This window comes from Fulmarus glacialis, unplaced genomic scaffold (assembly GCF_000690835.1).
Source record: "Fulmarus glacialis isolate BGI_N327 unplaced genomic scaffold, ASM69083v1 scaffold8101, whole genome shotgun sequence".
Lineage (NCBI taxonomy): Eukaryota > Metazoa > Chordata > Aves > Procellariiformes > Procellariidae > Fulmarus > Fulmarus glacialis.
The window spans coordinates 222-70170 of NW_009193347.1; the positions used below are offsets into that span (position 1 = coordinate 222).

The 69949-nt window shown below is 40.2% G+C and overlaps 1 protein-coding gene across 1 annotated transcript; it reads left to right on the plus strand.

Moving 5' to 3' along the window:
* Nucleotides 1-13546: 13546 nt before the first annotated feature.
* Nucleotides 13547-59293, plus strand: FBLN1 (fibulin 1; the record flags this gene model as incomplete). Its single annotated transcript, XM_009587407.1, has 16 exons — nucleotides 13547-13583; nucleotides 14239-14338; nucleotides 22145-22280; nucleotides 28326-28497; nucleotides 31020-31079; nucleotides 33298-33399; nucleotides 34730-34867; nucleotides 37072-37209; nucleotides 39550-39693; nucleotides 40511-40639; nucleotides 41151-41276; nucleotides 41788-41907; nucleotides 42757-42888; nucleotides 43441-43564; nucleotides 57010-57152; nucleotides 59162-59293. Coding segments are annotated over exons 1-16 (1933 nt in total), but the record flags the coding sequence as incomplete, so codon positions are not given.
* Between the last annotated feature and the right edge of the window lie 10656 nt (nucleotides 59294-69949).

The following is a 69949-nucleotide window of genomic DNA, read 5'->3' on the forward strand; positions in this document are numbered from 1 at the left end:
TAAATGATACTGTGTGATGTGGTTGCTTTTGAAAGCGGGGATCTGGGTCTGGGCCATGACTCCCCTTCCACACTATGCACGTTTTTCCTGTTCTCTTAACACTGTATAAAAAGAGGATATTTTCTTGATCTAATTCAGTGTAGTAATCCAGCGAAAATGTAACTGGTAAGATATGACAAAGAAACTACTTTTCATACGGTGATAATGAATTTATCATAGCTAACAGATAAATGACCTTTTTCTATTAGAGTAACCCCAAGGGGGCCATTCAGAGTTGAGGCTTGATTATGCTATACTCCAGGCAAACATTTACAAACATATGGTCTCTGGCCTAGGCCTAACAATGGCAGACAAAAGCCAGTGAAGTAAATTATTTCTTACTATCACAGTATTTTGGCTCTTAGATTTTCATATAGCAGAGCACTTTTCACAGATATCCTTCAAAATATTTGCTTTTGTTAGATGTTAGCCACTCCTTTTAAAGAAGGAGGGACAGAATAAAGAAGGTTAGAAAAACAACGTTTAGTGCCAGAATCCCAAAACAGCTCCTACTTTCTCTCAGACAGCAAGGTACATCAGCAAAACTGTGGCTTTGATGTGTCCCAGTGAACGGATGTAGTAATTTTAAGCATTCAACATTATTGTAAAACACTGAAGAATTTCATTTCGTAATCTCAGTGTACATTTATCCCTAATTACTGGACTACTTTTAAAAAAATGTTAAGTAATTAGATATATAAGTTCAGGTTTTCAAAATTTTTTTATCACAAAGTATAGCCAAATTTGGCAATAAAAGGTATATCAGGTTTTTATTGTCAAATAAAAATCCGTACTCTAATTTCACCAAGATTTTCTACATCCTTTATCCAGTACACTGGATAAAATTAGATTTAAATGTCTAAAAGTAGATGAGGATCCTTGCTTAGCACTCTACCTTTTGAAAAGTAGACTTTGCTCAGGTGAAATAACTACTAGTAATTGTAATTAATAATGTAATAATTACTAGTAATTGTAATTGCTGTAAGAAAGATTTTTTTCTGCATTATTTCACGTGGCCGTCTGTGTTTTGCAGGCAAATGACGTAATTACCTTGTGAGATCATGTTGTTTAAGTGCAGGCTCTTTGGGGCAGAGCCTGTGATCCTCTGTGTGACTTGTAAAGGGGCTTGAGGCAAAGCCAAGCTCCTAAGTGCTTTAGTGATACAATTGCCAAGTTACTAAGACAACATATTTCTGTAATAGAGCTTCCTCATAAGCTTGTTACCATCAGTTTTCTTAATTGCTTTTCCTTACTAATTAATCATCAAATCGTCAGTATCTATTAATTAAAGTCCTCATTCTGAAAAAACAGAAGGGACTGCCTTCAGTGGAACCGCCCAGTGCATGTGAATATAGATACGCACATCATTCTTTGCAAGAGTAAGGGTCTTAAAAACCTTCTAAATTTTACAATACAGCTTTGTTTTGTTGTAAACGTTGCATTTTCTAAAAACGTCTTTTGCTTATGATATCAACTACTATCTACTGAAGAAGATTAATGACTCATATCATTATGTCCAGTCAGTGTATGAATAGCTCATCCTCTAGCTGCGTCTTTGGCATGTCTTGGCACTACAGGCACAGACAGTTTAACTCACTAAACATCTGGAAACACGTCTATTCAGGGTGAGCTTATAGTTTGTAATAAAAAAAATGTTCCACTGACTTTGTGGAATGAGTTTTATTTTAAGATTATGATTTTTACATGTGCTTTTGTAGCAGTAAATTTATAAGAAGTATATGGGTGGAGGTGAAACTTAAAAAAGGCTAAATCTATGCTTTCTTGCCTGCTATCATAGATAAAATCTCCAAAAAAATCACATACTACCAAAAAATGAGTGCTATCTCTAAATTAGTTTTCAGTTGAGTTTCTTTTTAATAGTCCATTTTCAGACATGACGTTTTATTGCAATCAGGGGAAGAGCAAGATGTTAAACTCTTGTTTTTCATGTGCGTAATTGAAAGCAGACATGTTAGTGAAATCCAAGATGGAAATCCATAAACTAGCTTATCAAGTTACTGCGGTATATTTATACTATTCTGTCAGATTTCAGGCATTATCTGCTAGCAGATCAATGTATTTTCAAAAGTTATTTATTTATTGTTGCACTTCAGCCCATTCTGCAAGTTTCATATCAACTTTACATGTGTTTTTAATAAAGAGTTGTGTAAAGACCAACTTGTTCTATAATATTTTTATTAAGATTTTCTAAAATGAAAGATGGGTCTTAGCCCTCTGGGACTTGACAGAAATAGAGTTACCTGGGACCATAAAAGAATTTGAGTTTGGTTTTGTGAGTTATGGATAGATCTAAAGAAGTAGGCGGCAAAATCAATTCAGTAAACAGAGAATATGGGTTTAATAGATGTAGCAAAATATCTGTAGAGAATAAAAGGGGATGAGACAGAGAAGGTCAAGAAAGAGAAAGCTGAAATCGAAATAAAAGAAAAATCAGGGCATGGCCAAGAATTATAATGGTAGCATAAAGTGGTTTAGTATGAAAGAGATAAATGAACAAAAGCTTTTGTGAAAAAGGTAGCAAAAAATGATGGTTGACAGTGGCAGGGAATAGGGAAAATGAGTAAAGTTAAGAGAGAACAAAATAAGCAGATCATTTTAGTCAGAATAGGCAAAAGTTTTTGTAAAGCACTCGGGAAATGTCAGGCACATGTATTTACGTGTAGATTCAATGGAAGGAAGTAGGCCAGATGTTGAGATTTTAATAGTTAAGTCATCACATATAATTCAACTGGGAGAGTGGATAACATTGCTCCAAGATCAAATGTAGAAGTGGAGGCAGGAGATTGAGAAGATTACCGGTTGAGAAAGAATAGAAAAATTGTCATAAAATCATAGAATTCTTTAGTTTGGAAAAAGACCTTTAAGATCATCAAGTCCGACCGTTAACCTCACACTGCCAAGTCCAACGCTAAACCATGTCCTTAAGTGCCACATCTACACCTCTTGTAAATACCTCCAGGGCTGGTGACTCAACCACTTCCCTGGGCAGCCTGTTCCAATGCTTGACAACCCTTTTGGTGAAGAAATTTTTCCTAACGTCCAGTCTAAACCTCCCCAGTGCAACTTGAGGCCGTTTCCTCTTGTCCCATTGCTTGTTACTTGGGAAAGGAGGCCGACCCCCACCTCACTACAGCCTCCTTTCAGGTAGTTGTAGAGCGCGATGAGGTCTCCCCTCAGCCTCCTCTTCTCCAGGCTAAACAGCCCCAGTTCCCTCAGCCGCTCCTCATAAGACTTGTGCTCCAGACCCTTCACCAGCTTTGTTGCCCTTCTCTGGACATGCTCCAGCACCTCAGTGTCCTTCTTGTAGTGAGAGGCCCAAAACTGAACAAGTATTCGTCCACAAAGAAGTCAATGAAGGAGTCGTCAGGAGCAAGAGGGAAAACAGTGGAAGAGGACACAAGAAGCAAAAAGACAGAATATAAAGGAGAGGAAGGGTCAGTACAGATCAGTGAAGAACGCTAGAAGAATGTAAAGAATTACTGGCCATGATATTTTGTGAGTAAAAATTAGATAAAAAAGCTCAGAGTAATGTCAGGTAAGTGGAGAAGGAATAGTCATAGTATCTACAAAGATGATGTACTGGGTAATTTGCAGTGACGGAGGGTGTGTACAGTAAGGGAAAAATTGTGAAGGTAACCTAACTTTATGAGACCGGGTGATGATTCTTGTTCTGCTGAAATAATCTCTGGCAAGACACTGGGACAGTCCAGTAAAAGTTGTATTGAAAGTCTCTGATCAACAGGATGCAACAGTTCTCAGGAAGGATCTTCAGTGCTAATGCTTTCCTGAATACACTGGCACATCTTCGGCTAATGTAGCACCCACAAACGACCCACGCTGCACAAGGATGTAAGATGTTCCCTGCTAAAGGGTTCACTTTTGAGTATAGTACTGTGAAAATCTGGATTGAGATCTTAAGCTGAATAATAAAGAAAGAAATACCTAAAAAAACCACTTTGTATCAATGCCAAAGTAAGTGTATGGATATAGAAATACTTTGTCTGGTGTATTCCAACTTTTTAGGATGTTCCCTAGGATTTACGAAGCACTCAAATGATATACTGTACAAATGCTACCAGCACTACGTCCATTCAAAATTTTACAATCTTCCAGCTTTGAAGCTCTTATCACTGACTAAATTCCAAACCCAGAGTACTGAGTACTTCTAATATCAATACTATGGCAGAAAATCTGGAAGAGCTAGATATCAGTTTGCAGCTCTATATACATAATTTCAATAATGAGGAAAATCTCATTGAAGAGAGAGTTTTACTAACGTATTCTCCAAAAGAGAACCTTTCCTAAATCATTGCTATATAAATATACAAAAAAAAAAAGGTTTTTTATTTTCTCCCTGCTCTATAAAGTGTGTCGTTTCTTTCATGTTCATTAGCTACTTGAACCTTGTCCCATTGTGCTATAAATTTTATCCCATCTACATAGTGTTTCCAGACTATTCTTTAAATATGGCAGTAGTAGAATATCAGAATCTTTCATCATTGTCCATCTTCCCCCCACCCTCTCCCCCTCCCATAAACATGCCTACAGTCACTTAAGCAGTATATAAAAGCATAGTTATTCTTGCTAATTTTCTGGTCGGATGAAAATAGAGAAATCCCAGTGTGAAAATATTTTTCCTGTAACCATTTTACATGAGAAAAATACAGGAATGCTTGAGCATATATATGTTTGATACTCTGAGATGTGCTGCTCTGTCATATTCTCATATCCTTCCTATTTCAATTGCTTTAATTTAAAAAAATATATATACTTCGAATCCGTCCAAAGCTCTTTAATTTCTATCTAAAGACTCTCATTTACTACATTACATTTTGGATCATAGCCTTTATGTAAATGAACAGGACTAATAATAGATGAATTGTAATGCCTTATATAAAACTTCCTAATCACACATTTTTTTAAGATTTGAAATGAGAAATCAAGAGAAGATAAAAATCTGTTCTTAAATGAGAATGAAGAAGTGCCACTTTAGGCTATCAACACCCTGTGAAGTAATTTCAGTATTCGCATGATATTTTCATACAGAGAGGAGACAGGCGTGTGCTTGTCGGAAAGAGCAGTTCCTGTTCTTCTTCCAATTATGAGTCTTTTTTGTAGGTCCACCCATGTCATCTTGGTGAGACTGCGTTCTTTAGGTCGCCTGTGTCCATCAGAGCTGTGAATGCACCCTTGTTTTTCATGTTCTTGTAAAGTCTAGGACAGCCATTACTTACACTAAGCTGGTTATATGGTGCTGACTCAGTGGACTCCAGTATTAAAATTCTCTCAATTTCTTCATGTTTTCTAGAAATCTTCAGAACAGCCTCAGTCTTCCAGTTTTAGTATCTTTTGAACTCCAGCCTCCTCACAGAAGTCTAAAAAATAACCTATCCAGAAAGATGAAAAAATTAATTTGTTCACAGAAAAGACATCTGCATGAAGTAGCAGTCTTCAGATACATAGAAGGTTGTTGAAGTGTGTAAGAGCCTGTGCGTAAGAGGTAGTAACAACAGAATGGATTTAAATGGGCTTTTGGAGTGAACAGTGAGGTAATATGTTGTTAAAAATTTTCTGTCATTAGGGACATTGAAGCACAAGAGCACATTGCCTAGAGATGTTGTGGAATCAGCCTCACTTGATACCGTTTTGGACAGCTAAATACAAATCTGCCTAGAACTGACCAAATTCTATCAGTTCTGCCTGAGAGTAGCGGGCAGGACAAGATAACCTCTTGAGGGCTATCCCTATCTCCTGTGGTATTTTGATATGTATACAGGATGCGCTATAGTCTTCCTGCAATAGGTGGAGTCTTTTTTTCTAATTTTTTAGTAGCCAGTTGCCTTCTTTTTTGAAAGATTTTTTTATTAGACCTGAGACAAAATAAAAAACCCACAGTAAAGCATGCACTTTCCCAACGACATGTTGCAATATAGCATTGCCTCCCTTAGGCCTGTCCTTATCACCAGACACAGCAACGACCTCATCACCAGCTATTGCCATCAACGATTTTAAGAGCTTCTTTTATAAACTGCAAACAGACACCTCATAAAATGAGGTTTGGCCATATCTGAAAAATCCCCCTAATTGTGTGATGGCCACTGCTGGTGCTACCAGAGCCACATTCCCCATAAATGAGTGTTCTCCAGACCTAGGAAAATTTCCAGTAAAATGTTGGCTGTTTTAAAACCAACCACAAAACACACTAACATAGCAGGCATTTCCTTTAGGGTGCTGCTACTTTAGTGAGTGTGCTAACTGGGTTTCTTCAGTGATTTCAGCTATCCTGAAATAATCACACTCAGCTGAGAATTCTTCTGATGGTAAAGGTTCAAACACTTTAAGCCTGTTTAGGGAGAACAGCAGCACATGAACTGTGAGTGATTGTCTGTCAGTCCATAAAGATCCAGTATGACCTCCACCCTTGGGAGAGAGAAGCACCATTGTCATCGGCCCTCTTTGAGGGCAAAGAGTAGTCTAGAGCAGTACTGGAGAGGGACAGCTGGTGATGAACACGGCCTTGCAGACTGCAAGAGATGGAGTCTGCCTCCCGGCTCGTGCTATTGTGGGGATCACAAGAGAGGGCATCCCGGCTCCAGGTTTCGTGCATTTGTTATGAAGTTCAAGCTGCTATATTCTTTAAGGGAACCTGTAAGAACACTCCTAGTGGAAGGACTAAGAATAGCTTACTGTCCAAAGGTGACTAATGCTGCAGCTTAGCTGTGTCTATTCATCTTACCCCATCAGTATATAGGCATATTTGATGTACGGTCTTGGGGTAAACAAGAATGTCTGTGCAGAAAAAGAGAAGTTCCTATTCACTTTACTTTCTCTGCATATAAAATGGAGGAAGGGCATCTTCATTCCAACTCCAGTCTGAAGAGATCCAGCAAATACATCATCTCAGATGGAGAACGGTAATGCTTTCCTGCATTGCTCCATTACTCCCAATTCAAAGCATTTGTTTCAGGGAATCATGAGGCCAGATTTTCTGTTGTATGTTTTCCTTTTTCATAGTTTCGGGTCTCCTCTACCCTTTCCGCTACTCTGCGTGCCTAATCCCTAGGTTTACACACAAGATCAAGACGCAACAAGGCTGTACTTACCGTGTTAGTCTATTACCAGTTGGACCTTTCAAGTCAGCTGGCTTCCCTCTTGTCTAAACATGTAGCTGGGTCTATCTGATGCCTTAAGTGGCCAGCCAGAGTGTATTTGCATTGCCAGAAACAGCATTTCCACAGTTTGTTGTAAGGACAGCCAAAAAATCAACACTACAAATCCCAGCTGCCAGTAGTTGACTGCCATCCCTGCTACAAAGGCAGCTGACTTGTCCACCTAATATTAGTCAGGTGTCATTGTTTCAAGAACAATTGGTTTGGCGTAGCAGATCACGCCAAGCACACTTTGTCTTCCCTGAACCTATAGCACAGTGGAGCCTTGGCCAAAGGGATATGCAGTTGCTCTGGTTTTGTGTCAGAAGAGTAAAGGTGTAAAGGGAGGTTGAAAGGCAAAAAATGTGATCCTGAATAATACAGATGGCCGATCCATCATTTTGAGGCTCAAATTTTGTATGTAGACTTTTTTTCTTTCAGCTGACAGTTACATGGATGAGCATCACTAGTAAGAGGGTTTTCTTGACAGGACGAGAAAGGTTTCGACAGAAAGGTACACTGTGAAAGTTGAAAGTATTTTTATTACTGGAAATCTAAACCAATGCATGTCTGTTGTAAGCATGAGTTCCAAAAATTCTGATGACATACTGTTACTGAAACGTGTTGGACTAGTGCTGAGCTTTCACAGAGTCCATCTGCTGCCTGTATCTGCATATGCTGAGAAGTGATAATCATGTTCTGTTTTCTCACATTCCATAGTGCTGAGTCTCTTACAGAGTAAATTGAGTGAAGGGCAAGACCTGCACCACATTTTACAAACTTAATCGATTAACATGCTTAAAAGATTGAAAACATCTTAATAAGGAGGTGTGACTTTGACCCCTTGACCTGGACTTGCTTCCAAATCCATACCCAACTATAGCTGATTGTGTGGGCTGGGAAGTTGATGAATTTGATGGTCACATCACTTACTGCACTGAAGAACTGGAAAGCTGGACTAGCACGAGCTTGATAAGCCCACCTAGGCTCAGGTGTAGCTGTGGTTTGATATTATCATCAGCTTTATATCTGTTCCATAGATCAGCACTGAGTAATGAACAGCTATCTAATCCTGGATTGTACATAGGCTTTTCCATCAGCAGCAGCTGTACAGAATGGCTGCTGATTGTTACTTAAAAAATCCGACCCTTTTTGATCTAGCTGGAATGCTACTGCCGTGAAAATTATCCAGTCCTTTTTACTTCTGCTTATTTTTTGCACAATTCCCAGAAACAATTCAGGGTTTCTCATTCCAGGAATCATGCTTTTGGGTAACATTCTTAAGCTTATCTTTCTTTTGCAGAAAATATTCACTCTAGCAGCTGAATAAGCAATTATTACATCATAGAAGTCTAAGGTTATACAGATTTTAACCACATTTCTTGCTTTGAACTCCCACACAGTATGGCAATCCTGTTAAGATTAGCAAACTACCTTTTTTTAAAGCAACCATATGCTCGTACACATTTTGTCTATGTAAGCATAGTTCATAGCTAGCACATGAATGCATCATGTGCACAAAATGTTTTAATTTGCCTGACCTTTAATCACTTCTTATCTGATAGGTGTTCTTCATGACAGCTTTTGTAAAGTTAGAGATCGGAGTTCTAGCTGTGTTTCTACTGTCCTCTTCCTAAGACTCTCTCAGAATACTACATACACTACCTTAACATCAGGACAGGCATCCTTGCTGTTATACTAACATGACTCAAGTTCTTCTGGTTGCCCTGCTGCACGTACTTTTTTACAGGGACAAGGTGGCGATGAATCTGTGTTTGATTTTATCCAAAATAGACTTGGATTTTCTCAATTAGTCAATTAGCATGCAAAATTACTTTATCTGAGTGAAAAGGAAGTAAACATGCTACGTTCTTAATAGATCTTGGGTTTATCTTTATATTTTTCTGTCTCATGATACCAAAAAGCTGAACAATTGCTTCACAAACTTACAAAATGGACCAGACAGTGTATTCCTGCATGTTACAACTTTCCTGTAGGGTTTCTCCCTCCAAATAAAAGGGCACATTTCAGCTGAACGCAGACAATATCATCAGCCTTTCCCAGAAGTGTTTTGTCTCTCAGATGCCTGAGATTTCTCTGGCTGATTTGCATGAAACATTATGCACTTGGCGAAACAGTGGAAGGGGCACCAGGTTCAGAAGAGCAGTACTGTAATTCCTATTCGATCGTCTTTGGCACTCCAGCACTGAGGGGTGCCACAAGCCCATCAACTGCACTAAAAGACACATGGTCACATTCAGAGAAAAAAGAACCATCGCTTTCTGCACAGTAAGTGAGATTCTTCAAGATGTCGTAATCAGAGTAGTTTCCACCATCTGCTTTCCACTATCCCTTCCTTTCAGACACCCTGCATTATGAACTTCTGGTTAGGAGAAGCTGAGGAGAGGCTGTGGCCACCCCATGCTGTTGGTCCCCTGAAGAGGGTGTAAGGAGGCACAGATGGCCTCAGTGTGAAGTGCTTGCCCAGAGATTTCCAACTGGGAGCCACGTGAAGATGCACATGTACAGTTGAATCCACCACACCGGAAAAATACAGTTATGAGACGATAAGTCTGTCCTGTTTCTAAATACTCATTAACAACTCTTGATGCCAAAATAGTCAGAATCAATTCCAGTGCAATCAGGAGTTGACACCCAAAGCGTGAGACACGTACTTTGTGAGATTTTGAAAGAGTAGAGATTTGTCCACGAATGACCATTTTTAAAAGCAAACTGCAAAGCCAAGCTAGAGAAAATGTTTTTCACTGTTTTCTTGTAATGTTTTAGAAGAATGGCCTAGAGGGTGGAGTCCTTTTTTTACTGCTTGTTTTTCACTTCCCTCTATTCTCAAGAGATTTTTGGCAGGATCTTTGGAGGATATGAATTGTGATGTCACCAAAAAAATGAGCCTGGACCACAGTTCTCCCTCAACAAACTATCCGAAATCCTTCTTTGTCTGGATGCACTCCTACAGACGAGCTTGCTTAGCTTGGCCTGCTTCGAATTCTTGAGTTATTTGGTTGGAGTAGAGGTGTGTTGCCAGAGCTGGGAGGGAAGAACCGGTGTCCAGAGCCAGGGATTGTCCTTCTGGGGAGGAACTTGGCTAAAGACCCATTTGTATAAAGCCTTGCAAAAACCTGCAGCCAGCTCTGCACGTCAGTTAAATGTGTATCATTTTTCAACACGGTTAAGATTAATTGCAGACAACAGCACTAAAAATACAGTTATTTGTAACACATTGTATGAAATGTGATGCATATAATGTTTGTTAGCAGTACACTGGCAGACAGAGAGCACCAGACAGGGTCCCTATTCCCAAAGAAGAGATCAGACAGAAATTCATGTCTTTCACCACAGGCAGATATTTATTTACAAGACTGATTTTCTCTGTAGCGTTATAAACTACAATTAGCTTTCAGACACTGGCATGAATTCTGGACACACTGAGGAATTCAAGAGAAATATTGCCTTGACTTATAAAGACAGAATTTTGACCATTACTTTGGGTACGTAAGAAAGACTAGAAGGATGACCTGGGTCATAGAGTATAGAGCTCTGCTATAAGCTAACATTTAATGTAATTCCGTTTATAATTATAATGATTTTCTTATTAAAAATGTCTGGTTTACTTGATCCCATAATTCTGATTATTGTTTACTGCTGTAATATTTGTTGACAGGAACCATATTCTTTCACAAGCTTTATTTATCTGGGCTTAAAATGGTCTGTTTCTTCCATGAGTTTCTTCTCATATAATAAGGCTTTGATTCCCTTGACCGTCCTCCTAGCCTTTCTTCACACGTTTTCCATTTTGATGTAATCTTTCCTAAAGACGGATAGGCAGAATTGTGCTCAGTACTCCAAGGCTTTGCACTGTAGAATTGATAACTACCTTAAGATCGCCTACCTTAATATGACTGATGCATCCTAAAATGTCATTTAACTCTTTCTTTTTTGCTTTGAATTGTTGGATTATAATCACTAGTCAGGAATATAGGTTGTTCCCTGCAAACAACTGAGTTACTGGAGGGGGTTGTCTTCTCTACATGCTTTCAGCTGCTTTTTACTTTTCCACATATGAAGATCTGCCAGTGGTACTCATGTAAGCTCTGTCTGCTGTGTGACGAAGTAAGTGTGATCATGAACAGGTTAAATAATACTTCAGCTTATTTTGATAACTGCAACAGGTGAGGAGGTGGATGCTTGGACAGAGGGAAGGAGGCTGTAACCGCCAGACATCAGGAGCACCTGGGAACGACGGCTTTGTAACTGGTACAGGGAGAGCCAGAGGAGACAGACGCTTGTCCTTACTAGACTCTGCAGGAAGTAATTTGTGAAGATGGATAGTCTTGAATATAATGCTGCTGCTTACTGAATTTTGCTCCCTTTAGATGTGCTTGGAGCAAAACTAAGAATGAGACAATCATGTGAGGCATTTTATGATCCAGTGGAGAGAGATGGTCTGGGAATGACCAGGCGTGCACTCCCTGTTCTGCCACCAGCTTGCTGTGTAATTTGGGCAAGTCATTTCATCCTTCTGTACTTCAGCTTCTCCATCAAAAAGAAGTAAATGAGATTAGCCTTCCCCTGTGCAGCACAGCGACCTACAATGAAAGGGTCTTACTTATTTCTCATTAAGTAATCAATCACAGAATCGTTTAGGTTCGAAGGGACCTCTTGAGATCATCCAGTGCTTGAACACTCTCACAGTAAAGAAGTGTTTTCTTCTATTCATACGGAACTTCATATGGTATAATTTGTGCCAATTGCCTCTTGTCCTGTCGGTGGACACTATTGAGAGGAGTCTGGCTCCCTCTTTTTCATCCCCTCCCATCAGGTATTTATAAACAGTGATCATATCCGCCCTGAGCCTTCTCTTCTCCAGTCTAAACAGTCCCACTCTCTCAGTCTCTCCTTATATGAAACATACTCCGGTGCATAAATCATCTTGGTGGCCCTGCACTGGACTCACTCCAGTAAGTCCATATCTTTCTTGAACTGGGGATCCCAGGACTTGACACAGCACTCCAGGTGTGGCTTCATTAGTCCTGAGCAGAGGGGAAGGATCGCCTCCCTCAATCTGCTGCTAGTGCTCTGTCTAATGCAACCCAAGATGGTGTTGGCCTTCTTTGCTGCGAAGGTGCATTGCTGGCTCATGATCAACTTTGTGTCCATCAGGACGCTCAGGTCCTTCTCTGCAGAGCTGTTTTCCAGCTGGTAAGCCCCCAGTGTGTACTGGTGCATAGGGCTGCTTCCTCCCCAGATGCAGGTCTTTGCATTTCCCTTTGCTGAACTTCATGAGGTTCCTCACTGCCCATTTCTCCAGCCTGTTGAGATCCCTCTGGATGGCAGCGCAACCATCTGGTGCATCAGCCACTCCTTCCAGTTTTGTATCATCTGTGAACTTGTTGAGGATGCACTCTTGCCCAGTGTCCAGGTCATTAATGAAGATGCTGAACAGTGGTGGAACCAGTATTGACACCTGAGGTACACCACTAGTGACTTGCCTCCAACTGGACTTCGTGCCACTGATCACACCCCTCTGGGCCTGGCCATTCAGCCAGTTCTCAGTCCCCCTCACTGTCCACTTACCTAACCTGCGCACTGTTAGCTTGTCTATGAGGGTATTATGGGAGACAGTGTCAAAAGCCTTATTAATGTCAGGGTAAACAACACCCACTGCTCTCCCCTCACCCACCAAGCTAGCCACCTCACTGTGGAAGGCTATGAGGTTGGTTAAGCATGATATGCCCTTCATAAACCCAATCTGACTTCTCCTGGTCGCCTTCTTGTCTTTCATGTGTTTGGCCATTGTTTCCAGGAGGATTTTCACCATCATGTTCCCAGACAGCGAGAAAAGGTTGACCAGTCTGTAGTTTCTCAGACCTTCTCTCTTGTCCTTCCTGAAGACATTCCGTTCTTCAGGAACTTCTCTCATTTGCATGTCCTCTCAAAGATAATTGTGAGTAGCCTGGCAGTGACATCAGCCAGCTCCCTCAGCCCTCGTGGGTGCAGCCTGACGGGGCCATCAGTCAAAAAACTTATGAAACAAAAAGACAACATAAGAAAGCTGTCCTTTTTGATAATCAGATGTTTTTTTACACAGACTGCGTATTTGTTATACAAGGAGCTGTTCAGTGTCTGGACTACAACATAATTAATAGGAAAATGTGACTCATGTTTTATTCCAAGTTCTGATACACCTGCTGTGCAGTGAACTTTTGCACTTGGAGTATGAAGCAAACCTGTAGTGCTTGTCAGTTCATTAACAGTATTTCATTTTATTAAATTAGAGACTTTTGCAAAAATCATACTCTGCACAAATAATTATCCTCGGTATGCTTTTCCCTTTAGTTTCAGGGGTGGAATCAGTTGGTATCTATATTAATTTTTCTTTCATATGTTAAGTGATCAAAATACGATATACCTTTCTGTCTCTCTGTACAATACTTTTGCATTTACAGACATACTTTTGAGTAAAACAGATTAATTGGATAATAACCTCAGGAAAAAATAGTTCTGCAAATTAACTTGTAATGATATTCATCTGTCTTTCATATCAGACAGTTATTTGATTTATCCTGTATTCTTCAGGATTTTAAAAGGTTGCTTATTGCTACTGCCACTTTTGATATTAAAGGAGTGCAACCCAACAGATCCTTTTAGGACTCAGTCTGAACTGTTTTCTGCTGGAGTATCAGTCCCTAGGCTGTGTCTTTATGTGGAAGGTTAAGGGAGACTGCAGTTTGCTTCACCGAGGAAGGAATACCTCCAGCACTTGGGCTGATTGCAAGGTGCTAACGGATGCTGCATTTGGCCATAGCTGCCTTTTGGATGGGTGCACTATTCTGTGTGTAGATTAGGGAGGGGAAAACAAACTGACTCTCTTTTGGTGCGGGGGGTTTTTTGTTTTTTGGGGTTTTTTTTGTTTTGTTTTGTTTTTTTTGTTTTTACTGGCAGATGCAATACCATTTACTAAGTTTGTATTAAATACATTGTTGTGTTTTTCTTTTTTCCCTCATTTTTGCAGATCTTTCAATGGAAGAATGCTGTGACAAGGGTGTTGAATGGGCAAATAAAAACAGAATATGTACTTCTCTACCGTTAATACCCGAGGCCAGAGAATGCAGGTATATAGTTATGTATTATATATTAAACTGTAGTTTATATTTTCATGTAAAACCATGGGAATGGCAGATATGAAAGCTGCTTTAGAAGATGAAGCACCCAGCTCTTCAATCCAAGTTTTTCAAATCCACACCTAGCCTTGGGGAGTACCTACTGAGTACCTACTTTTCTTCCATTACGTCCCTTAAATTTTTGCTGTTGGTCTAGTATAGAGTCACCCGGCCCTAATCTGTTCGACATGTACTGTCTCTTAGAAGTTTTTCCACTGTACTCTACTCACAGGGCTTGGACTCTGCCTACATCTCAGCATGGCTCCCCTCATGTCAGCAGACTTCTTCAGTTTGTACTGATTGTGAATCTAGCCCAACGATGGTCCAAATTCTTGGGCAAATGTTTATCAAGAAACACAACAGATCCTGTACATGAATAATCTATAGATTGCATATGTACCTATGTATGTATGTTAGACAGCCTTGTAAAACTCTTTCTCCTGTGTGGTGCCACACAGATAATTGTCCTGCAGTTCTCGGTTGAATTGCTGGATAGGGGAACTTAAAGCTTAAGTCAAGGAGATTCCTAGTTACGTAGTGTGTCCAACTTCTGTCAAATGTATTTGACTGTAGAAAATAGTAACCTTTAGTTAATAAATAGATTTCTTAATTCTACTGACATTTAATAGGATACTATTTTCTATTATGTAATCTAGCAAATGAAATAATGAAGTTAAATGTTAAAATTATTTGCAGAGTAATATTTTGGTTACACTGAATCTCTTCTATGGTTGGGGCATTTGGATTTTTTATGTGAATGATAGTTTGCGTTATTTTTGCTGTTAAATGCACTTGTTACATTTAATTTGTGGAGCTAACAATTTGTGACTGGTAGTTTGAGGGGCAGTTTCACAGAGGACTTTGTATTTAAAACACATTACGTTGCTCCCCTCTATCTTTTCAAATGGATTGCAAAGTGATTTAACCTTGCTAATTGAAGAAGTGTTGGATTGATCTTTATTACGGAAAGAATGTGTCTTGCAGGCAAGTCTGTCCATGTTTTCTGACTTTTGCATTTATATTGGCATAGAAAGCAGTCTCTTACGCAGAAGAATTGACAGATAGGACTTAAATCCCAATTTAGGAAATACTTGAAGAGTCAGAAGAGTTACAGACAAAACAGAGGCAGGAAAAACAGGAAACCAAGTTTATTGAACAATCTGGGAGTGAGAATCTTGATGATTTAATGATCATTTGATTAATGTGAGTTGCGATTCTGCTTTAAATGTAATTTATTCTTTTAAAAATTGCCATTTTAGAGAGTCTTTAGGACTTCATAGGAACTGAAGAAAGCTTACTAATACTTCATCTAGCTTTTGTGCATAACTGATATGTAATTAAGAAAATTATAGTGATGTAATGGTAAATCAGAAATGGGTAAATGCACATATTCTGTGAGAGGTGTGAGCACTTATTGACAAAAAAAAGAAGTGGATAAATTCAGTTCAGTTGCATTTATTCATGACTGTACGATAAATAAACATAGCCCCCCCTGAAGCTCGGCTTCACTATAAAAATGAGTAAGTAGAATTGGCACCTTTGACTACTTTCTTTAATGGCGATATTATGTTACTCCAGTTATGACTGCAAACTGGCATATCTGTGAGAGGTACAGAAAAATCACTTTATGATGCCATTTCAGACACAAAAGTGGGGGCCAAATTCTACTCCTGATTGCTGGTGTAACTGGAACCAGAATGAACAGTGCGGGAGCATGATTCACTTTGCGAGCACTTGAGGGTAATGACACTGATTTTGTACATTTTTTCCTACTGCACAGAGATGCAAGCAAAACCAAAACCAGGTTCATTGCACTTGCTGAGATCTAGGCAGGTGAGAGTATGGCACAGGATGCCTTCTTGGTTACAGATTTTCAAAAGAACTTGCTTCCTCTTTAGACACCTGCATGCAGCGGGAGCTGCTAGGGGCCAGATACCTGTCGTTTACGTGGTCGCTTAAACCCCAGCTGGGATCTTTTGGCTGTCTAGTGCAGAACAGTTTGGACAGTGTAGATGATATGGCTTTGAGTGCTCTAAAAAACCATGGCCTCTTGGGAGTACAAACCCCTATTACTGCATGCCAGAGGGAGTTCTGTTTGCCCTGCGTATTTCAGCTTGGGTTTGCAAGGTTAGCAGCTGAATGCAAGGGAAATATACATAGTGAAGTGAGCAGATTTGATGAAGTTACTGAAGTAAAAATGGTTCTGCACGGTTACATTGCAAAGGCCATGCAACACAGAACAGATTGGATGTGAGTATGTTCCCCAACACGCATTACAAGACTTCACACGCTGATTTTGAATCCTCTCCTTAGAACAGCAGTAACATAACAGCATCTCAGATTCAGTGCTTCCCTCAAAACAAGCCCACTGCTAGAGTTTCTTTTGCTTTTCTAATCACCCTTTCTTTTGTTCGTGTGAGGAACAAGCTCCCGTATTGAATTAGAAGTGCACCTGCTTGACCGTTTCCCAGCCATTTAAAGCACATTCATAGTAATCAAGAAGGGTTTCCACGCACGCACCGACATTCTCGTATCTGCTGTGCATCCTAGAAACAAGCTGACAGTTCTGGGTTTCAGCATCTTTTTAGGATCCTTCCCCCAAAGTCTCTTGTGGTTCTTGAGGGACTTGGCATCACTTGCTGAATGTGGCACGGTTCAAACTGCAGATGTGCTCACTTTCTTGTCCTACGCCACAGGTGAGCCAGCCCTCTGCCTGAAGTTCACATGAATTCGTAAGATCCATCTGGCTACTGTTACTCAGTTGCATATAAGTTGAAAGAAGGCTCCTGGCTCAATGTCCCATCATGTCTGCAATCTCTTATTGTGGTTGCTTGTCCCACTAATGAGTATACCTCGTTGTATTATGCCTCTGGAAAATGACAGTATTTTTCTCTGGGTCTTCATGACTCAGTAAATAAGAGTGTAGATTTTTAATGAATGATATCTTTGGCTGTCATAACAGCAGCTTTTTGCCCATTCATCCATTTTCTTGTGATGTGGTTAAACTCACAGCAGCTGGAAACAGCTGCCATTTATTTTTGGAACTCAACCTGCCCAATAAATCTTCTTCCTTTCAGAATGAAGAGTTTCCCCTGCCCAGAGCTCTTAGCAAGTGGACTCAATTCCTGGGCCAGAAACAGCGTATCTCCATATGAGAATTGCCTGCCTTTAGCACTGTGTAAAGTCTTTTTGGAGTTACATTGGGAATAACATTATTTATTATTAGTGTTGCAAAAATGCATAAAAGAAGCTACAGAACACTCTGCTAGGTGCTGTGCAAAAATAGAACAAAAAGGGGATCTGTGTTCCCAAGCAGAGACAAGTGGCAGCACTTGGATACAGATTCAGATGGGAACGCAAGGAAATAATAAGACAAGAGTGTTTGGAGTGATAGCCACCAGACTTAACTGCTGATAGATGTTTATTGATTTATGCCATTGTAAGTCTGGAAGAGCCTGAGATTTTGGACATCAAAGTTGTGACAGTTTTATGTCTGAAAAAGCTGTTTAAAGTTATTTTTGGAGAAATTGTCTTTATTAATTATTACCTCTTCTCTGTAGCCTGCTAAGCATGCCTCACAGTCACTAAGATTTTTGGCTTCACAGTCAGAGGGATAGAAGAACAGTCTGCCATGTTGTCAGGGTTTATTGCCACTCATTTAGGATAACTTGCTTACTTCACTTTGTGAATAATGTCAAACTCAGTCCTTTCTCTGCCACAATGTTATCAGTATTGTTTCTCTACATAATATATAATATCAATATAATTTTACCTTTTACCTTAAAGAAAACTTTTATTAAGTAAACTACAAAGTTGTTTATGGATTGCAGCTGATTAATTTTGAGGTTTGTTGAATCAATTAATTTTACTTGAGTCCCTTACTGATTTATAACACATGTTCAAATATATGTATTTTCATTGTTGAGGCACTCTTTATTATTTTCATTTGTCATATTGTGTCACTCATGATACCAGATCTCGCTCTTGCTCTTAATTTTCCTAAGTTCATTTCTGTTGCATGTTAAACTGCAAACTGAAAGGACTGAGGGTGGAAGACCCAACTTGTTTTTGCAAAATAATTCTGGAGTGGAATGATTCCCTTTTTAATTTTAATATTTTTTGTCAAAGGCCTTCCACTGTGCAAATGAATAGCACTGACATAGTTTGGAGACAGGCTATGAGTAGGAGAGGCAGAGGGTAATGAAATTAGGCTGACAACTCAAAGACATTGTTTTCAGAGCGAAGTTAAATTTTAATGCTTTTATGGAAAGAAATGAAAGGACAAATAAGTGATTAGAAAATCTATGCTGGTTTAGGAGTGCATCCTCTGGGAAGGAGAATTATAAATGCGAAAGGGTTGTGGAGGTAAATGGACATGTAGCTTTTCAGCTGGAAATTTATTCCGTGAAAATCTGTAGCATTGGTTAAATTTTAACAGAAAGTAAAAGTGAGAATATAAACCATGATTTCCTAACTTGATTTATAATCAAATTACCTGGTAATGAAATAACTTTAATTTTAGATCAGCATCTGCAACAAAGAGTAAGGATTTTTTAAATGTCTGAGTGATTTCTGTTCACTGGTGAGCGATGACTAAAACTCTTCTTTCAGAGGAACCAGAAAATGCATGATTTTACCTGATACATCCTGAGCAAATGTCAGTTATGAGGCCTCATGCTCCTAGAGATTCTGTATTTAGTGTTTTAAGACTTCAGGCATACTTCAGCCATATGTATTCAGAAATAAAAACTTTATTTATTTCAATAAAGTTCTGTTGCACTGTTTTAACTGAAAATCAGAATATGGCAGATAAGGAAGAAGAAGCCTTTGGCTTTTTTACTTATTAGGAGTAATTAAAAAAAAAACCCACAAGAAAGTACTCCTCTACTTTCTCTTTTTTTAGAGACCAATATTGTAAGCTGTCCGTAGACATGAAGTTAATAGGATTGCTGCACAGGAAGAGTTGAAAGGGTTTACGCGAAGAGACAAGTCTAGATGTCCTGTTAGCCATTAGAGGTGGCTCCTTTACTCTGCTGCGAAGTAGAAAGTGGGTGTGTATTATATTAGGGGCTAAGCCAAGGAGACACACATGACTTAGCAAAGACAGGGAGAGATACTCTTCCTCTCAAAAGTCTTGGAGTCCGAAGAGCTTGTGGCGGTATGCTCTAGCGACCATCAGCACGAGGGCTGGTGTGCAAAGGGAGAAGGGGAGTCAACTGGGCAGGCTCAGTTGCAGCTGGAAGACCAGTACTGTGCAGATTTTTCTAGCATTTTTCTCTGCCATCTTTCAAGGATTTCTGTAACAGCCACACGAGTGTTTACAGTCTCAAGCAGTATTTGCTACCAGAGCGACTTCACTGTAGGATTTGGGCAATGAAGTGTGATTTTATTGTTGTTGTTCTGAGAATGAACAAATGGTATTTTAATCTAGTATTCAATTGATGTTTAATTCCTTATTACAGTTGGGGTGGGCCACATGGCTTATGAATACAGCTGTGGGAAACATTTTAAGAAACTTTTTTGTTTTGGTTGAAATTGCCAATTTGTCAGAGATTTCAAAGAGATGACTTGTATTTGGAAAAAAAAAAGCCACACTGGAAATCAAACAGATCTACTGAAAGACTGCTGTTGTTTGGTTGGTTGTTTGTTTGTCTGTGGCTAACATATCTAGCTCCTCAACAGGACTTGGAGGGCTAAAGGAGCTGGAAAGTCTCAGCTCCCACACTCTTGGGCTTGAAGTTCAGGTTTTACAGGCTTCCAAAGTCCTGACAGTCAGACCACCCCAGAGCTGGGCAGGGAATGGAAATTCTGCTTCAGAGGAAATTTCAGCAACAAAAAAGCTACATACTCTTCCAAACTGGAACTAAATCAAATATCAAAAACTTCAAATATTCTGCCAAATAAAGTTACTGTCCTGGGCTTAACTTCTTGCCATGACTTTAGAGTCTATTTCTGAATAATTTGTTCATGAAATTATCCTGGGTTTTGTTCCTATGCATTGAAATCTCATAGCTGTTTTTGTCCAAGGGAGAACTGCACAGTCAGACCATTACAAAATCCAATAAATAAGAATCGGGAATCTTCAGGAATGTAGCTTGACAGCCTCGCCTCACCAATATGCACAGAGATGCAGAACCTAAGCCCAGTACCCACGTGTCCCCTGCTCTTAGTGGGCTGGACTGGATGGCCTGACCTTAGAGCTGAGGGAATCCCTCACACCGCCTGGGAGCTGAAAGTTCATCCTGTGGGCCATCGAGAGCAGGGAAGATCCTCCAGAGGTGATGCATGGGAATCCACTTATCTCAGGTGACAGTAGGAAAAGGGTGGAGTTCAGCGGTACAACTAATTCACCCCTCTTCCTTATACTTCCAAAATTTCCAACAGTGTAAATAAAGGATTTTTAAGAGTAAGGGGTATTGGTTTGCTGAATATCTTTACATAATTTTATGTATTTCTAGGCAACCCTTGAAAAGATTTTACTCATCAGTTCAAATAACTAGAGTTGAGGAAAAAAAAGGTGAATACTCTTAACAGCAAAGAGAATGCGTTCAGTGTTGTTGGTCTGTAAGATGTATAAGGTTTCTGATGCCAATGGGTATAAAAGTGCATTTATAGGGTTTTTCTGTGCATTTCTTAGAGAGCTCTCACATATCAGGAAGTGTCTTTTATCTGCCCCTGTTGTACTATAAATAGAATTTATCAGCTTGGATTGCCTTTGGGATAGTTTCCTTTTCCCCTAGCAACTCAGGTAACATTATTTTTAGTGAAATTGGGTTATCACAAAACACATGGATATGTTTATATCCTTGTATGTGTAATCTGATTTGTTACTCTTTAACTTTTTTCTCTGTTTCCCAGTGTCTATTACAGGAGGTAGCGGTGGAAGAGCTTTAAACTGCAAGCTCTACCCACAACGCTACCCAACAAGGCAGAGTTGCACCTAAAAACAGAGTGGAGAGAGGGGAGATATCTCCTTGAATGGGCTTTGCATGCAAGTGGCAGTAGCAACAGGAGTGGAGGAGTTTAAAGCCTCCTCATGCAGATTATTTTCCACAGGAAGGAGTTTTCAATTTATTCACTGAAACTGAGATAAAATAGAATGATTTTATGAGCAGTGGAAGTAACAAAGCTGAATTTCCTGTAGATTTATATCGTGTCTCCTCTCCACATCTTCCTGCCCTGTAATACTCCTCTTCTCTCCCTTGTCTTCCTTCACCTCTTGCTTGCAATACACTCCGTTTCTTACTATGACTTTCCTCGGCGTCTTCACTTCTCCCCATATCTCCAGTTGTCCCACAGAGCAACACTATAAGCTTCCTTCAACATGCCATACCTGTTTGTTTGAGCAAGGGGCAGCAGGTGCCAGGGTTGACTAGCCATAGGATTGCAGACTCTCGCAATGTCCAGCGCCTGTCTTCTCCCTTCCGTCAGTCGGAGCACTGATTTGGTTCTCGCCGTCCTCTCTTCAGCCACCAGCTGTCACAAAACATGCAAAAATGCAAGTCCTGGAGACATGGAGCCCTGTGGCAAATGTGTTTGAAGGTATCCATTTGCTTAAAAAAATTGTTAGGACAGACCTTAACGGTATTAAACATATCACTGAGACATTCTGCCTTCTTTTTACTTTGTAACTAAAATGCGTGGCCACAGGAACCTTTTTCCATGAGACCAGTACAAGTGCTAGTCATCTAAACTTGCATTATCTGTTCTTTACCTATATATGACATTCTTCTCCCATTGCTTCCATCCTTTTGTCAGCATGACCCAGGTACAGTGCTGCCACAGCCAGTTGGAGAAGCAGTACTGTTCAGATGGGATTGAATTTGCCAACGTGCGTGAGGAGTGTGACTCGCATATTGGTGAAAATTCCACCTGTGAAGCTCAATACTTTAAGGTGAGACATTAGAGCTACTCCTGTTCATCTTTAAGAAATGGTATTGACTGTCTAGATTGGTATTAAGGGTTGACCCTGAAGGTCACCATACTCGGTTTGATGCACATCAACACCTACACCTCATGTCTCCGTTAAGGCTGTCCACTTTGTGCTTCTTTGAGGGAAACAGTTCCTCGTTGAGTGAAGCAGACTGTCTCATTACATTTTAGCAAAGGCAGAGGGTTAAATGCAAATGGGTGGAAAGTCTTGAACGGGTAATTGGCTAGGAAACTACTTTTGCATGAAGAGAAGTCATCAAATCTGTATGGAGGGATGGGTGAGAAACTCAGTCTCGTTTCAGACTTTAGCTTTCATTAGAGCTTCGTGGCCTAAGGTCAAACTCAGTGGTTTTCAGTATTGGTGGTCCAAAGGGGTAGGACTGAAGTTAATCCTCTCAGCGTACTTATAATTCCAGCTTGTGTACATGTCCTCAGTTAACATGACTTTGATTTACAATTGAATGGAGACATTTGTAAGCTTGTGATAATAGCATTTGGAATTAGAATAAAAATGCCCGTCGTTGCCATCTTTAGTTAATCTGTGCCCTGCCCTCCACCTTTATTACTATCTTTGTCTCTCCCTTCTTGAAAGTGAGCATATTCATACCACTCTGCAGAGTGTTTTTGGAAGAAAGTTCCACCAGTAAGATCATGACCTTGACCATGACCCAGTCATGAACAGCTCTCGTCCCATTACGGATTTCTTTCAGTGGTCATGAAAATAGATGAGAGTGGTTTTACTTCTGCCCACTGCCAAAGATACTGAATGTTTTTGTTCATTCAGTTAAAAAAATCTACTCTATAGAAGATGGCAGACAACGTCTGACTTACAAGTTGCCTATCTCTCCAAAATGCTGGGTTGATCATATGCCTGGCAGTAGGATGCCGCTGATGCCAGGGCTGTGAAGTAAGCCACATTCTCACTGTGAGTAGAAGAAAGGTAACGCATGCTGATGAGGCTGGCATTGTTGGGTTGACACAAACTCGTCTGCATGTGCAGTGTGATTTTGTCCCATGGTGGAGCATGTCCCACAGAGGGGACTTATCTCACCTGTTGACCACGTCCAGGGCATGCCCTGCTCCTGGCGTGGAGGTTCCTCTCTGCAGCCTGTACCTTTAGAAGCCTGTCCACCCCAATCTGGATGTGGCGTGAAAAAATATTTAGCCCTCTGTGTCAGTACTTTGAAGGGCTATGAACAGATGAACAAGGACTGTGATGGCGAGTACTCTGCAGATTCAAGTGCTTGCTACCAGAGACAGCACTATTTTAAACATATGCCATGGGACAACTCTAAACCAGAATGCAACTGTTCAAGGAAACCCACTTTCCCATCAATTGACTGATGTTTCCCTATGTGGTCTTGTCAGCATGAGGAAGAAGAGTTAATGATATTGTTTTTTAAAATGGCCAGACTTCTTTAAAGATGGCAGGTTTTCATGGTGACAGCTGTATTATTAAACAAAATGGACTGGGCTTTGATCTCTGGCCCTGAGAATAAATGGCTCAGCACAACTCATGTCACGTAACTGACGTCTTTTCCTTGCAAAACACAGTGCATGAGGGCTGTTGGGAACACACGCTGGCCTGTGCTAACCCCAAAATATGCTTCAGCATCGTCTGAGAGGATGTTAGTTGCCATTAGAGCTTGCTAATATTTAAACATTACAGACGATTGCGGGACAATGCCTGAGCCCATATTCTGTCCCTGTTTAATTTACTGGTATAAACATAGTCAGTGTTACTTAATCTTTGTAACTGCCCCCTCCACTCCCTAATAGAAATGTCCTACACTTAAAAAATGTACTGAGGTAGCTGTAGGAGTATCTTTGTAGATAATCTCTTTTATCCATGATGGACATAGATGATTTATGATCTAATATCAGTGAACAATTCATCATTTCTTTTGTTGAATACATTTTTAATCTGATGACCTTGAGACATACAATTTGTCTGGCAATTGTGCCCTGCTGTGGTAAACTTTTACACTCACACTAAGCCCATCTCACATGGGCTTGAATCTCATTTTGCCTAAGTTGGTCCGTTTTAGTTTAGTTTAGGTAGCATGGGAAATCTTTTGGATCCTCTTTGTCTCCTTCAAGGAAGCAGAAAGAGTGATTTAGTAATTCAATTAGTAGGATTAATCGCAGCACTTTGCAGCAAATGAGGCAGCTAATCTTTCTTTTAAATCCAAAACTTGCGATTGGAAAGAAGATAAAACGACCATATTTTGAAAACACTTTCCTCTGCTTTTACACTTAAAGGCGGTAGGCATAGGTAATAATGGCCATAATTCTACTCCTCTGTTTTTTTGGAAGCATAGCTTTTCTTGCCTTGAAAAAAAGGATGCAAAATTAATCATTAATCTTTAAAATCTTCATCAAAAGACAGTAATCAATTTCCAGATTTGTTGCTGATTAGGGAGATGTAGAAATGGTTTTATGAAAGTTTCTACCGCAACAGCCCTGCAGAAAAGAGTGAAGCTTGTAGAAATTTGACCTTCTTTAAGGTGCTCACACATTTTCCCCAAAATTTGTCATAGGTACTTTCTTTTTCCAAAGATCGAGATACGGCCTTATCTCCCCAGTTTTGTCAAGAATACTTTGGTTGTGTATATTAGGTGAGCACAAAAGTTCTATTGCTTTGGACTGTTGAGCATATTTTTTATTTTTGTTCATATCTTCAAAAGTTCTTAAAAATTTCCCTGAGTTATTTGTATTTTTTTCAGTCTGTTTTTCATATCATCTACTGGTTAGTCTGGATTTCAGCAAGTGAGAGACCTCTTGTGGACAGAAACACAAAAGCAATGCTAATACATGGTTCACCCTTCCAGATCTGGTAACTTAAATGGTGACATAAATAATCAAGAACTATTATAAAATTTAACTAATTAAGAGAGCTTATTTATGAAAGCAATTTCAGGTGCTTCCTAATCACACCAAAAATAAATCTTTAAACTTCTCACATGTAACTATTTATTCCTTTATTCCTTCTATCTTTATTTCTTTCTGTGAGAAGGCAAGGTATAAGAGCAGTCAAGGAATGATGGGACTTCAAGTAGGACACAGCTTTCTATTCAAACACGAAGATCAAGGCATGGCTTTGAAGCTGCATGGGCTTTTGCTAATAACAGGGGAGAGGCAAAGGAAAAAATGTTTGAGATTATTATCGGCATCACTTAAGAAGCAAAGGCTTACAGGCAGTGGAAGTGTGTGATAACAACTCGATCATTAGGTTATACCATCCATGAAGGCAGCGATGGTTCTAGCAAATGGGTGAATGGTCATCGGCAACATGCCTCCGGGCAGCTGGCAACCTTTGGAAAATGGCTGCAAACACATCAAGAACTGAACTAATATGGAGTCTAGACTGCACTCCGGACTAAAGGATCAAAGTCTTTCAGAATAGGCTAACAACCCTGAAAAAAATACCCTGAAAAAGGAAATGTTGAGATTAATCTTACCAGGATAATGATAGTTATAATGACATACTGCTTTGTGTCTCAGAATACCAGAGTGCTCCATGAACATGAGTTAAACTAGCCTTATCACTGCTATATTATTACCATTCCACAGTGGGAAAACTGAAAGAAGAGGTGACTTTCCGAGTTCACAGGTGAGGTATGTGGCGATGTATGCCAGCCTACAGAGTCCTGGGTGTGCTGTGAGCATAAGGCCATTCATCAGCTTCTCCATCTTTTTTCTGTAGTCGAACAGGAAATGTTAGCCTTTGGGACCGCCAGCGGAGAATCTTCTAGGGTCAATATTAAAACCCAGTTACCATAAGCATCAGTTAAGAAAACATTTGACACTTTCCATCTCTGGATCATTTTGGCTGTGGTATAGCAACAGAAGTTATTATCGAGATGTTAAATCAAGATGCATCATGCAGAGTTAGAATAAATACAAGTTGGAACAAATGGTTCAATGCATACAATTATGTTAAATGAAGATACAGTTTCTTACAGACGTTGCAAGACTTAGCAAGCTCTGTACTTGACGATTCATATTAGCTGGAGACAGAGGTCTTTCAAGTAGTGGCTCAACCTGGAAGAAATAAAGAACATAAGGTTATTCATCACGTCAAGAATGGCAAGATTAATGATCGCTCTCTAAAAAAAATCCAGAAAAACTCTGTAGCTCCCAATTTGAGCATTGTGTGACAAGACAAAGAAATCGATTGAGTCAATTCATATGCCTGACAGTAGAAGGCAGTGAGGATATCCAGACGCATATGTCAAAATTTGGCAAGGCATCAGCTGTGTTCAGTAACTTAAATAAGATTTGATTATCAAAAATACGCAAGCTTAAGTCAAACAATGAATCTTCAGCTCAGTTTTCATTTCTGTCTTCTAATTTATGGTTGTGAAAATTGGAAATCTAACAAAATTATAGACAGATCTTAAAAACTTTGAGAAAGATGCCTCAGGAAAATGTTAGATGTGTTAGACAGAATAAATATTCAGAAATGTTGCAATTCTTGGAAGAGATCATCAAGTATTTATTTCTAAAATCATCCAGAAAAGCCAGAAAAGATGGAAATGACCCAGACATACTAGAGATGAAACCAGAGCATCCACCACTGGATGGAAGTAGTTGTAGAACCAAGTAAAAAAAGTGGGTAGTGGGGAACCATCCCACCAAACGGTAGTTAATAAGGAAAAACATGTGTCTTAACCGTATGGTGGGCATGAAAACAACACCCCAGCACTGGCCAGGAGGGAAGCGTTCCTGCCATACAGCATTCTGCAGCAGGGAAAGGATTCAGTTGTGTATTTAAAGACAAAGTACGAAATAGCATGCTTACATACTTCAAAATGTTGTAAAGTAAAAAAAGATTGAAGAAACAAGGAAAGAGGATTTTATTATTTTACTTTCACACTGTTCTAGGTTTTAAAAGAACCTTTCACTGCAGAGAAAGAAACATATATAATACCTTGTAAGGGAAAACTTAGAATATAGGCAGGGATGTACATCTCAGAGTAGTGAAAGAAGCATAATAGTTGCCTTCTTTTCAATAGGTGTGGTGCTTAAAGCACCAAATTACAGAAATTTAATTCAATGCTTAGTTATTTTATATTCCATCTGCTCTGTTTAATGGCGCAGGCTATTTTCTTCAAGCAAAAAAGAGTCTGAAAGAATAACAAAATTAAAGGCTTAAATCTGCTTTTACATGGCAGTAGCAATTGGCAGACACCAGTTCCAGAGAACCAAACATCTTTGCTGCTTTCTAACAGCAAGGAAGAAAACTGAATAAATCAGCAGTGTCCCCGCAATTTAAAATAAAAGGAAACTTCCACGGGATTAACTTGTCCTGTGTTCGCTTCTGTGGGGTATTCCAGGGCCGTAATTCAGCAGGTCTGGAAGAGGCGGATCAAGTTTCATTACTGGAAGCCATGTCAGGACTGTGATGCTTTTAAATAATGTTTGACTATGTAGTCTGTTTTTCAGAGCAGAATAGCGTCTCTTTATGACCTGTTAACACTAACCTTGGATGAATCATGTTTGTTCGCTTGTTTGTCTGTTAGTTCAGAGTGTTTTTTGCTGGGAAGTTGAGTAGGCAGTTTAATTATAAACTGAGTCATGCACTTCATGGATCGTGTCCCGGTTTAATTGAACTGGATAAAAAAGGGAAGTAGAGGTGTTAAAAGTGACCACTGTTCACTGGTGTTTGAAACTGGGCTATGCAGGGAGGGAGCGATGAAATTCCATATACATATGTGGACCATTCTGGTCCTCCACATCACCCTGCACACACATTCACACATACACAAGATTTGTGAGAAGTGGATCCAGGTTCTGTGCTTGGCTCTATGTAGGCCAGATGCAGAGCTCACTGAACTCAACTACGGATTAAAATGTCTCAGCCTAAGTATACCAGGAATTCTTAAAGAGTTTGCAGAAAATTTTCCATCAGTTTGCCAAGGTGAGATAACACTATTGACACTACTGACAAAATTGCATTGATTTGTTCGGGGCTAGGATTTGACTTTTTTTTTTTTTTAAACAGATATGTTGTTACTGTTGTTTGCTGGGAAAGGCTGCCCAAGTTCAAGGACAGAGTTGTGAACCCAACCCAAAGATAGGATACCAGTGTGGAATTGTCTTCAGAGCTTGCTGTGTGAAGGGTCAAGAAGGCACTGATGTGTCCATCAGTGACGATGCTCCTAAAAAGGAACAAGGTATTTTATGTTGCAAATTATAAGAGTGAGACACAAAATGATAGAGGGTACAAGGAGTGCTTGTACTTTAAATTATTTCTGTTGGAATTCCTCTGACTTGAGATATCTCCTCTGAGTAATTTAATGATGCATGTTTTGGAGCTCATTTTTTTGACTAGTGATAGCTGAAATGTTGTATACCACAGGAGGCTAAAAGAGCTGGAAAGTGGTCACTCAGTTCCTGGTGTCAGAAGTTAACTATAAGACAGATTATTTTGGCCACTAATGGTTTTATCTTGGAAACTGAGTATAATCTATTAATTCTTAATAGCATTTTGCCCACTGATAAATTTGTAATTAAAAAGAAAATCGACAACTGAATTCTTTTAATTGGATTTAAAAGCCAGATGGCCTTTGCCAGCTCAGCAGAATTCAGATGTTGCCTTTTGTGTGAGAGGCAAATGCCCACAAACTGGGGGCGTTTGAAATGCCTGGACTGTCTGCGGGTGCTGAACACTTCGGAAAACATGGTATCTGCATTTCTTTCAACATTTTCAGAAAAGAGGGGCATCTAGATGGCAGCAGCTCCTGACACCTTCTCCATACCTAGTCCACAGAGCCGAAGAGAATGAGTATGGACATACTGACCCTTAGAGACCTGGGTTTGGGGTTTTTCTGCCTTTTTCACTTAGCAGACAGACTTGAAACTGCAGAAGAGTCATGCTGTATAGTGTTGCTTCCTTCATGTGCAGTTGAGCACTGAAAACATGCAGTCTGGCTTGCAGATCACCACTGACAGATTTTGGGAGACATCATCCTAATCAATCACTTAAACTTAAACCCAAACCCCGCCACAAAAGCTTACATTGGTCTGCTTCAGCCAGTGTGTTACCAGACTTGTTTCAGGTCTTTTAAACCTGGCTTACGTCAGTGTATACCCTTATCAAGTAACATTTAGAAATGCCCTGGCAGTTTCTTTGTGTACCGCTGTCTCAGCAGGGGAATTCCCCTTGCTCATTAGCACTGGGTGAAGTGACTGGCCTGGTAGATTCCTTGAACTTAGACCACTCTGCTAATAATGAAAATTTGCAGACTTGGTGTACCTGCATGACATAAGAAATATGTCAACACCTGAAAATCCAGAATAGTGAGCCAGCGTACAGTATTTCCCCACTTACCCTTGTGGGCAAGTGGCACGCATAATAACTATTATGCATATGGTTAGTATGGTTATTATGCCACACATAATAACCATTAGGCATTGCAAAGATGAGTCTATGTCAACAAGCAGGGCAGGACAATGTTCTCGTCATCAAACTAAGAAACAAGCAGGTGGCTGAACATACGTCAAATATCCCTATCGACAATAAAAATTGCCTGTAGAAAGGCAGAGCAAGCAACGTGAATAGACACCTTTGTCAGTCATGAAGGGGACAGTCTCCATTTTTTAAGGCAGCTGCTTGGACCAGCACCTTGTGTTTGCGTTACGCAATAGCAAGGTATGCAAGGCATTCTGCTGCAGAGGGTAAGGCAAGCAGACTGCCTGTATGATACTTTCTTAGTCACGTAAAGAGCAATCTCTGGTACTGTGTCCCCAGAGATCTCTACAAAATCAGACCCGACTTGGGCAAACTGATTTCGTTAGCTTCTGTGTGACCAAAATGTACCCCTATGGCTCAAGGACTCAATGTACCAACCCAGGCTTGCGCCACTGCACAAAAACTTGCTTTCACATCCGTGATGTATTATTTGCTTGTAAGTGACCGCTGGTTGAATAGGCTTATGGATAATCCCTGAAATGAGACGAAGCTTCCTATGCAATAACCAGAGTATTTTGAGATTGTGTTTTTACACATCTCGCTACCAACTTACCGCTTCCCCTGCGTTCAAAGTGGCGGGCATGAAGGAAGTCCATTAGCTAGTCCTTTGGGCAAGCAATGGGTTCAGGCAGTGGATGTATTCAGCCCTTTTATGTCCTCTGTGTGGAGAGAAAGAACTCTCAGGACACATGCATGTAGCAGAAGTACCACTGATGAAAACTCTCCAAGTTAAGGTATATGAAGTACATTTGAAAGAATGCCATAAGTAGGTGCCCAAAAGTTGGGTGTGGAATTCTTTTTGGAATGAAGTCTAAATAAATAACTGAGGTTAATCTGATTTTCATTAAAACTGTGAGTACCCCAAGCTACTATAAAGTCGGTGGAAGCCAAGCATGCCTCAACAACTTGTTTTATGAAAATCAGGTTAAGCTCTGGTTAAAAGCCTAATGTTAAGAACCTGCATTTGAAAATCTTAGCCCATATGTAATCTATGATCACAGCGTGACTTTCATATTGAATCAGTCAGATGGAAAATGCCCCATGGCCGTGTGCATTTGAATGTCAAATTTAAGTATGGAATAGCCGTAAAATATGTAAATAATGCTCTTTAATTTTGTCCTGGTTTATCCAAAACCCTGGTCTGAGTCCCGTCCCAAGCAGGCAGCTTTTTACTGTGAGAAGAAAAGTGCTTTCTCCTCTAATGCCTATCTCTCCTCTTTTTAGTTGAAATTTCAAAGGAGGAACTAGACCAAGAAGATCCTTATCTGCATGATGGCTGCAGAGGTAAGTCAGGTGACTAGTCCTGTTAGCCAGCTCTTTTGTGATTGCCTCCAATAAAAGTGAAGCAAACTTAGATCTAGAGATTAGCCAAAAACCTTTTGCCTAGGCTAGTTATGGGTAAAAATAACAGAATGAGGATCCTTTCTAAGAAATAGTAGGCCATTATGTGATGTCTCAGTAGTTCTTAAATACAAGGGAGGCATTGTCTCCCACAGTGGAGTTTATCTTACCCAACTGAAGCTTGGACTATACATTTAACTTTTATTTAACTTCTAGTGGGTAGTACCTTAGAGGTGTTACCCGTTGAACCCGTGGAGTACTCTGGATTCTTCAGAACATGGGGATCCTATATTAAATATGTGCATTCCTTTATTCTCCTCTTGGGATGATCAGGGTGACTGAATACGAAATGAAACTTGTTTCCTTTTGAGATGCATCAGCTGAAAAAAAAGGAAGAAAATCGGCTGTTGTCCTGGTTAGTCAGGCTGTTCTGCCTCCTGGGAAGAATGTGTTATTGGGATATTGTTCTGCTAAGTATTCTGATTTATTGCTTGTCACATGTGATTTACATGTCTATAAACTTAAAACAGCAGTGATTTATTATTTTCTACAAGCATTTCAGAACTAAGTAATTTATTTAGGATAAAATCAATTTAATAGACTTACATTGCAGTTGAGAGATGATTTACTGTGCTGCATGTTGTATAGCTATTACACTAGAGAGGATGGAAATGTCTACTAGGTCATTAGCTAGTCAAAGCCAATACTGGTTCTTTTCCTTGTCTCCAGCTGCTAATTATAAGAGATGACATAGAAAAATGTGTTATATATTTTCCTAGCATTATTTTTTGATGTAATCTGTTGTTGCATTTGTCAGTTAATCAGCTGCCTGCAAGAGACGGATTGGTATGACTAATTACAAATTAGAGTTTCTGTCTACAGTATATTTTCTGATAAACTTGGCATGCCAAAATTACTTGTGATTTTCCGATCTTCACCAGGGGAAACTTAAATTTCCTAGGCAGTGGAACTTCCAGCAGTTTGTTTTGGAGCACCTTCGTGGTATATGAGGAAATCAATTCTGTTCTTCCAACACCTCCACAATAGGATTTACTGTGGCTGACAGGAGCTCACAGTATTAGCAGAGGTTCGGAAAGTGGTAGCTGTCCATTTCAACCACAAGGCTATGGTTCCTTCTAATGTCATTGCCTTTGCCAGTATTGTGTACAGACCGAATCTTCTGTGGTGTATTAATGGCCCTATCCTCATTAGAAATTGTTGCACTTTAAAAAATTATTTTAATTCACTCAGAAGTTTAAAGTATTATAGCTGCATTTGCCCACATTGATTGTGCTTATCTCAAACCTTTTGTTTAATGCCTATCCAGCCATTCTGAAAAACGGAAGACGACAGGTTCTGTTTGTACTAAGAATATCAATAATCTTACAACGAATAGTTGGAAGTATATAACCTTTTCTGTATTGTGAGAATACTATATGTTTTTAATATTAGGGTTTTTTAACAAGATCAGAAAAAGTAAGTTTTCTTAATGGTGAGCCAAATTTTGTGTAAATTTCCTATAGTACCCTCTCTTTCTGTCTGCCAGAATAGCACCAGCTCCCTTTCACATCCTTTGTGACTCCTGCACACACCTCACTAGGTCCTTAGTACCCCAGTAGTAAGTCTTGATTCCTTTAGGTTCTCTGAAGCCTTTGTCACACACAATACCCTCTTCTCCCTTTCATGTTTCCTGCCTGCTGAGTAGGAAAACAGCACGTGCTACAGCTAATTCAGGAGTATGGTCCTAATAATGATGGGCTAAAAATAAAGCCTAATGCAGCTAATAGTGAAAATGTTTCACTATGGTGATGCACCTTGTCTTCCTTGTTGTACGGTAATCACCATGCAAAGTTTTAACTTCCTAGCCAAAACCTGAGGAGGTGTCTGAGCTCATCAGCATTTTCCCTTCAACTTCTAACAATGATGGGCTATGAGCGACTCCTTAATTTACTTCCTTCTTGTATTCATTTTTAGAGCTAAAAGAATCCAGTGATTACAAACACTTCCTTCAGTGCGTAGCCCTTTCCTTTTTTTGTATATGTGTGTGTTTAGTTATCTGCTTTTCTAAATAAATTAGCAAGCATCCTGTAAATCAATGGTTTGTTTGAGTTCCTATGAAGAGCTTCTTAATTATATAAGACTTCTTAAAATACCCAATTAGGTGGTGGTCCCTGTTCTCAGCAGTGCAGAGACACAGGATCCAGTTATGTCTGCTCCTGCTTTGTTGGGTATCAGCTTCAACCAGATGGTGTCAACTGTGAAGGTAAAAAAAATAAAACCATTGCCTCGATTATCAACATCCTTGTTTTAAAACAGCAAGAATAGATAAAAAAATCCAGACAGAAGAGATCAGAATATGCTTATGCCAACTGGGGAAAGAGGTGAGATCATAAAAAGTTGATTTAAATGGAGTGTTGGAATGGGAGTTGTGGGAAGATGGAGTTAAGAAAGAATCAGTAGAACAGGTGAAGGATTTAGAGTGGGGAAGAGGCAGAAGATCTTGAATTTATTGTTATGAATAAAACCAAAATAAAACACCTGTTCTCTTTTATAGTAGTAGATAGAAACTGATAAGGCAGATTAAATAAAGTAGGATTCTTCAGCTTGTTAAGGACTCAGCTGACAGAAGGGGTGAAAGTCTTGGATATCGTGAGTGGCATGGGAATGGTCAAGGGGGAAGAATTGTTAAGTTTCTCCCAGAAGAACAACTAAAGGGACATCACATGAAACAGGCTGGGATACAGCTTATCGCACTTGACTTTAGGTACGTGCAATGTGGACAGCTGCTTCTGCGCTAGTTAGCCTAGACTCCTTTTGTTGCTAGCTGAGAGAAACAAGCACTTCCAGGGCACAGTTTATCTTGCCTGTTTTGCGTAGCTATTGTAGGATGAAAAGCGTTACTCATCACGAGTGCCTTTTTCTCTCATTGAGTGAAAAGGGGGTCTAGGTAAGTAGCTCAGATGATACAAACTTCAGGATATAAAATAGATATTGATGATTGGTCAGATTAACACTAACCTAGTGTGAAATATAAAAAGGAAGAACTTTTACATTTGATACATGTGGATGCCAAATATTCTTATGCATTCAAAGAGAAAATGAAAAAAAAATCACAAAAGAAATGTCTACCAGTAGCTATAAAAGAGAAAGTTGCAACTTGTGGCTCAGGGAGTCCCTAAGCCATTTGAGGGTGGGAGGCAGAGCAAGGGAAGGTTTTCTGAAAGTTTGCCTCATTCATATAGTCACTATAATCATCTGCTACTGGACTCGGTCAGGTGATGTTGGCCCTTTGCTCTCACTCAGTAGAGCTTCCTCCTCTTTCTAATAGTACAGTGAATCAGCAGTCATAAGTCCTGTTACCGACGGGGTCAAAATGTCTTTACTGGCTCACATTCTGAGAACAGAGAGGAGTAGCCACGTTGTGGGAGTGTGAGTGGGTGTGTGAGTGAATCCACACCATTCTTTGTGTCCTGATGCTCAAAGTAATGACTGGTTTGAGGTGTGCCCACAGCTAGCCTTTGATCTCACCTCTTCCCAGTGGTTTCATGTTTCTTATTTACTTTTTTTTTTAAAAATAATTTTTCATATTCTAGATATTAATGAGTGTATCACTGGGACACACAGCTGCGGGATTGGACAAACTTGTGTCAATACATTAGGATCCTTTCGCTGTCAGCGGGACACGAGCTGTGGAACTGGTTATGAACTAACAGATGACAGTCGTTGCAAAGGTACGTCCTGTGCTGAGAAACTGAAATCTTCCAGGCTTAAGTAAAAAAATAAGTACATCATCATGTCATACTCTCTTACTTTCGGTAAATACACGTGTAAGCTATAGTTACACAGGGACACACAGACGGTGCTAGTTCTTCTGGGACAGCACTTTTCCACCTGTCGCCTTGCAGATCCTAGATCAGGCTGTCTGTGGACTACGACAAAGACTTCCAGGAGAGATAACTACATTTATTTTACACTGGCAATTTGTCTTGCGCGATAGGAGCTGGTCTGGGGACTGAAACAGTTGATTTTGAAGGCCCAGCACTGACACTTAGACACATTTTTCTGGTGTTTACTTCTGGCTAGCTCTAGTCTGGTCTTACGAATTGGTTGCTCATTAGTGAGTGGAGTGCCTAAGTCCTTCTCCTGGAGCAGATCTAATGGTTTCGTTTCACCTGAAAGAGTCAAGTTTGCACACTTCGGAGTGTGAAACGAAGTGTGGCAAGTGGAGTGACCAGGTGATTCAATTTGAAAACGCTAAGGTAGATGCATCTTTTAAAAAAAGTAAGCCTTTATCCTCAGGAGGTTTGAATTTCTTATGAAGGGATTCCTTTCTTAATCACAATTCTTAAGGATTGAAAAATGAAAAAGGGTTAAAAGCACTGTTCTTGACTAGCTATGTTTGAACACAAGGGTAATAGTTTTATTTACTAAAGTAATGACTGATTTCAAGTTGCATCTAGCTCAAAGTATGCTGTTATGTGCATCCGTAACCTGACATGCTACCTTCTACCTTTGCTGCTAGATATAAACTAGCAGCAAACACCATTCGATGTGGAATTGGTTTCCATTATGAGAAGGTCTGTTCCCCCAAAGCTTGGAATTGTATATAAACAGACTAATTTCATTCCACTGAGTAAATTAACTCAACCAAAATTCTGGGTAAGGTTTTATTGTAGGAACTGATCAGTGATGAATAACAGATTGAATAAAAAAGCTGACGAACAAACTCCACACAAAACCAGCAGTACACACAGACAATATTTTTCAAAGTATCTTGGTCTAACTTTGGTCGCTTTGAAGTAAAATTTCTGCTGATTTGAATTACATCAGATTTAGGCCAACAAATAGCTTACCAGCAAGTATTAACAATCTTTTTCTGGTGGAAAAAAAGAGTACAGACAGCAACTTATGCATGCCATTAATGTTAGAAATTTCTTACCTGGATAAGATATGTTAATAATGTTAATTATTAATGTTATGCTAATATCAATGAAAATAGAAAATGAATAATCTTCACATATGATTTTAAATGCCAAGTAAAATGACTGAGTTGTGCAACATGTAGAACTCTGCTAAAACCCATCCTAAACACTTCACAATCACTTTTTAAGTCTCACAAAGCTCTAGGGATAAGCAATTGCATCTACTGTTGGGTCAGCTGCATAAATGGGAAAGCTGAGGCATCCTATTGCTAGAAAGTTTCTGTATTTTAGTAGCTTTAGGAGATTTCATCCTATTGCAACATTAACTTTGGCTGCTTTTATGTGGACAGGGTTACATTCATGAATGAAGCCTCATTAGCCCTTGTCTGCTTTATGTGAATCATAATTTATTCACAAATATTTATTGTCTATTCTGAACCGGAATGGAATATTAAAGTTAGCAGAAATCATATTTATGTGCATTTTAAAGCACAACAATGCAAGGATATTGCAAGCCTTAATATGGATGAGAATCAAGGCCAATTAATTCACTTATGAAAGAAATGAACAATGTCTGTATTGGATCTAAGGTTAAAATTAAAATTGCACTTGGACATATAATTAAATCTTACTGACTTCAAAGCTGAGCCCGTGGATAAGCACACTGCTGAATCAACGCTGAACACTGCTGAACACAATGCTTGGGGCGCTCTGTAATAATTTTGAATCATTTACTTGTGAGAACCAAACTTGTAAAGCATAATAAACACACACCCCCCTATATATAGTGTTAATAACAAAATAATAAAAAAAACCTTTAACTTATTCTACCTGTTTTTATTGAGATTCTGTTTGAGGTAGTAGGTCAGACTGATCCCGGTTCACTGCATTGAGTTGCATGAAGATACGCTGAGCATTGATGTCTGACGTTTTTAACTATGTCTTATGTTTTAAATGTGATGAGAAAGCTTCTGTCAAACTCCTGCTAACAATTTTTTTTTGTGATGTACCAGATATTGACGAATGTGAGACTGGTACTCATAACTGCCCCCCCGATTTTATCTGTCAGAATACTCCCGGATCTTTCCGTTGCCGACCCAAGCTACAGTGCATGAATGGGTTTATACAAGATGCGCTAGGCAACTGTATTGGTAAGGCATATTCTTATTTCAGTGAATACTTAAGTGTTGCCTATGAGATAAGTTGTCGTTTCCCTGGGTGAGTTCTGAGCTTCTCAAGTAGTTCTTCATGCATGTATGCATTGCTCTGCTTTGTGTTTTTTCCGCTCCTTTAAAGGCAGGCTTGGTCCCACAGGTAAGATTTACAGACAAAAACCATTTAAATGAAAGACTTACATACTAGATCTCTGGTTTTAATGAGATTTGGTTACCTAAGGCACTTAGCTGCGTTTGAACATTTTCATTAAGTCTTTGGGGATTTTATCTGAAACTGAAAATTTGTAAAAAATATGTGATGTGTTTTCTCTCTCTCTATCCAAAAGGTTTTAGCTAAAGCTTAGTATAAAAAGCTGTAAATTATGACATCCTTTGTAGCACACTTTGTTGATATTAGTATGCATGGTTCTACAGGTATGTAGGTATTTCCAAACCTGTCCCCCTTTAGTTACAGCTTATCAAGAATCTTACTATGTATGAGAATGATGGGCCAGTTAGAATACTGTGGAGAGGAGTTTTGTTTTAAAGACTGATTACAATCTGTTGGGCTAATGCCTTGTTTCCAAGACTCCTACAAAACAGAATTATAACCTTTATATAAATATGTTAGAATTACTGGTTTCCAGCAGGCTCTAAATGGAATTGTCTAATGTGACCTACAAATCTATCAGTTATTCCCTTGAGTAGTATTTTCAAGTCTCAACTTAACTTTGAATTCCCCCAGCGGCGTAGCATGTCTTGGACTTGTGGAACTGGCTGAGCGGCAGCAGCTGCCAAGTCTAGCTCATTGTCAACCCCTTGTTCTCCTGACCATATCATACCCTGTAGTGCCGAAATCTGACACTGGAAACACTGAGGCTGAAAACAAAATTGCAGCCTTTAAAATGAAGAGGGCCAGGGCTTGTGCACAACAAACCCTTTGAAGACTTATATCTGCCATAGCTAGCACCAGGTCCACGGTTGTTAGAAGTTAGCGTGCCTTCCCTGACATTAGCAAAGCCACATCTATTTGCAGCAGCAATAGTTATGTCTCCTAAAATGTATTTGCTCAAAATACTTACCAAAACAGTTTCACAGACTGATTTTACAAACTGTGAATCAAATGCTGCCCTATTGGTGTTGAGGGGGGAAAAGTATGAAAACTGTCCTGTATTTCCAGTGTCATTGTAAGTTGAAAATTTTACACTCTTGTGAGCTGGGATAGGCCTGGCTGAAATGACATACCCTTCCCCATCTTCAGACAGCCAACATTTTGCAAGCTCAATGCTCTGCTTAATACCATACCGACTGGAAGGCAGTAGCTCTTCAACAGTTAACAGTACCACTGTGTAAAATGATGATAATGTCCCAGTGAAACAGTTGCGAAAATTTTAGGCAGAGAAGTACTTACGTGAAGCTGGACTTTGCTGAAAGTTATGGGATGCAAGCCCATACGGTCACATACACGGTGCTGCTCCTACAAACTGTCAGGTCTTAGTTACATTAACTTTTCCCGGCAGCAAAGGCTGCCTCAGTACCTCCTGTAGCCACTGATTCCCGACTCTGAAACTCCTTTCCCCCAAACTAATAGCACATGCTAACCTTGCATAACAGCGAGTTCCTTACCTCTAGGTGTGCTACATCAGATCATATTCTAATACAGCTTAGTCTTATCTCGTTACATTTTCTGAGATTTTCCTTCATAGTGGGTTCTTACCAGGCAAAGGATATCTTTGTCACAAAGTGATACGATGTCCAGTTCGTAAAAAAACAGACATACGTTTGATGGATGGTAGAGGGCTGCATAGTCCTGTGAATACATAAATAAGCTGTTTGCATTCTTATGTGTTTACATGGACAACTTGCCATAAGACAAGGTAAGGTACTCACGGTGAGTAACTGTGAGCAGTAGTTTATCTCTGTAAAAACGGAGTCAGCTGTTACCTATATGAGCACATACTACCAAATAGCTCATTCACTGTGAGCCACAACCCATAGACTGCAGCATAACTGGTTGAGCTGGTGAACTGAATTATCTCTTTCTATATTTAGGGGAGACTTTCAAAGGCTTTTAAGCAAATGCAAGTTCTATACCCAATTTCCACTGCTTTTCAGTGGGATCTGGGCCTCTCATACCGCTCCTGATCTTCTCCCTGGAAGCATTATGTCGGTGAAGCTAAATGACAGGAATAGTTGTGTTCTCCCATGGGCAGAGCTTTTCAAATTCTGAAGGATTAGATCAGGATGTAATCCTCTGAAGGATTACATAAGGAAAGCATCTTGCCTTAAACATCTTCAGACAGCAGATAGTTACACTGACTTGTTGTGCTCTTGTAGATATCAACGAATGCCTGAGCACCAACATGCCATGCCCGGCTGGGCAGATATGTATTAACACTGATGGCTCGTATACCTGCCAGCGAATGTCACCCAGCTGCGGCCGAGGTTATCATCTCAATGAAGACGGAACAAGATGCGTAGGTAAGTAACGGTTTTGAAGACAAAACCGGTTGAAGAAAATAAATCACATCTATGATTTATGTTTGCCGGTTTCTTGCACTTTGCCCAAGTTTTTCTCATTCCCACAGTCAATTCCTGATCCTGTTCCTTCCCTCACGGCAGTCCCAACAAGGGAAGAACGACAAGGATCCGCTCTCCGTCCTTCATATAAGTCACGAAACCCTATATTCTGAGAAGAGGAGAAATGAGAATCACCCCCCAAAAATGGCATTGTCTGTGACTATATTAGTGTATTGGAACAATGCTGTGTGGTCTCAAATCTCCCCAATACAGAGGTATAACATAATGCCCACTTAATGTCCCACAGAAGCCATTCAAGTAATGTTGAAAGGCATATATGCCTTTGGCTGGCTTTTAACCGAGAGATGTATTTTCGCATGTGTTTTCAATTTTTGTAAATGGCTTATCAAAGCACTACTGACTGTGGGTCTCTGGCATCTCACACTAGCTGAAGATCTGATCCGTGAATATTGAGTGTGCATAATAAAACAATTTTGCACCTGATTTCCTCCAAAGATTGTCTGATTTCCTGATTTCTTTTCCCTCCCAAGTCCATCAACGTTAACAGGACACCTGAGAGATAACCTGTTTCAGTAGGAATAGTTTGGATTTGTGACTCTGATCTTCTTGTGGAAGCTGAGAACTAGATCAAAATCTTGCTTTCTGTTTCAAAACACTTTATAACTACTAGGGGACACAGAAATACGTTAACATGTTGCTTTTCTCTCAACTTGCGTGCTCAGAAGTGTACTTTCAATCACTTCTCTCCTTTTTTTAGATGTGGATGAGTGCTCATCCTCTAGTCAGCCTTGTGGAGAAGGACATGTTTGTATAAATGCCCCAGGCAATTACCGTTGTGAGTGCAAATCTGGCTATTCTTTTGATGTCATCAGTAGAACTTGTATTGGTAAGTTGCACCTATCGACTTAAATACATGCAGCCGTGGCGTTTTAAAAAATGATCCCGTGTAAAGAGTGTTACTGCTCTCTGCGTAACCGCTTTCATCTGAATGTAAAATTGACTACTGTATTATTTGTATAAATCTAATACCATATTAAAGAGATGCTGATACTTCAAAGGAAGCTGTATTAGTATTGTCAACATGCTATCTGTTATCCTGTTAAAAGGTAAGATTATGAGAGTGCTTGTAATTGTTTTCTGTGATACTTTTATATGCACCTACAGCAACACATTCCTTTGGAAGATCAAAGCAACTTTCTTCTTTATAGATCTAATTCAATTATGCACTGGGGTGCTTCTAAATGAGCATTTTGAGCAAGTCCTTCCCTCTCTAGTATGAATTTTAGATCTGGAAAGTAAAAATCAAACTTTTATGACCACATTCTTGTCCAGACTACTACTTCAGTACTACTGAAGCCAGCCAATACAAAGACCTCTGTATCTATTTATCATTGCAGATATCAATGAATGCAGACGCTATCCAGGCCGCCTTTGTGCTCACAAGTGTGAGAATACTCCTGGTTCCTATTACTGCACTTGTACCATGGGATTCAAACTTTCAGCTGATGGCAGGTCATGTGAAGGTACGGCTTTCATATGCTTTGCTATATAGTGTGAGATACAGCTCATTGCTGTTTAGCTATTTCCATTTGATTTTAGCTTGTAAGACTGCACTGAAATGGCATGAGAAATCAATGATAAATCAAGGCCACTGTAGCCCACAGTTCCAACATACTGCCCTTTGGCTGGATGGCGCAGAGGTGTATGAGTCTGCATTTACTGTATTTTGAAGGGAGAGTCAGCTAGATCAGATTCAAGACCTTCAAAACCAGCCTTGCTGAATCCAGATACAAAAATGTAAGTGTGGTCCTAAAGACTCCCTCCAAGTCACACACCTTGAAGATTAACCTCTACTGCCAGACCCTGTTGAGAGTAATACACCCAAAGCCCCTTATTTCCAGCTTACTCAGTGACATGCATACCATCCTTTTTTAATTTAAAAAATTGTTTTCCAAAGTTTTGCCTTAGTCCTGTAATAGGAGTGATGAATATAGCAAGAAATTTGGGGCTCAGGTATATAATTTTGCATTTCAGATTTAAATGAGTGTGAGAGCAGCCCCTGTAGTCAAGAGTGTGCCAATGTGTATGGCTCCTATCAGTGTTACTGCCGCCGTGGCTTTCAACTTAGTGACATAGATGGGATTTCATGTGAAGGTAAGCATTATCGTTTTGCAGGTAGTGGATGAGCGAGCATTTCTTATTCTCACTGTAACATACATGAACAGTTCCATGTTCCTGTAATTGTTTCATTGTAATGTTTGATGCTCTTTGATATTTTCCTGTGTAACTATGAAACCTTATTGTCTTCCATCCATGTCCTAGTCTAGAAATGTCTCTGCTTGTGTGGTGTCAGTTTTGCTGTTTACACTGAATTGTAGCTTGGCATACTTTTTTAACTTACCAGAGTTTTTTTTTTTTTCCCTGAGGAACTAACAGAATTTATAGTCTTCAGCAAGTGAAGATAGAAACACATTTATATGTTACATATATAATACATAATCTTACTAGGTAGTATTTTATATATCCTCTGTTTGTGGCTGGTTCTGAACTAATATGTAAGTAAGTTTTCCTCAAATACAAGGAGGATGTGTGTGTGACCTCATGAACAAGATCCTGAATTTGGACTTAGGTCTCCAGGACTTACTAGACAGTAAGACCTTGGGCAGAACACCTCATCTCAATTTCCTTTTTGTAAGAACAAGGATAAAACTATTCCTCTCCCTCCCTTTTGTTAAGTACTATGATACACGTCACTGTAAAGTGCTTGCTCTCATCCATTTACTTTGTCTTTTGGGCCTTATATTGCTTTTAATTTTTTTCACACCTCCATTTATTCCTGACAGCCTTTATTGACTAGAGCCACCCCTATCTGATGATCTTTTTCCTTGCCCAGCAATTAGAATCATGAAATTGTGTTTGAAGCTCACAGCAGGAACACTGTACATGTGCACTTGGTTGAATGTCATGAACACATAGTAAATTAGTGGTGTTTTCTTCTTGCAGATATTGATGAATGTGCTTTACCTACTGGAGGGCATATCTGTTCCTTTCGATGTATTAATATTCCTGGAAGCTTTCAATGTACTTGTCCCTCCACTGGTTACAGGTTGGCACCCAATGCACGCAACTGCCAAGGTGAGTTCAATAACTGCAGGGATACCTAACTGGATTGTGGACTTCTGAAAAGTTCTAGCAAGTTTTTGTGTTCGAAAATATGCCTTTCCTACAATAATACAGGTAAAGCAGTAAACATCAGCTTGAAATCTGAAGAAACGAGTATTTTATAACAGATATGCAGGAAATTTCTCTTACGAACTATAGAATGCAGTGGAGAATACTTTTTATAACATTATTAAAGAATTCTAACAAATTCTGAAGGTGAAGATTCCCACTGTGAAATGGTATGATTTCGTTTAGCCAGTAAAAGGAAATATGCTGTAAACATTTCAGCAAATATTTAGGTCTTGTCCACTTAGTGGCACTGCTGCTCTTCCTTTTCCTGTTCTTGCCTGTTGTTTGGGTTAGTTTTCATCTTTTTTTCTTCTCCTGCCCTCCCCTTCCAATCCTGTAATAACATTTAATTGCATCCCATGTTCTGTAGTATCTAATATGATACTTTCATCATCTGGCACCTGCAAGTAGAGGAAAGGCATGTGTTTAATCCACTCACCTTTTTCCATTTGGCAGATATTGATGAGTGTGTTGCAGAAAGCCACAACTGCTCTTTCAATGAGACCTGCTTTAACATCCAGGGAGGCTTTCGCTGTCTGTCTTTGGAGTGTCCAGAAAATTACCGCAAGTCAGGAGATACGTAAGTACTTTCTTTTTCAAGGTTGAACAGCTTTTTGGTGGCATGATCTCCTTTATGTCATGCCGCTGCTGATTGAATACGTAACGGATTCTGGCAAATATGTATTTTGTTGGTAGGCCTACCCTATGTTTTGCACACACAGGTCTGGTCCCTTTCTCATGCCTCTGTTTCAGTCTAAGAAAAAGGTATTTCCTTAAAAAATGCTATATGTCAGTGGTTTGCATCATAATGATCTCTAGAGCCGTAAGCTGATGTTCTCTCTCTGGCTACCTTGCAGGCAACCTGTTAGGAAGGTTACGTTCGGCTTCAAAATTCTGACTTTCATTTCCTTCCACACATAGTCTTTCCTTACTATTACATTCCAATGAAAGAGTTCTTTTTAGGTCCCTCTCTGAATTCTTACCAGTGCTGTCGCAAAGCATTGCAAGAATGTCTTGTTTTTATCTTAGTACCATTTCACCTCTGTTAAAAAAGCTGGGAATCCTAGCAAGGGTGATATGTTAGCTGCTGCTCATATTTGTGTCTCTTAACCTCGCTCAGAGGAAGTCTGTGCATTCTGGTGTTGAAAATATGAGGCAGCTTTGGGAGGAGGGGCAGCTGGCAGCTCATTTATACCCATCAAATGGTGCTAGCAAAGCGGAGAAGTTGTTGCAAAATTTCAGTCGCATAGCTAGAGTTTGTGGCTGATGCGGATGAGTGCTTTTCCTCCCGCCCCGTGGCTTTATGGCCACCCTGTACTCCAGCGATTCTTCCAAAGGCTCCTCCACGGTCCCCTCCCTGTGCCCCATACCCAGGTAAGTGTATGCTCCACCAGCTAGGGAGGAAAGCTGATAAATCACATTTGTCATCAGCCTGCTATTGCTTTTCACAGTCAGTGTTCATATGCCCACCATCTTTTAGATGAAATTGAGTACTCTGTGCCTGTTCTGTAGAATGAAGCTAATGCTGATCTTCACCAGAGGGACTTTGTGGGCATTAGTTAGTTTTCATTTAAACCTTAATCTGTGAAGTGCCATATAAGTGGTACAGCAGATGTATTTGATCAGAATACTGTAGAGGCAGTTCACAGTATAAAAACAGATACTTATAAAATATGCTTGTATTCTGAGAAGTGTCAATAGTAATTACATTTTAAATTATATTTGTCACATCAATAAACAAGCAGTGCCTCGTGATGCGATATTCTCTTTATTTGTAATATTGTGGGTTCATTTGTATCCTAATTCGAAAAAAGTCATTTGCAATGGGCCACTAAGCAGAATTAGCAGATTTCTACTCTTATGGACATCCCTGAGCTGCAAAATTCAGTTTATAAGATACGCATCATACACACACATTCCATTTCATCTTCTTTCTTATCTATATTTTTAAGCACGTGTTGAAATTAATGGCTATTTGAGATGTAGGGGATCTTTTGGGGAAGTAGTAGAATGTCTGAATTGTTTTTCTGTGTCTGGGTTGTTGGGGCCCTGTAATGGCTTACTCTGCCTAACTTGAACAGACTCATAAGGAGAGATTCTTCTGATGTGCGAAGGCTATAATTAGGCTATGAGTCAGACACAAATCCTGTAGCTGCTCAGTGAAGTTCTAATTATTTTAATTCCTTGAGTTATTATCTTGTTGGATTTATTAGGTTTTTCCCTCTCAACAGCTACAGACACAGTTACTAAATTTATTGTCGAAAATGTGTTTGCATAAACCAAAGAGAATATGAGTTCATTATCTTTATTGCAAAAAGTCGAGTTAGTTCTATGGGAAGATAGGTACTCTCATATTTAGCCAGTATACGAGTATTATACCAGCATGCCAGAATCGGGGTTTATGTATTGGGTTACCTTGTGCCCATTGGCGAACTGTTTCATAAGACAGCTCTTTAGCACCCTTTTTACATCCAAACTAATTTACATATTCTTGAATCATTTATTTTTCGCATATATAACCCAACATAGCTGATAGCTAGCATATCTTCATTAGCTTTTGCATCATGATGACATTAAATCACTTTTTCACCCAACCTTGGGCCAGGACTCTAAAATCAAAATAGTTGGCTTCGCATAACATCATATCTATTACAGATACCATTTTCCTCTCCTTTTTAGTCAAAACACATTCCAGTTTCACCAACTTGGCACATCATAAGAAAGACAACACATTTTCCATTCCCGTCAAGTTGGCACCTCATGGGATTTTTTACCCTATTCTCCAATATTTTCTTTGGAACAGCTATAACTTAATAGGCCTCAGTCCTGCAAATCCAAGTTTGTTCATTCTTATTTTTCCTTGAAATCCTTATGTACAGGCAACAGCCCTCAGTGATCCAGAAGCTTCCTTACACAATACCTTTAAAGCAGAAATTTTTGCGTGGTGGTGGTTGCAGTGGTGATTGTCATCAGGTGAAGTAATCACAGGATCACCCCATGCTACAGGCTGAAAGCTCAGGGTGCTGTATAGATACTCTGAGCTTCAGGAGGAAACAGCCTGTGTAACCTTCCCCAAAGACCAGCAAAGTGCCTGGCATGGTCCGATCCTTAATGGTAACAATTTGAAGGTCTTACCTCCTTTGCTTAAATTCTGCTTTTTTTTTCCCCCTTGATCAGCCTATAGGCTTGGTATTTTTCCAAGGATAATTAAGATCTACTGCTACTCACAATAGGACTTAACTTGCTGTACTGCCTTGCCAAACACTTTTTGTTTTCAAATTGCATAACAATTAAATTCTCTTTATGCGACAGTGAAGTCTAACATTTGTAATATTTAAGCCAAGAAAAATAGTAAAAAAGATAAAAAAGTGGTTATGGCGGCGTGTCAGAAATGTGTGCTGCATTGAGCCAGATTGGGAAATATTTTTATATTCTAGACATGTCTGCGTATTATTAAGGTTGCCTGTCGCTTCTCATTATTAGGACCTGTTTTTAACTGCTTAGAATTTTGCCAAAACATAACCAACGGCTGAAATTCTACATGCCAGGTGTCTGACTCAGGCTCAAGTTTTGGCAAATTTCAGCCAAAGCAGTTCACTCATTTCCAAGAACAAGGGTAGGAAGGAACACATTGTTTTGTGTGTTTGAGACATTTTGGTGATTTTTTTTTTCCTTTTAACAGTTTGTTGTCATGTTTTGGAGCAGAAATCTGAAATTTGTTAGGAGATTACTTTTGCGCTTTTTGTCATCCTTACCAAAAACCTCTGAAACTTCTGAAATTACGGACTTTGTAAAATTGCGTTTAGCCTTTTTTCATATATCTTAGGAAATTAGGACCTTGATGGGTAATCTTAATCCACCCCTGTATGCCAAAACAGTCAGGTCTACCTGGAGTATTTTTGAGAGTTGTTTGTTTAACTTTTGCTTCAAGTCCTTGAATGATAACGATTTCGTAGCCTCAGTGGCAATCTGTCTTTGTGTTTGACTATCTTCCTCAGTGCAATTTAATTCTTCCTCTCAGTAGAGAGGTCTTTCTTTTTTAGCAACAAACAATTCTCTTCTGATTTAGCAGACCTGAGCCTCTTGCAGCTCTTTAAAGCAGTCTAAAATGTGCAGGCACCAGCTCCACAGACTGTCTGAGCCTGCTCCCACATATAGCCACAGGAAAGAAGCCCGATCTTCCCCCTAATGTCAGCTCCTGCCTGTCCTGCGCCAGGTGCTGCCGGCTCTGACAACCCCAGAGCCTGTTTCTTCTGTGCTTTCAAAGACCACCCAGACTCCATGGATAAGAAAGCTGTTTCTAGCAGGGGTGAGAGAAGAGCCAACTCGGTAAGAAGGAGAGGCGTACTTAGGGATACGGAGGCTGAACGTAGGGAGGGAAGGATCTGAAGGTATGGCCAGGTGAGGAGAATGAATCTGGGAGACGCTTGAGGGGTAGAAGGTGAAATTGGGTAAAATAATTTAGAGACAAGGGGGAAACCAACCACAGGAGTCAGGAGCTTGTGGTTCAGCGTGATTGATGCCAGATTTGGATGAAGACCGTCAGAGCAAGGAATAATTTGGGATGGCTGCACAAAGATACTGAGGGAAGGGGTGTGTGCTTTGGGGCTAGGGCTGTGAGGTAGAAACTGAGGGAACCAAGTGTCAGCCAGGAGAGGATGGAGCCAAGAAGAGGAGGATTGACACTGGCTGAGTAGACAGTCCTGGTGCCAAACTTTTGAGTGAGCAGGAAGGGCAGTAGGCAAGGAAAAAGGATAGGAAGAAGGAGCCAGCTTGGGAAAGACAGATGAAGGAGACAAGGATAGGACATATAGGCTCAGTGCTGAGGGCAAAATGAAGATGGGTCTGTCTCTTCTATAGCTTGAAAACTCCTTGAGACTTTCCAGCTCCAGACAGGAGGAACATGCAGAGTATTTGTCCATCCTGTCTACCGTACTGCTGTATACTGTATTCCCACCTGAGCCTGAAGTGGGACTCCAGATTCTCCTCTGGTTAAGAAATATCTGTGAAAACCAACCATCACTTGGTTTCATTCTCTTTAAGTTCCGGTTTAAGACAAAAACCACCTTCCCTAATGTAGAGATCCACGATGTGGTGATACGGCCTGGCCGATGGCTCATCTGGGCCTCAAGGTGCGGTGCAACCTGCTGAAACGAAATGCACACCGACGACAACATGAGCGAGTGCCTTTCTAGTGGAGTATATTCTAGGAGGTCCAGAAGATTGTTACAGCTCTCGAAATCTATAGGGTCGCATTTGAGAGATGTGTGGTGTATAGTTTGGTACGAATACTTGGTTAGTTGTTCAGCACGTTGAGATGGTTTCCCTGTATGAAGTAAATTACAAAGCATAAATCCTGCTAATAAAAAGTTCTTTTCCCTTCAGTGCATGAGGAATTGTTGTATACCACTCAACTGCTTTGGGCACAATGGAGTGAAAACCAGGCTCAGAAATTAACAGGAGGGAAGGCAGAAAATACTTTCTTCTCATTTCTCCGTTAGGAAATATATTCGTTATCTAAGGTGGAATCTCTCTAGTTTTGGTAGTTTTCTTTTCCTTTCTGAGTAACCAGTGTTTGGTACATGAAACTCGAACTCTGAGTAATTCTTTGAAACCAGTATTTCAGCCACATAAATAAACCTAAGAGAACGGAGTAGTAAGTGAGCTAAAATAATCAGGAACAAATTCAGGAATAAGCATTTAGCAGCAGTGTACGCTTATTTTTCTAGCCCATGCGCCTAATTGCAGAGGTTTGCAAAGATGTATATGAACCTGCCTCACTGCAAAGCAGGGCATGTTTTACTTGGGCTCTGAGTTGGGTTTCTCTGGTAGCATCTTCTGGCAGCACCTTGCTGCCTCCTCAGCACTCGCCTTCTCCCGCCGGGTCCCCCGTGCTCTCTCCCACAGCGACACGGCGCGGCGGCAGGGCACGGTAGCTGTACGGCCAGCTCCTCCGTCCTGAGACGCCACGGAGGTGGAGCAGCTCCCGGGGTCTCGGGCTGCTCACTCACTAGCAGTAGATTGTCGGGTTCCCCCACCGTATGATTTTCTTCTGCCCACTGAAGGGAAGCATTTAAATAAGGTCTAGAGAGGAGAGTACACTGGGATTTAAATCCTCATTGCTTATTGCCTTTGTGGTGCATGACCCCAGAATGAACTCTGGTTCTTGAAAGCAATAATATTTGCTATCTCTCCTTTGTGGTTATTCGATGGAACAATTAGTGCACATTAACTAAACATATAGTGAAGTGTGCAGTGTGTAGTGTGCACCACCAAAGAATAAGATAAAAGATGATGAATTTTGAATAATTCTAACTCCTAGCCGCAGGCACATCTGTCTCCACAAATAACTTTCTGAATCAGCAGAATGTCCTTTTTCAAATCTTAGGAAGCTGGGAGCTTTGGTTTTTTGTTCTCTTAAAATTCTGGCTATTATTATAAAATGCATTTTACTTTTATAAAAGAATAAATCATGGCATCTTTATGAGCATGTAAGTGCTCATGAGCACGTAAGTGCTTCCAAAAAGATTTACATGAAGAAAGCATTTCCAACCAAGAAATTAACTGCCTTGACTTGCTTCATGATTTCAGCTAAACCAAGTCATTCTTTTTAGTGGAGTTATTGATGACATTTCAGAAAAGAATGCAGAACTCACTATACCGGAAAATATTCCAAGAGTATCCACACCTAATTAGCTGGCCATCCTGTGAAGACTTGTGTGTGCTCTTTACACACATGAATAAAATCAAGAATGCATTTAAGTCTTCAAAGAATTGCTTTGTACTTTGGTTTGCAAGTGGTATTAAAAGAAAACATAGAACACATTAACTGAAGAACTGAGGGTGCTTTTAACTACTCTTTTTGAAAAAGCTTATTTTGCATATAATGAGAAGTTCCTGGAATTCAGGTCACCATGCACTGGCAACAAAGTGGTGCTTGCTTATGAGCCACAGTTCTATTGATATCAGATACCCCTGACAGAAGCTCAATTTTATGTGTCAAAATAAAATAAATGAAATGAGCAACTCAAATTGAGGTAGTAAGAAGCAAACCATGCTTTCATGCTGGAGCATTTCTTAATAAAGAAATGAATGAATAGTTTAGGTTCCAAAACCTCAGCCTGTGGACTGAATATTGCTTTTGAGAAGAGAGACTCTTGTACATAATTTAATTGATTCATAGTTGTGCATGAAGCAGGTTTGGAGCTAAATGCACAACCTGATCATCCCTGAATTTTGCAAAGTCAACATCCAGCTGAGATCATCATCTACCTCAACTTCCGTGTACCTGTCTGAGAGGATGTTCGGATACCAACTTGAATGTGGTGATTTGGGCATATCTTTAATCTGAAATTCATAAAATCTTTCCTTGTATGCAGTTCTCTAAAGACTTCTCAAACCCACCAGGTAGCATGAGATCTCAGATCTTCGTTAACGTGCTGGTAAACTACAACACTCTTTAATAGCAATTGCTTCAATGCCCAGTTACTTTAATACTGTCTGTGCCGTATTTCACAGGACAAACTTCACTTCTCTCAGTAACAGAAAGGGAGGAGATTGCTCCCTCCGTGCAGATCATGAGTTCTAGTGCTGACATTCATTGTTCGCTTTCAGCCTGTATGGGTGATCTCTTCCTAGTTCTCTGGATTTGATGCTGTAATAGAGTGCCCAGTGATAAGGGAAGGAAACAGCAGAGGGCAACTTTCTCACCCACCAGCATCATTCCTGGGAGCCAAGGCTGCGTAAGAGTGGACTGAATGCGTAGGGCACATGCTGGAGACATCAGGCCGTTGGATCTTGTTTTCAGTGCTTGCCTAGGTGTGTGTTAGACTGACTCACGTTGGTTCTCCTGGTAGCACAGAGAAATACTGTGCCGCATCAGGACGAAGGTTTGTCTTCAAAGCAAATAAACCTTAACACAGAGGCAGTGTTGGAAATACGTTTTACATTCCTCTGTATGCTGTCAGATGATGAACATACATAGTGCAGTATCTAGAGTGCCTTTTCTCTCTCTGAAAGACCAACTCCTTGTACATTTGTCGTTTTCAGAATACTTTGCTCAGTCTTAAAATCCAGCCAGACATCCCAAGTAGGACACAGTCAACTCACTAACCACTTAGGATCTCTTCCTTTATTTAACATACGTCCTATCAAGAAAAGCATAAAACTTGGGGGGGGCGGGTGGCGGAGGGTGGAAAGTCAGTGTTCTCCCTAGGAAGAGCTTAGCTGATCGAAACGCAAATAAACTTTCACCCACGCTGAGGTGCCAGACTCAATCCATCTGTGCATGCAAAGAAAGGGCAAAACTTCTGAAAATGGCAACGCTTCTCCAAAAGCACCAACTACAAACAAGTTCATCCTTATTTAATAAATGTCCATTTGCAATATGACTGAGGTGCCAGGCTAAAGAATGGATACAGTATGCAAGTCAACATATCTTTTCCCACCCCCACTGCCCTTGCTCTCCTATCACGCTTGCTAAATGTACACTAATCTTCCTCTTGTCTTGTGTTCTCGCTTTTCTTGCAGTCGCTGTGAGCGCTTGCCTTGTAATGAAAATAAGGAGTGCCAGAGCCTGCCTCTGAGAATAACCTACTATCACCTCTCTTTTCCTACCAACATTCAAGTACCCACCGACATTTTCCGCATGGGCCCTTCCAATGCTGTCCCTGGGGATAAAATTCTGCTGTCCATCATCAGCGGGAACCAGGAGGGTTTTTTCACCACAAAAAAAGTGAACAACCACAGTGGCATTGTGGTCATGCAGCGGCAAATCACAGAGCCCAGAGACCTTCTTCTGACAATTCAAATGCAACTTTCCCGCCATGGAACTGTCAACACATCTATTGCCAAACTTTTTATCTTTGTCTCTGCACAGCTTTGATCCCTAACTTACAGGCATCAGTGGCTACTTTTTCTTTTCTTAAGAGTAGCTTTTTTTTCCCAATTTTAATAAAGTTTTAGTTCCTCTGTTGCATGCTGCACTTGCATTTTATTTGCCATCATCATTACAGTTCTCCACTTTCCCCTATCACTGAATGTCTCAATTTGGGAGATTCTTATGTGTACTCTGCATCATTATAAAAAGCAGAAATTGGTGTCCAAGAGCTTATTACCTGAATACACCAAGAACTGAAAACTATTAATATACTTCACATAGTAGTGGAGTTGGTCTCATTTGATGATACACAGCTGCATATGTTTAGGTCTGAGTTTTCAAAACAAAATACATACATAATTTGAGCTGTCTCAACCGAGACATCTTTACAGAGTTTCATCACTTGCAGGGCGAATTCCTGTGCACTTCCTGAAAATCTATTAAAAGGGCAAAACTTAGGCCCTGAGGACCCCGGAGGTACCCCTGCACACAAGTCACTTTGAAAGTGTGGAGCCAGATTCTCAAGCTGCACTAGTTATCATTGCTCTGTTGTAGCCAGTGAGCTTGGGCTGATTTCCACCAGGTACAGATCCCACATCTGACTTTAAAGGATGGTACAAAAGAGAATCTCCTCTAAAGAACATTTATTTTAGAGATTTTTCATCTTCCTTTCTGTGGAATTTCCACTGAATTGAAAAACTGATGATGGGAAAGCAGCAATGAACTTCCTAACAGCATTCAGCTAGTAGCAGAGAGCTCCTTTCTGTTTCACAGGCTATATACTAAGATGTGTCTACAGGAACATTTGAAAAAGATACTTAATTGGTCTCATAACATTTTTGTCTCTCCAACTTCCATATCAAAGCTGATAAATGTTTAACTGTAAAGACTTTACCCACCACTACCACCAAAAAAAACCCAACCAAAGCCTAGCAGCCCTGAAAGGTCAGCCAGAATTCCGATATCCAAATCTTTCTTCCTTTACTTCGAGTTTCTTCCTTTCCTCCTATGCAATCAAGAACAATGTAGCCAATACAACTAGAATTTCTTTGGAATTCTTTTGTTTTGTGAGCTGGAAAAGGATTTATTTTACTCTTCAGTCCTTGTATTGATAAATACTAAAAGCTCAGTCCCAGAGGTATGATGTAAAAATTAATGTACTGTTACACCATCCTGGGCTCAGATATCTCTGCTGCCCAGTACATAGGCAGAATAGTCAGTCCATAGATGAATGAGGAATAATCCATGTGAATGCACATATAAAAAAAAATGCCTCACTATGTAAATACAAACAGCACAGGCAAGGTAGAGGGTTAGAAACTGGGAACCTTCTAAACCAAGATCACAAGCCTTAATCACCTGAACACAAGGAATTACTCTATTAGCTGTAAGCTGCGGGCTCTCAGGCTCATCATCAGCCAAGGACTAGATTGGGGCATGATTGCAGCGCTCTGCCAGAGTATTACATGTTCCCTAAGGCAAAGTTTATCCCAGCTGGCTGACAGGAGTTCAAGTCTCACGAGGAATGCCAATGTTTAATAAGTCTGTTGACACATACTTATAAAGCTGCCAGAAGTTGCCAGTGGGGATAGAGTCCCAGCTTTAAATACTGAAAGCACAAGCTTGTGCTACTTGAGCTAATGGGGTTTCTTACCGCCACAGAAGATGCTTGTATATAAATGCCCTCTGGCTACCAGTTCATTATGAGGCCATAATTAAGTAAGATAAAGATTCAAAAATAAACTTCATTTTTGCAAGCATTAATATATATTTGTTTGGCAGGAAAAGAAGGGAGTGTGAGAATTTGGCCCTCAGTATTGTAAAATGCTACCGTATTAATTGCATTCAGCAAGTAATTCAAGAACATGGAGCTCAGATTCTCCTGTATTAGATGCTTTAATGCTGCAGTGTAGCTGGAACTTTCAAGAACATGTATGTAATTATGTAGCGCCATTTATGTGCGTGGTTCTTTCCAAATGAAAATGAAATCACGGCTCCTGGTCCAAAGAACTTACTAATTGAATCCAACAGAGAATATGAAAAGGAATGACACCAGGACCCAAAAAGAAAGAAAAAATTATTTTCAGGAAAGGATTATTTGCAAAATAATCAGAGCAACTGAGCTGTTTCTTAATTTTTTTCTCTTTTAAATGAAAAAGACCTGGAGGAGGTACCAGCTCCAAAGCTGCAATTTTTGTTGGAGGGGGAAAACTTGAAGGAAAGATTTGAATAAAGAAAGTTCTCAGCACTTAGGAAAAAACTTTTGTCAGTCACAGTGCCCACTACAGGAGGACATGAGCAAAAAGGAAAACGTCAGCTAATCAGAAGATCAAATGCAAAGGTGATGTGTAAGGATAAAATAAAAAGCGTTTTGAGATCAGAGCACATCATTAACAGCAAATATCAGGATTTGAAATAGATGCTGGTTGTCAAAGAAGTTGCTCCAGAAGATATCTAAAGATGTGCTGTCGAAGCAATGAGAGAACAAAGTGTTACCAACTGGACTTTGGATATGCTGAAGCAATTAGCAGAGATATCAAAAGAAAGGAAATCAGAGAATGAATGTTTAGGCAGGAGGAGACGAACGCACAAACTCAAGTTTAGCAGTGTGGACAGAGCATGCGAAAAAAAAAGGTTGTGGGATTTGTAAGAGGAGAGAGAAACGGTGCAAAGAAACAGAGCTGTCAGAGATGTTTATCTCTCACATGTATGGTTAGAAGCTGGACGGATCTAGAAGCTAGTTTTAGTTAGGAACTAACACAAATCACTTGTGATCATTGTGATCCTCCAGTTCTGTATGCAGGGTACCTAATTCATGTCAGAATGCTTTACTCCAGTGAATCAGAAGTGAGAATTATGAATGTAAGTCTTACTTACGACTTCATGTTAAAAAAATTCATGGCTTTATTGGATGAGAATTTCAGAAATGTTTGTATTTGCCAAATTTTGTTCCAGCTGAAGTGGAGAGTAAAGCTCCCTTTCCTTCCCAGGGAGGAGCGAAGGCAGACCAATACTGAACACTTCAGACACTCCCACCACAATGTTTTTGCATACAAATTCTATTATCTAAATACAGCTATGAAAATTTAGGATGCTGTAGGTATTGTATCAGTACTTCATTAGTAGTATTGTCCCAAAATGTGTTATGCAAGCTACTGTTTATTGGTGTCCCTAAAACCTTTAGATGATGGTATAGTTATTATTTATGTGTTAGATAACGCAAAGAGAAAAACTTTTAAAGAACTTTTTCAGAATTTGTAAACACGTTATTGGAAGCAAAACCAGTCTGACTTGGCTGTTGTGACCCCAACTCAGCAGGACCCTGAGGAAAGATGCAGTGTTTGTTTGTATGGCCGTATATGTAAATGTCTACTAAACTCCTCCCTACACAGTAAGGGGAAAAAAAAAGGGAGAGAGGTAAACAAACATGAATTACGTACATTTTGCCTCAATTCTACTTGTTATGTATTTTGAAATAGACTATTTTACGCTGGAACTAGACTATGTAATTTAGCTGATCCTTATTTCACAGACATGAGGGTCAGCTAGCTGGAAGCCCTTTCTTGATATGGCAGCTGAGGTTTAAAATAAGGGGATGGAATCTGTTACCATAGGTCAGACTATTATGTCCATATATCCAAATTAATTTGTTCTAAAATGACCAGCATGAGGCATTTCAGCAGAAAGCCTTATTCTGTTCCCTGTGAGATGTCTAGGAAATGATGAAATTTTGTACCTAGGTAAAGGTGGGAAGTAAAACGTCTCTCCTGACCTGTATCTCCTGGCCAGTCTCAAAACATCTACTACAGAGTGAGAATAACAAGCCAGACTCAGCTGGTGTAAATTAACCCAGCTTCATTGCCTTCCCTTGGACTATGCCAGTTCACATCTGTTGAAGCATGATTTCCTTAAGGTTGATTCATGTTTTGTCTTTTATCTTTATTTTAGCTTCATACAATATCAGCGTGTTTGGCTTTGTTTTCTTTGATGAGCAAATGTGGGTAGCATATAAGAAGAAGTTACTGATGTATTTATTATTAATAGAGCCATAAAGTCCCTTTGAACATCTGAAAAAAGATGGCTTGTAGGTGTGGACTTGGGTAACACATTTTGCAAAGAGCAAGAACCATTTGTTTCTAGAGGTATCTGACAAACTAAAGCTTCCATTTTTGTTTCCATTTTACTCAGTGAATTTTTCTTCCTTTTAATCTTTTAATTCCCCCCCTCTGACACTGCAGTCTTTTCTTTTTTCCACTTAGAAATATGAAGAAATGGGCAGGTCAAAGTTGAGATCATTTGTGGGGCTTAGTCACATTGTAAGTCCCAGCATAGCCCTTTCATCTTTCATGAACACAGACTGGGTATTGTGTGAAGTTCTTGAACTGTAAGTGACTTTAAATTCACTCTAGTGGACAAGGGTGAGAAGAAGTCATTTAACTTTTAATAGACTTTCAAGGACGAATGAGCAGCTGGTTGAGATGGAATATGAAATGACCCTTACCATTTCTCCAGACTCAGAATTCAATCTTTGAGGTTTTAAATAATGTGGTTAACTTTTTTCCTCCCCCAGTTTCCATTCGTCTCTGTTTTCTCAGTTTAGATGGAAAGGGGGTGTGTGAAAAAAAGACTTAAGAGAGGCTTTTCTGGCTCTTGCTGCACTCAAAATCGTGAAAGAAATTGGCCCTTCAGGTATTTCCTGCCAGATTTCCAGAATGGAAACAATTGTTTCTGCTTTAGATGACTGATACCATGTGGAGTACAAAAAGGCTTGTGCAAATTAAGTGTAGCTCCACTGAAATTGGTGAGACCATGCCCGTGCACTGCAGCTGAGGATCTAGGCCTTGTTGTTTCAAACTGTTTGTACTTGGAATGAGATTCACATGGCATCTTATGCACTACAGTTCTCCCTGTTTGTACATGGTTGGCTTGAAGAACTGGGTTTGAGGGGGTTTTGACTGCAGCTTTTAGCCAAGCCAAATTTTTCGGTGGTCCAGCAGTTCTGATGATCTATTGATGATTCATTTGTCTAAGTTTTTGAGGTGAAGAATGAACACTTATATCGATTATAGTTTCTAGCTCCCCAGATTGCAAAACACAAAGTAATTCATTATCAGGATATATATGCGTCTCTCTCTCATTTCTCTTAGTGTCAGACTTGAAAAGACAGATACTATCCGTTGCATTAAGTCTTGTCGACCGAATGATGTCAACTGTGTGTTGGATCCAGTCCACACAATTTCCCACACTGTCATTTCACTGCCCACGTTCAGAGAATTTACAAGACCTGAAGGTAAGTGGTTTGTTCCTTGTTCCGTTTAATAGACTACAACATATAAAGCCTCCACCGGAAATCCTTGCCTAAAGCCAGACTAGCTACCGCTGCAGTAAAATGTTTGCACAGTTCCAAATTATAGTGTACTATTCATTTAATTAAAACCTTCGATATCCAGGAGTTTCAATTTTATGGGGCAAAAAGAGTCATTCTGAGCTCTAACGCATACAGCTTCCCAGTCTAAGGAAATATTGAGTCTGAATCCCCATTTACCACAAAATTCACATTTACTCACATAATAGCCGTGTGCCCCATGGCTTTTTTCTTCCTTTTTTTGCAGATTTTGCCATAGGAAGTAGGTGCTCATTATATTTCTCTCATCTGTTTATGGTCTGTTGTTCGCTATTGACAGGTGGCTTGTTCCAAGAATATAGCCTTTATCTACATGCAAACATTTATCACAAAATCCATTCTATTGAATATACTGTCTAGTACTGTGATTTGCTGATTTTTGATCTATGGAAAAAATAAGTGTTGGTTTTTAAAGATATTGAATAAAGGAAGGAAAATTCCAAGGACTGGACAGAAAGTTTTTAAGCTAAGATTTTCAAAAAGCATCGAGTGAGTGGCTGTCCAGTCATCCAAAGTGAGTTTTCCAGCCACAGATGCTGCACTCTCATGGGCACTCATGTATTTCTGTAGTTCCTTTGGCCTCTGCACTACCTGTGAGTTTTGAAGTCCTGCAGTTTCGTAAGGATTGCATTCACTTTGCGTGGTTCACATGTAAACTTGGAGATCGAGAGCCAGGTTTTGCTCCTTGGCCTTTGTATTCATTTTCTGGCAGCTTCACTGGGGACTGCGTACACATCCATAGGTGGGATGACTGCCTTCAGCCCAGCTTCTCTGTAGGACGAGCCACTCTGCGACTTACTGTGTGGCACAGACACGGAGAGAGGAGAAGGGCACGGAGGAAAGGAAGATTATTTTGGAGAGGTTTTTAAAGATCTTAAATCCCTGTTTCTGATGCACCCAGAGTCTCAGCCTTGCTATCTCAGAAATTTATCCTAAATGAAAGCCAAAGCTGGTTTTCCACTTCTGTACCAGGCAGAAGGAGTAGGGCAAGAGACGTCTCAATCCTTGTTCATAAAGGAACAATTTGAACACCAATAATTTAGCTGCACAGAGCTGCTGTAGGTTGTGTCAGGCCTGTTTCAGGCCTTGGCTGGCCCTACTTCACAGGGAATAGAGGAATGCCCCATAGCCACTTCTACTCCCATACACACCCCTTCAGCTTCACCAGGTGTACTGGCAGCAGAGCTAAGGATTTGGCCCAGGATGCTTCCCAAACCGTTCACTCATTAGTCCATCCTCATGATTTAATAAAAAGAGATGAGACCTAGCAATCTGAGAGTACTACTGAAGCCCAGCAGACGTTCCTAAACTGTAATTCAGCGCATGGCCTTGGGTGAATTCTTACAGCCCCGTGGTTTAGTTTCATCATCTGAAGAGTGAGCATAATAATGAGAATAATAATACTTACCGCCCTGACAAGAGGCTTGAAAAATAGTTTCACTTTTTTTTTTTTTAAACCTAAACCCCTCTCCAATACTCAAAAGGACTCTGTAATTTGTAATGGCAATACTCTGAGTAACTGCCTAAGGGAATCAGAGTTCAGGGGTTTATCTGTTTGGTCCCCCTCCACCGCCCACCCTGTGGATCCTCAGTGTTGTCCTCTTTGGGTAGATGCTGGAAGTCTGACTGGTTTCTGAGAGTGGTCTTTCTGGACTCTAGAAATAACAGTCTTTTGGCTTCAGGGCTTCTTGGATGGTGCAGGAGGAGAAGATAAATCTATCCAATCCTCCCTTCCCCCAGATGTTCTTTCTTTCCATTTTAAAGGACAAACTGGGGGCGGGGGGGTGTCCTTCCCCAGCTTTGCGGACAAGTCATTTTGGATCAAAGTCTGTCGCGTTCTTCAGTGTTGTTTTCAAATACTTCCCAGTGCATTCTGTGATACTCTTTATTTGCAGAGATTATTTTTCTTCGTGCCATCACACCTACATATCCGGCCAACCAGGCAGATATCATATTTGACATAACAGAAGGAAATTTAAGAGATTCCTTTGATATCATCAAGCGTTACATGGACGGTATGACAGTGGGTGAGTAGAGTGTTTTCTGCTTACTTTCTTCTCACAATAATATTGCAGAACAAGGTCAAAGAAATTAACTCAAGTAATTAATTCCCACCTTGATTTTCAAGCCTCTATTGATTTAATATTCTCCAGTCCAATATGTGTAATTTGAACTAATATCACAGATTTTTTTTTTATTCAAAATACCAGAGGCCTAAACTTTAATTTGAGAAGTATTTTAACTTTTTTTTCAGAACTGGCTGTAATTACAAATGCTAATGGCTTAGCTTTAAAACGATGAGGTTTGCCTACTATAATCAAACCAAATATAAAATATGTAGTATGTCTGCAAAGAGACTGTAAATTTAATTAACTGTTCTTTCTTGTTTAAACAGCATTGCACCAATTTTTGGATAATAATCAAATTTTTAAAGCAGGACTGAATTTACTGAAACTGTTACCTGTTTTAATATTTAATGACAGGCTGGTTCAGTTTTAAATAAATACCTCTGTTGAGGGTAAAAGGGATCTGTCAAATGCTGTGGTTTAGAAGAAACTTCAGAGTGGAACATACACATTTGATTTACAGTCTCAATTTGGCAGGGAGGAGACATGGCGGGAGGTATACCTGTGTATATGGGTCACGCGCTAGACCTGCATCTCATCATATAGCAGGGAGGGGCTGCAACACAACCTGGGGTCGTACTTTCTGGTAGGTTTCTTTCAGAGCAGGGCCCTTTTGGGGGATATAATGCATATCCCGTAGGTGATGTGTATAGTGTATCTAGGATATATACATACATGCATACAGATATATATTTACAGTGTATACTGTAGCTTGGCTCTCACTGTGGGACTCAACGTACCCAGGCATAGTTGGCAAACCACGTGAAAGTCGCAGAGCAGGAGCAGGTCCCTGCTGACGTGCTGCTTTGCCCAGTGTGAGGTGGTAGTGCAGTGGCAGGGGAATACGCTGTGGTCCTCATGCTTAGAGAATGAATATGCCAGGTATTAAAAAGCAGCATTTGATTGCTCTTTATTAAAGTTTATTTATGAAAATAAAGGACCCCTGTTCGCAGTGAACATTTGTGCTTCAGTATGTGAATGTGCAGGTTCTGCTCAGGTTTATACATGTGCTGCTGGGCTTTCTAGCAGGACTTGTCTGGATGAAAAGAAAAATCGCTGCTGTGCTTCTTCCGTACGGATAGGTTGTGAAAAAGTCACGTTTAGCATGGTCTGAAGGTGGCACTGTTGCATTTCAGAAGCATGAGAGTACAGCGTCAGCTGTGCAAAGGTTTTATGAACTGTAGATAAAAATCGTAAGTCATTAGGTTTATATTTCTTTATCAAACAGAAGTATACATGTGAATGCTGAGAAAGAGGGAGAGTCTGTTAAAGCAGGGTGATAAGATTAGAGATTTCAGGTATTGGGTTGATTCTTTAGAAGAGTATAAATGTTATCAGATCCCACAGTAGTTACAGTAGTTTGCTTTTCGTGCTGTGTACTTCTTTCTGTCTGAAATAAGAAAGAAGGATGTGTTTAGAAATTTGACTGGCCAAGGTATTCGCCTGAGGGAAGCATTTCCATTTTGAATAATAGGACTGCGTGTCAATGGTATTTTACTTGGTAAACTGGATATCTGCTCACAACGTTAGGAGAGAAAGGATATTCTTACACACCAGGTTGAGAGGATATGATATATGCCTAACTACATTCCCAGCTCTGCAAAAGAATTGGGCAACTCTTTCTTCACCTCAGTTCCCCCATGTGCAACATGGAGATGATAAAACATGCCTACTACTGTCTTAATTAATTCTTGTATGTAAAAGTCTTAATTAATTCCTCTGTGTAAAAGTACTTTGAGATTAATGGATGGAAGCTGCAAAGTAAACTGCCTGCAGCAGAATTGGAAAAGGAAAAACAAAACAAAACCCCAGCTGATATTACCTGGAGGGGCAGAGGTTCAGGACAGCATGTTGTATGTGTGAAATTAGGATTGCAAATAATTCTGCCAGCAGCGGTTCTGCTGCTCTCATCATAATATCGTTTTTCTTGTTATTAATAATCAGAATGTTAGGTGTTCCCATAAAAGTGCTGGGAAGTTTTCAAGACAGATGAATAAGATGGGATCCTAGTCCACAGGAGTTCACAAAGTGAGTCCCTCTTGTAAAGAAAGGGGAAGCGTTTGTATAAGGATGGAAAAAGACAAAGGGCATAGACGATATCAGAAAGATTTATCGGTTATCAGAAAGATTTATTGGCTATCCCATTAAGTTATAGGAACATAAGAACTGTGGGGATGCAACGCAGGAACTCTAGCAGAGCAAATGCCCAACTAGCCCAGTAACCAGTGTCCAGCATACGGGCCAGTAACAAACAGGTATACACGAATCTTTCTCCAAATACAATGTTCCAATTTGCTGCAATCATCAGTTTATATGCTTCTGGGAAAGCACACCTGGACCATCATTGCTTGATGATCACTGACGGACTATGCCTTTTGAATCTGTGTAGCCTATTTTTGAATCTTTTTTTGCTGCCTGTACTGTAGAGGAAAGAACGCATTTACTCTGATAATAAATCATATAGGCATGGGTAAAAGGAATAATAAGCATGTTTCATTCTGTTGTAGTATTTCAGGAGAAATGACCAGAGTATCAAAGCGATTTTATCTGCTAATGGAAATTAGATCACCAAATCTCTACAAGACAGATTTTCTCTACAAGAGAAAAGATAGAAAACCTCTACAGGAGGTTTTGTTTTTTAAAGAAAAGACATGGATTAGCTCAGAGAGAGATGAAATGCATAAAAGCATATGGAAAAAAGCAGGAAAATAGTTACTAGTGTTACTGAAAGAGCCGAGTGTAATAAACCTTGACTTGATGTCAGAGCAGAGGAAACTAATGAAGGGATTCAAAGAAAGGAGGGAGCACTGGGAAAAGAGAGGGAGAAAGGACAGATCAATCAAGATGCTCTTGCAGGAAGTCCTTCATTAGTAAAACAGTTTTTTGCTAGGTTGTCACAAACAAGAAGAGAGATGATGCCTTAAGAAGGACCTGCATCTAAACTGCGTTTGTGTGAATGGAAAGGAACAAGATGCTCTCAAAAGTGTAACACTAAAAAAAAGTGAAAAGGTACAGGTTTCTTCTGGTAATGGTTTAGAGAGTGGGAGGGGCTGTTAGAGATGGAGCTACAGAAGAAAAGTGAAGACTTGAACACTGACAGAGAATTGTGGACGGAAGAGAATCAGGTCATCAGTTTTAGCCATTAACACTTTAAGTTGACACTGAGACATCAAGGAGATGTTAGTGAAGCTGAGAAATATGTCGGATTGGATGGAGCATGGCTAATCAGGCTGGTTTGTCATTTGTTGATGGAGAGATAGCAGCTGAGGTCATAGGAGGAGATGAGAGTGTGTAGGAGCAGGTTGTGAGGAAGGAGAAAGAAGAAACTAGAAACAGGAAAGAGCTGCCCCAGGGAGTGTTAGAAAAAGAAAGAACACGGTCTCCCAAAGGAGATGTAGGAGGAGCAGCCACAAAGGTAGGAGAAGAAAGAGGCAAGGACAGTATTGCAAAATCAAGGAAAGAAAATATATCAAATGGGAATCAATGATCAGCAGTATCAGACATGGAGGAGCCAAAAGTAGTAAGAACAGACTCCAAAACTAGCTATGCTGACCTACAGACAGTATCTTCCAGTGGAAGAGAAGGAACGAAAGCCCGCCTGCTGCAGTGGCAGTGCGTAGACTTCAGGCAAGCTGAAGAAAAAGAATTGTGTAAAAAGTTCCTCCAATATTTCTACCCTATTGTATTAAAAAGAGATGCAAAATCCCATTCTTTCCTGGTTCAAGAAGTGCTGTAGGACTCTCTGTTGCCTGGTGTGGTTACAGGCCAAGGTGGCACTGAAGCCGAAAGATACTGTTAACAACTGCACATCACTTATTAGCATGGGCAGGAGAAAACCAGAAGTGCAGACCTATTCAGGTTTTTTTTTTAAAGCTTTTATAGACTTTTCACTGCATTCCTCCTTTAACCAGCTGTCAGTGAAAAATGAAGAATGCATTTTCAACCTGTACAAAAATGTCCTATCAATGCCTAAGGTATTATCAGATACTATAAAACATTTTCCCCGCAGCTATGCATTCATTTCCTTAGGTGACTGTAATACCACCTTGTAGTCTGGTAAACTTCAGGAAGATTTTAAAATTTCATAATACAGCTAAAAGTAGTTTTGATAGGCTGAAATCTTCCATATCGCATTTGATACTAACCTAAGCATATATTCTTGCCTATTAAGCAGAATGGTGCTATTCTTATCAACAGCATCCAGAGCCAATACAATTATAAAATTTCACTTGTATCTATAGAGCTTCTCAGGGGTCTTGTGCTGGTGCTTGAATACACTGATATGAATGGTTGCTTATAATTTTACGCATATGTGCTACTGCTCTCCATTGTTATTTGCAAGGATTTCACTGCTATCTCTGTCGTGAATTTCCAGCCTCTTTTACACATGTGATAGTTCATGATGTTACCTTTGAACCATTACAGAAAGTGTCTCAACTGCTGATAGCACAACACTGGATTTATTCGTAGTCTAATTTCTACTATGGTATCATGATTCTTTAGTATGTTCCAGAGGCTGGGGAGAGACTTTTAAAAAATGATCAGAAGGTAAACAAAAACAGATACCGTAAGAAAGTGTGCTTGTGGGATCCCGTATTGGCTGGGGGCAGGAGAAGGAGACTGAAGATTTATTTGACCTTCTGGGAAACCTATCCTTAGCACACAGTAGTAGTTCTGTATCTCATAAGCAGTGTAGCAAAGTCTCTTCACAGTGCGCCACGCAAATGTTTGTATGGTGTGACATTAAATTCAGAGTCACTGGATTGCAAAAGATTTGGTTCTGAACTTTGCCCCTGGACCCACTCTGCAGTGCCGGGCAAGTACCTTCACATTCCTCTCTGCTTCTCCCTTATCCTCTGTTGCTCTAGACTCTTTATCTTTGGGCCAGAGGCTGGCTGGCTCTTACTGTGCATTTGTTACGGCATTTAGCATAATGAGATCCCCGGACTGATTTGGGCTTCCTGGCACGGCTGTGATGCGGAAAGCAGCAGTTCACCTACAGTTGCTTCTCTGTGGGGAAATGGAGGCTAGGTGTAGGCAGAGCCAGGGCGTCCAGGAGGGCTCCGCTGTTCACAGGGATGAGGATTTCAGCACATACGTTACCTCCCCTTGTGGATACTCTCACTAGAAAGAGAGCAACAATAACCACCTTTTGTCATGACTATAATGTCATTAGCATGAAACGACAATGGTGTCTGGCAATACAAAACCGATGCTGTCCAGTCATTCACAGTGAGCACACAGAGCAGGGACATAATTCAGCAGGTTTTTCGACAGGCTCTTGCAGCCTTACATTAGAAAAGACACAGCCCCTTTCAGTATCTTTGTTCTGGTTTCATCTAGGCTTGCCCCTTTCACAAGAGAAGCCCCTCAGCAAAGAATATTTTGTGAGTTTTTCTCTATGCCAGGTTGCCCTGTCGAAATTAGTAGCTACGCATTTGAGACGAGGGTGCCCAGAAGCCATTTCGTAAGCGGGATCCTAGATTTATTGCCTGAACCTGCCCTTTTGGGATGCTGATGAGTGTGCTGTTCAGTAGCCAAATCTCTCAACACCCTCCCTCCCCTCCAGAAAAAATGTCAGGCTGGAGAGCTCTTCTGGAGGCAAACGAGCTACTCGAGCAGGAGGTGAATTTTCATTTCGTATCTGAGAAATGCTGAAGGTGCTTTTCTGGTGAGAATGAGTCTCGTGCTTGAGTGGAACAACCTTCCTAATGCCAAATTTCACTCTAGCGCATTGCAAGTATCTGGTTAATCAAACGCTCCTCCTTGATCAATGTTCATCTCACCCCTCGGGTCGGAGGGTGTAACGTATTACAAAAACAGTCATACAGACCACCTTCGATTACAGTTTCCATAAAGCCAGCAGACATATAAATAACACTGCAACTCTGACGAAGTTTTGTGAACTATAAAGTGAAGTATAAAACCTGCCAACTTGGGAAAGAAATGGACTGAGTCAGGGAACAGCTAAGGGGACCGCCAATAGAATACGTAGCATGCATTTTTTTGTATTAATTTTAAACAGTGGGCTGAGATATTACATAAATGAGCAAATAAAGCCAGATTTTGAATCCATCACACCGAGAAATATACTATAGTGATTCCTATGAAAGATGTCTGTGTGAATTCAGCCTTCTGAGGTGCTTTGCCCTGGTTTAGAGTAGACAGAGACTTGCTTTTCTGAGGATCTCCAAGTGTGAAATATTTGTGCGACTGATTCAGCTGCTTCTGCTGCTGCTCCCGAGTTTGTGAGTTGATAGCAAGCATCTCATTCCTGCAGTAGCGCCTACACACCCTCTAAAACTGGAGGCGGAAGGTAAGAGACTCAAGGCATATCGTAAATCTTTCCCAGTGTGATGCACAGATGCGTGGCTCACTTAAAAAAAAAAAACACTCTAACTTTTATTTTTAAAGGGGTCAAATATGGTGAAGTGACCCCGTATTTCAGCCTTATTTTGAGAATTTGGTCAGGGATTAACACACATTAAGATTCAGAAAGCTTCCCCCATCAGAAGTTCTGCTAACAATACCAGCAGAGCTGTCGCCTCTAGGTGATGACTGAGCGGTTATATAAGGGCTTTCATGTCAAATCCTCAGGATTAGGTACTTTTTCTTCCATGGTAAATTGAATCACAGAGCCATATCGTGCTGTGTGCCATAATGTGGCTCTTTGCCAAGAAATGCTTAGGGTTACAATAATTAATCGCCCAGGTGTCATGGATATGCTACTGTATCAAAGCTTGGCTGAAACTGAATAACGTGGTGGTGGGACAGGTAGGGTAAACTAAGCCACTCTCACTAGATGGAGAGATTGCATGTATGTGATGATGTACTCTGATGGACACTAAACCCCCTGTAAATAAGATAGTGGGAATAAAGTATCAGGAAGCTGATATATGTGATTTTGCACATTTTGGACATTCAGCCTTGAAGTTTTTCCACCTGTTTTTGTAATATGTAAGATTCTTATACGACATAAAGCATGTCACATTCTCAAAGGTGGAATAGGAAGGATTAAAAAATATATGGTGGAAACTATTTTTTAATGAGGCCACTTCAAGTACAGTTATTGCATTTTAGGCATGAGTGATTTCGCAGCATTGTCAACATTAAAACCCATTGCGAGGTTTGGCTGGAAGGCAAACCAGAGATCTAAAAGCACTTCAAGTTTGCCAAACCAAGATAAGAGCACATCGCTCTGAAGTTATTTGGTATCCTTAATAAAGATCATAGTATTTGTAAACTAGCCAAACCTCAGTAAAATCAAAGGTTGTTTTTAATTCTTTCATAATACCAAGGCTCCATATGATCCAACATGACAGATAATAGCTTTGAAAATATTTACCATTTGTTTCTGGCCAAAAAATGTATTAATACCATGAGGCCTCTTTATTGCCTCTTTATTTGATGCATTTCAGCAATCAAAGCTTTCTAGAGAACCCCAAGTATTAATGAAATTAAACTTCATTGAGTGTTTGAAGGATAGCATTTGTAATAAAGTGAATCCTGAATTTCTGATTTGTTGAACAAGGCTAATCAGAAAGATCCTTTTTCATGCTAAATGTAACTCCTGTACTGTAGTTTCCTTTTTCTTTTTTGTTCAGAGGTGAAATGAAAGGCAGAAAGAGAATCGGATACAGTTTTAGCTAAACTTAAACTGAGACTTGTACCCTACGTGAAAACTCTAAAAGGCAGGAGGCTTTTCGACACAATTGTTTGGACAGTCTTTAAATGAGAGCTTTGTCTTTACGTGGTTTATAAATGATTACTGTGGTCAACAGCTACTGTGAGCATGGAAGAGATCTGAGCTGTTGCTTATGGTCGCAGGCGCAGGCCCTCCTCTTCTTATCTGAGGGATGTCTTGCTCTACCTCTGATCCTCTTCTACACCTCTCCGAGAAGGATACAGCTCTGAGCTGCACTGTTGGGTTGCTCTGGGGACACGGGCGGTTTGCCTGTTCCTGAGATAACATGCCACTGGGGTCAGCACTGCACCAACTGGCCCAAGCCGTTAGGAGTCCTGCTTATGCCACTGGTGCAATACTCACTGTTACAGTACCTAAATCACCATTGCCTTTCTGTTCCCTAATAGGGAGCGTTGGGATTGTATTAAGTGATCTGGAGCTTTGTTTGTGCTCAAAAGGGAAATTCCCCTCTCCTGTCTATACTCCAGCCCTTTCCCTGTTGCCAGCATTAGTGCTTGTGCGGCAAGCTACATTTTTGGGTTTTTTTTCTTTCAGGTGTTAATCCAAGGGAAGGGGTGGAGGATATAGCAGGACTACTATTTTTGATCAGCTTAAACCAACAGTGAAATTGCCCTAAGTCATGTAGCTTATGAAAGCTTATGAAAGCAATTTCATGTGTCCAAACTGACTTCTAAAGCATTTTATAAGCACTTGGTTGCTCAACAGTTGAAAATCAGGCCATTTTCTTAGGAATTTGAATAAAGATCTGGGAGATCCGTGTTTGAAAAGTACATGTTTTTGAAAGTCTTGTCCCCAGATACTTCAGCAACGATACGTATAGCCAGCCACATTCCTGTGAAGCAGTTCTCCATCAGGATGGAAACCTTGTCAACATCCAACTCTAACTTGATTCTCCGAATCTTTTATTTTGTGAAGTGTTCACCATCAAACTTGAATGAAGGTCTAATTCAAAATGTTATGAGGGCAATACACTTCAAAGCAAGAGGAAATCTATTTCAGTACTTGTATTTTGATTAATGGCTTTTCTGAATCCTTTAACCATATTTATGTTTGTCAGGTGTGGCAGCTTAAGGATTAATGATATCTTCAGAGCTATTTTTCTGTATATGATTTGATGCCTGCAGTGATGATTACCAAGAAATATTTCATTTTCCAAAGAACAGCCACTTATTAATAAAACAGATTATATCAGAAACTGTAGAGCGCCACATAGCAGGAGCCTACATAGTTATTGTCACAAATAATTGAGAGAAACATAGATAGCTTTCACAAAAAAAAAAAAAAAGAGAAAATGAAAAGGACTATTTAGCTTTTGAGAGATGGAGGAATCTAAGGTGTACATTAACTTTCTGAAGTCAGCAGACATCTGGTGGTCTGGGAAGTGCCTGCAGTTTGACAGCTAGATTGTGCCTTGAGGCACAGTCATGAACTAGAGAGGCCTGGAAGAACATAATGCCTGTGAGACTCCCTATGGAGGCACAGCCCCCTGCTGTGAAGGGCAAAAAGAAGGGCTTCTACAAGTACATCAACAGCAAAAGGAAGACTAGCAAAAATGTGGTCCTGCTCCTGAATGGGGCAGGAGACCTGGTGACAAAAGACATGGAGATAGCTGAAGTATTTAATGCCTTCTTTGCCTCTTTACTGATAAGACTGGCCTTCAGGAGTCCCTGGGCCCTCAGAGCAATAGGAAGGTCTGGACCAAGAAATACTCACCCTCGGTGGAGGAGGATCAGGTTAGGGAATATTTAAACAAACTGGACATACCCAAGTTCATGGAAGCTGATGGGGTGCCCCCACAAGTGCTGAGGGAACTGGCCAACATCATTGTGAGGCCAGTCTCTATTATCTTTGAAAGATTGTGGTGATCGGAAGTTCCTGTGGACTGGAAGAAGACAAATGTCACTCCAACCTTCAAGAAGGCCAAGAAGGAGGATCTAGGGAACTACAGGCTGGTCAGCCTCACCTCAGTCCCTGGGAAGGTGATGGAGTAAATCCACCTGGAAAACATTTCCAAACATATTAAGGACAAGAAGGTGACTGAGAGTAGTCAGCAAGGATTTATGACGGGGAAATCATGCCTGACCAACCCTGACAGCCTTCTACAAAGAGATGACTGGATTAGTGGATGAGAGAAGAAGAGTGGATGTTGCTTATCTTGACTTCAGTAAGGCTTTCAACACTGCCTCCCTTAATATCCTCATAGGCAACCTGAGGAAATGTACACTAGATTAAGTGGACAGTGAGGTGATTGAAAAACGGCTGAACTGCCAGGCTCAAAGGGTTGTGATCAGCAGCACAGCTAGCAGCCAGTCACCAGTGGTGTATCTGAAGGCCCACCAAGCTGCTCAATCACTCCCCCTCCTCAGGTGGACAGGGGGAGAAAAACAGGACGAAAGGCCTGTGGGTCGAGATAGGGACAGAGAGATCACTCAGCATTTACTGTCATGGGCAAAACAGACTCGACTTGGAGAAATTAATTTAATTTGTTACTAATCAAATCAGAGTAGGGTAACGAGAAATGAAACCAAATCTTAAAACAGCTTCCCCCCACCCCTCCCTTCTTCCCAGGCTCAACTTCACTCCCAATTTTCTCTACCTCCTCCCTCTGAGTGGCGCAGGGGGATGGGGAACAGGGGTTGCGGTCAGTTCATCACACGTTGTCTCTGCCACTCCTTCCTCCTCACACTCTTCCCCTGCTCCAGCGTGGGGTCCCTCCCGTGGGAGACAGTCCTCCATAAACTTCTCCAATGTGAGTCCTTCCCACGGGCTGCAGTTCTTCATGAACTGCTCCAGCGTGGGTCCTTTCCATGGGGTGCAGTCCTTCAGGAACAGACTGCTCCAGCGTGGGTCCC